The sequence below is a fragment of the Salmo salar genome, chromosome 01, assembly GCF_965601325.2.
Source record: "Salmo salar chromosome 01, fSalSal1, whole genome shotgun sequence".
Lineage (NCBI taxonomy): Eukaryota > Metazoa > Chordata > Actinopteri > Salmoniformes > Salmonidae > Salmo > Salmo salar.
Window position 1 is genome coordinate 63,170,814 of NC_138291.1, and position 72,089 is coordinate 63,242,902.

Sequence of the window (72,089 nt, forward strand, 5' to 3'; positions counted from 1 at the left end):
AAAAGAGGGAATAACAGAAAAAGGGGAAGGAAGTGAGAGACCTTGGGTGAGAGTGTCAGGTAGGGAGAGTGAGGGAGTGAAGTCAAGAGAGGGAATGTGATTGAGAGAGGAAATGGGGAAGGATGGAGAGGAGGGAAGAGAGTGATGAGGGAGTCAAAAAGAGAACACAGAAGGCTGTTGTATAAAACACTACATATTCAAACTAAGGGCAATCATGGCATCCGTGACAGAGAGGGAGAAGCGTTCATCCATGTGGGTAAGAGTCTAGCTCACTTTTCAGAGATTATAAGTTTCTAATTTTGTCAGAAAGTCATTTTCTTTGCAAGTTAAAGTATACTGCTATGTAGCTAGCTGCCATTAGCTGGCTGACTCTGTAGTAATATTATTTGTATCTCAGAGCAATTTGCATTGCTAGTTATAGCCTAATGTTAGCTAGCTAGCTAAAATGTAACCTAGTTGGTTAGCTACTTGCAGATTCATGCAGTGTAGTAACTTCATGAGTTGGGATTATGGTTAATTGTTCAGCTAGCTAGCTACATGTCGTCCGAAACTTTATATAGAACTTGATGATCATCCAGGTGCTTCCAGGTGCTTCCAGGTGCTTCTCGGCACACAAAAAAAAATGGATGACATTGGTCCTACTATGCCTGGTGAAAACCAAACACTGCAATCCATAGTGAAAACCTCATACCAACGGTCAAACATGGTGGTGGTAATGTGATGGTTTGGGGATGCTTTGTTGCCTCAGAACCTGAACGACTTGCCATAATAAAAAGAACCATGAATTCTGCTCTGTATCAGAGAATTATACAGGAGAATGTCAGGCCATCCGTCTGTGAGCTGAAGCTGAAGAGCAGCTGGGTCATGCAGCAAGACAATTATCCAAACACACAATCAAGTCTACGTGAAAATGGCTAAAAAGTGACACATTTGAAGTTTTGAAATGGCCCAGTCAAAGTCAAGACCTAATCCCGATTGAGATGTTGTGTTTGGATTTGAAACTAGCAGTTCAAGCTTGAAAATCCACAAATGTCGCTGAGTTACAGCAGTTCTTCTTCGAAGAGTGGGCCAAAATTCCTCAACAGCAACGTGAGAGACTGATCAGCAACTACAGGAAGCATTTGGTTGGATCAGTAACTACAGGAAGAATTTGGTTGGAGTCATTAAAGCTACAACCAGTTATTGAGTGTAAGGGGACAATTTTTCACATAGGGGCATTGGGTGTTGCATAACTTTGTTTATGAAATAAATGAGATAAGTATGTAATTGTTGTGTTATTTGTTCACTTAGGTGCCCTTTATCTAATATTATGTCTTGGTTGAAGATCTGATAATTCAGTATAAAAAAAATGCAAAAGTAGAGAACATTTGAAAGGGGGAAAATTGTTTTTCACATCACTGTACATGGATCAGTTTAGAAGGAAAACAAACTTTGGTTGCTGTTTTATCTTCAGCAGTCATGGTAAAGCTAAATGTTACCCCAAGTAACCAGTTTATCCCTAAATTACCTGGGTGGGAGAACCAAATCTCAGAGTGAGAGTGTGTGTGGATATATGGATGTGTTTGTGTGTCATGATTGAGGCGTGAAGTTCACTGCACTTCTCTGCCATCTCCTTGGACGACGAGACAAGGCGGGGCCATACTGACCCAGATGTGTGCCGATAACCAATCAATGGTCTGGACTTAAGTGTGATCACAGAGGACAAGAATGACACACACAAACACAGACACTCCCCGATGCTGCTTTGGTCGATGGGCCCCTGGGCTGGTCTGAAAATGTGTCACATCTGAGAAGCATGCCATTCCACCCTGATGAGCAATCTGCCTCATCAAAAACCTTTATCCCTATCAATAAGGCTTTCATCCTGGGACTCCTCCCTGGCTGGCCATAGGCAGTACCACACTCCCCCGGTGGGCAGACCTGTGTGTGTGTGTGTGTGTGTGTGTGTGTGTGTGGGGGGGGGGGGGGGGGGGGAGAAGGTGATGCAGAGAAGGTGAGGCTATGTGTTTATCCCATATTGGGATCTGAAATCATTGGTTAGATGCCACGTGTAGGTATGACTAAGTTACTGTGAGCCAATAGAGGTTCTTATGAGATGAGAAAGATAAATTGGATAGGGTTTGGGCTCTGCCAGGTGAAGGACACAGCACACTGTACATCGTGAAAACCCAACTTTGGACACTTCACAGATTTGTTTTACTTTATTTGAGAAAAAAGTCCCATTGAGACCAAGGTCTCTTCAAGCCCTGCATTTCAATAACTTTTCACATTTACATTTTAGGAATTTAGAAGACCTGTGTGTGTGTGTGTGTGTGTGTGTGTGTGTGTGTGTGTGTGTGTGTGTGTGTGTGTGTGTGTGTGTGTGTGTGTGTGTGTGTGTGTGTGTGTGTGTGTGTGTGTGTGTGTGTGCGCGCGACTGCCCTGGGTATTCTCTGTCAGTTAGTAAATCCTAGGCTATCACCGGAGAACACTGAATTAATCTTCAATCTCCCCCATTCAACGAGTCCCCCGAGGCTGGCTAATTAACCTAATAAAAACACTAATAGAACCATTTCCAAAGGTACATTTAATTTATTTGTCAGTGTTGTACATCAATAGGAATAAGGAGCACTGGGTACTTAGCCGTCTTTGTTAGCTACCAATCGGCGCTAGCAGACAGTACAGTAGAGTAAATAGAAGCCTATTATGCCTCCTGTCACTAGTCACAGAGAAACATTGATAAAAGGTAGGAGGGAGAGGGGAATGAACAGGACGACAGATTAGCTTAATATTTATCTCAATCGACGTGGGCACGTTTTTCTTCGAGGGCGCCGCAGCTTGTCACACACTTTCCCTCGTCCTTGCTGCCTCGCTGTGACCTGTTAATAGAGCCAGCTAATGTTTTAATAAATTAGGTTTGATTAAGAAGATTGCCACCTTTTTGATTCTAATGGAGGTTTAAACAAACGCCGTTTGGATAGGCTATTCATAAAAGCCATGTGAGAATGGAAGAGGGGGGTGTAGGGGGATTGGAAGCCGTCTCTATCGTTTACGGCTCTCCTCTCTCTCGGCCATTAAGCCTCCTCTCGTTACTGGCTCTCTTCCTATCGCAGGGTAATGACCTGCAATCACCGCCAAGTGAATCACTATTAAAAGCCTTGGGCCCAGCAGTGGGGGAACGCTCTTAAAGGCAAATTAAAACACATGGGAGTTAGTTTCCTCTCTGGTTATGATGAATCTATAGATATATAACAAGACCCTCGTCATTTTTTTTTCTGGTGGCAGATATATCTATCAAGGCCCAGAGGACTGGTCCCAGAGAGAGAGAGAGCAGAAGAGAGAGAGAGACAGGGAGGATGCTGTTGCTTTCTGGCTTCTGATAAGGTGAGAGAGACAATTTGTTGAAAACGTTTTGTTTTTATTTAATGATACAGTGCCTTGCAAAAGTATTCAGAACCCTTAGCGTTTTTCCTATGTTGTTGCTTTACAACCTGTAATTTAAATTGATTATTATTTGGATTTCAGGTAGTGAATACATACACAAAATAGTCCATATTGGTGTAGTGAAATGAAAACAATAACTTGTTTAAAAAGATTCTAACAAATTAAAAACAGAAAAGCGGTGCATGCATATGTATTCACCCCCTTTGATCTGAAGCACCTAAATAAGATCTGGTGCAACCAATTACATTCAGAAGTCACATAATTAGTTAAATAAAGTCCACCTGTGCGCAATCTAAGTGTCACATGATCTGTCACATGATCAAAGTATTTATACAACTGTTTTGAAAGGCCCCAGAGTCTGCAACACCACTAAGCAAGGGGCACCCCCAAGCAAGCGGTACCATGAAGACAAAGGAGCTCTCCAAACAGGCCAGGGACAAAGTTGTGGAGAAGTACAGAGCAGGGTTGGGTTATAAAAAATTATCTGAAACTTTGAACATCCCACAGAGCACCATTTAAATCCATTATAAAAAATGGAAAGAATAGGGCACCACAACAAACCTGCCAAGAGATGGCCGCCCACCAAAACTCACAGACAAGGCAAGTAGAGCATTAATCAGAGAGGCAATAAAGAGGCTAAAGATAACCCTGAAGGAGCTGCAAAACTCCACAGCGAAGATTGGAGTATCTGTCCATAGGACCACTCTAAGCCGTACACTCCACAGAGCTGGGCTTTACGAGTGGCCAGAAAAAAATAAGCAAACATGTTTGGTGTTCGCCAAAAGGCATGTGGGAGACTCCCCAAACATATGGAAGAAGGTACTCTGGTCAGATGAGACTAAACTTGAGCTTTTTGGCAATCAAGGAAAACGCTATGTCTGGCGCTAACCCAACACCTCTAATCACCACGAGAACACCATCCCCACAGTGAAGCATGGTGGTGGCAGCATCATGCCATGGGGATATTTTTCATCGGCAGGGACTGGGAAACTGGTTAGAATTTAAGGGTTGATGGATGGCGCTAAATTCAGGGAAATTCTGTTTCAGTCTTCGAGAGATTTGAGACTGGGACGGAGGTTCACCTTCCAGCAGGACAATGACCCTAAGCATACACCTAAAGCAACACTCGAGTGGTCTAAGGGGAAACATTTCAATGTCTAGGAATGGCCTAATCAAAGCCCAGATCTCAATCCAATTGACAATCTGTGGTATGATTTAAAGATTGCTGTACACCAGCAGAACCAATCCAACTTGAAGGAGCTGGAGCAGTTTTGCCTTGAAGAATGGGCAAAAATCACAGTGGCTAGATGTGCCAAGCTTATATAGTGAGGGAAAAAAGTATTTCATCCCCTGCTGATGTTGTACATTTGCCCACTGACAAAGAAATGATCAGTATATAATTTATTGGTAGGTTTATTTGAACAGTGAGAGACAGAATAACAACAAAAAATTCCAGAAAAACGCATGTCAAAAATGTTATAAATTGTTTGCATTTTAATGAGGGAAATAAGTATTTGACCCCCTCTCTATCAGAAAGATTTCTGGCTGCCAGTTGTCTTTTATACAGGTAACGAGCTGAGATTAGGCGCACACTCTTAAAGGGAGTGCTCCTAATCTCAGCTTGTTACCTGTCCACAGAAGCAATCAATCAGATTCCAAACTCTCCACCATGGCCAAGACGAAAGAGCTCTCCAAGGATGTCAGGGACAAGACTGTAGACCTACACAAGGCTGGAATGGGCTACAAGACCATCGCCAAGCAGCTTGGTGAGAAGGTGACAACAGTTGGTGCGATTATTCGCAAATGGAAGAAACACAAAAGAACTGTCAATCTCTCTCGGCCTGGGGCTCCATGCAAGATGGAGCCCCACAACTCACCTCGTGGAGTTGCAATGATCATGAGAACGGTGAGGAATCAGCCCAGAACTACACGGGAGGATCTTGTCAATGATTTCAAGGCAGCTGGGACCAAAGTCACCAAGAAAACAATTGGTAACACACTACGCCGTGAAGGACTGAAATCCTGCAGCGCCCGCAAGGTCCCCCTGCTAAAAAAAAGCACATATACATGCCCTCTGAAGTTTGCCAATGAACATCTGAATGATTCAGAGGACAAATGGGTGAAAGTGTTGTGGTCAGATGAGACCAAAATGGAGCTCTTTGGCATCAACTCAACTCGCCGTGTTTGGAGGAGGAGGAATGCTGCCTATGACCCCAAGAACACCATCCCCACCGTCAAACATGGAGGTGGAAACATTATGCTTTGGGGGTGTTTTTCTGCTAAGGGGACAGGACAACTTCACCGCATCAAAGGGACGATGGACGGGGCCATGTAGCATCAATTCTTGGGTGAGAACCTCCTTCCCTCAGCCAGGGCATTGAAAATGGGTCGTGGATGGGTATTCCAGCATGACAATGACCCAAAACACACAGCCAAGGCAACAAAGGAGTGGCTCAAGAAGAAGCACATTAAGGTCCTGGAGTGGCCTAGCCAATCGCCAGAAATTAATCCAATAGAAAATCTGTGGAAAGAGCTGAAGGTTCGAGTTGCCAAACGTCAGCCTCGAAACCTTAATGACTTGGAGAAGATCTGCAAAGAGGAGTGGGACAAAATCCCTCCTGAGATGTGTGCAAACCTGGTGGCCAACTACAAGAAACGTCTGACCTCTGCGATTGCCAACAAGGGTTTTGCCACCAAGTACTAAGTCATGTTTTGCAGAGGGGTCAAATACTTACAAAATCGTACACAATCAGCAGGGGATCAAATACTTTTTTCCCTCACTGTAGAGACATACCCCAAGAGACTTTCAGCTGTAATTTCTGCAAAAGGTGGCTCTACAAAGTATTTACTATGGGGGGTGAATTGTTATGCATGTTCAAGTTTTCTGTAAGGCAACAAAATTGGACAAATGCCAATGGGGTTAATACTTTCGCAAGGCACAGTACATCCTCAGTTCATTAGAACTTCACCACCACCCCACCCCCCTTTAAAAAACAAATATCCCCTGTACTGCATACTCATCTTTCCCTCTACCCCATGATACATAACAACACCCCACATCACAATAACCAAAACCACACCACTTCTAGAACCGTATTTCCAACCCATCCTCCCCAGGTATACAGACAGCCGCCCCCCCCCCAACACACCATATCTCCTTAAACACATCCACACATTTAATCATTTATAGAACTCAAATTCCACCATAAGGCACGCAGAGACCTTCCCATTAAATAATAGTAAAGGGTCTGTTATCCCCCCACCGTTGACCCTGTTCCTCTTTGTTAGCCAAATAGCCTACTTTGCCTGAGCAAACAGAAAATTCAACAACACACACCTTTTCCTTATTCGAATACCTGTACCTCATAAACATCCTGACAGTATACTCCACCCCCAACTTCTCACACAGATATTCCAACAGAGACATTAATGGCATTAAGCTGGTGCACAGGGTAGAACCCTCCACTGGAGGTCCCCTAACCTCTTTGGTACTGTGAGTTCTAAAACCCACCATACTCTCCGCCCCACATACCCCCAGCCACGGAGGTGCCTTCACTCCTGTTAGGCTCCTAATGTTCCTTACCTTAATGCAGAGGTTGTAGAGGGCTTTACCTCCCACCCCCTCAAACTTCCCCAGGCTCGGAGTGTTAAAATCTAACAAGTCCTCCAGACCCCCTTGCCAGTCCCCAGTCTCTGCCGTCACCTGCAGTGGTGGAAATATTAGTGGCCACTCCCCCTTTGGCCGCTCAAACACCCCCTTTCCGGCTCAGATAGTGCCTCCTGGATCTCCCCCAGGAATCTCTCCAGCAGCCTAAGAGATGTTCGTTGTGCCAGGACTTCCGGGGTTTTCCACCCCTCCTCCAGCAGCCGCAGGTCACCCAGCCTTAGTAAACCCGTTGCCATCAGTCGCCTCTGCATGGTGGCCGACTGAATCAATCTCAAAAGGATGGCTGGGTTGTGGAAGATAGTCTCCTCCCACAGTCCAGGCTCTTCTTGTGTGGGCCTTAGCAGGTGCCAGGCCCTCAGCACCGGAGAGTAAAAATCAGAGAGACCTGCTGTACTCAGCCTCTCCAGCCTCATGAGGAACAGCTGCCGGTCCATCCCTAATCCGTCAGTTCTCCTCAGCAGTGCGCATGTTTCTTCCATTTGCGAATAATCGCACCAACTGTTGTCACCTTCTCACCAATCTACTTGGCGATGGTCTTGTAGCCCATTCCAGCCTTGTGTAGGTCTACAGTCTTGTCCCTGACATCCTTGGAGAGCTCTTTGGTCTTGACCATGGTGGAGAGTTTGGAATCTGATTGATCGATTGCTTCTGTGGACAGATGTCTTTTATACAGGTAACAAACTGAGATTAGGAGCACTCCCTTTAAGAGTGTGCTCCTAATCTCAGCTCGTTACCTGTATAAAAGACACCTGGGAGCCAGAAATCTTTCTGGTTGAGAGGGGGTCAAATACTTATTTCCCTCATTAACATGCTAATCAATTTATAACATTTTTGACATGCGTTTTTCTGGATTATTTGTATAACCATTGTCGAAGGAATCAAAATAGGACAAATCGGCACCAACATATCCCTTACAAATATTTTACTTGTAATTAGCCTACCCACTAAATTTACTATTTTCATGAACACAACCATAGCTTTGTTCATTCTGGATGCAGAATGTATAACTTTAGCTCCTACCTGTTCGTCGACTGCAAGCAGAACCTCATCCACCTTAAATCCCTTCTCAGGAACACACCTGAATCCATGCCATAATGACAGCGTCTCCTCCTCTCTAGGCTTTGAATCCGTTGCGCACACTACACCGTTCAAACCCCAGGAAACTACAACTCTGTCCTCTTCCTCCCTAACTTTGAGAAAAAACAGTGAGTACCACTAAATTATCAGTGTGTTAACCGTCCACCATAGAAAATACAAATATGTAAGGACAAAGCCCTCCACACAGCCTCTCAACTACAATACACTCCCAGGATGAACTGAAAGAGAGAGAGTGCGAGAGAGCAAGAGAGAGAGAGAGAGAGAGTTACACCTATCTGGAGGTGACAGCATTCCCTCCCCCTCTTGCACCCCCTAGACACAACTACAACAACATAACCAACAGAAACGAGTCACAACTCCTGCAGCTCTGTCGCATGTTGGGTCTGTACATAGTCAATGGTAGGCTTCGAGATGACTCCTACAGTAGGTACACCTATAGCTCACCTTGCTTCTACACCTGCATTGCTTGCTTTTGGGGTTTTAGTCTAGGTTTCTGTACAGCACTTTGTGACATCAGCTGATGTAAAAAGGGCTTCATAAATACATTTGATTGATTAATTGATTGATTGATCTCTTGGCAGTAGTACGGTAGACTACCTCATCACTAACCTCAACCCAAAGTCTCTCAGCGCGTTCACAGTCAGCCCACTAACACCACTTTCAGATCACAGCAAAATCAGGCATCGAAGCCAAACAAACTGCAATACTATTAAGAAATGCTGTAGATGGAAGGAGGGTAGTGTAGAAACCTACCGAAAAACTATTGGCCAACAACAAATCCAATCCCTCCAAGACAACTTCCTGGACAAAATGTTATCCTGCAATAGTGAAGGTGTAAACTTAGCAGTAGAAAGCCTGAACAATATATTTTACATATCAGCTGACATATCAAATGTAAATTCTGGCAGAAAACCTAAGAAAACTAATAACAATGAGAAATTGTTTAATACTATCAGAACCCACCTGATTCTCCAATTTACATTGGATGAGCTACAGGACAAAATACAAACTCTCCAACCCAAAAAGGCCTGTGGTGTTGATGGTATACTAAACTAAATGATAAAATATACATACCACAAATTCGAATGGGCTATTATTAAACTATTCAACATTATCCTCAGCACTGGTATCTTCCCCAATATTTGGAACCAAGGTCTAATTACCCAAATCCACAAAAGTGTAGACAAATTTCAAATCAATAATTACAGTGGAACCAACAGCAATCTCGGAAAAATCTTTTGCAGTATCATTAACAGCAAACTCCAACATTTCCTCAGTGAAAACAATTTCCTGAGTATATGTCAAATTGGCTTCTTTCCAAAATACCGTATGACAGACCACGTATACACCCTGCACACCCATATTGACAAACAAACAAAACCAAACAAAGCCAAGTCTTCCCATGCTTTGTTGATTCCCCAAAAGCTTTTGATTCAATTTGGCATGAGGGTCTGCTATACCAATGGATGGAAAGCAGTGTTGGGGGAAAACATACAGTCATGTGAAAAAGTAAGTACACCACCTGGAAAGTTGTATTTCTTTTTAGTGTAACCTAATTTAACAAATTATACTGTAAGACTATACTTCGCAATCAACAGAAATAAAATTCCATAGTGCGTACAAAATAAGTACAGGTACAAGTACAAGTACAGGGTGTTGCCCCCTTTGACTAAAATAACTTCATCTAGACGTTTCTTGTAACTGTCTCTTACATAGACTGGGAAATATTTTTGCCCAATCCTCTTTACAGTGCTGCTTCAACTGTGACATGTTCGAGGGCATGCATGGCCCGCTTCAAGTTCCCGCACAGCATTTCGACAGGATTGAGATCTGGGCTTTGACTTGGCCATTCCATAACCCTCCATTTCATATTTTTGAACCATTCTGTTGTAGCTTTGCTTGTGTGCTTTGGATCATTGTCCTGTTGAAAGATCCATGTTCTGTTCAGCTTCAGATTTTTGACAGATGGCCTTAAATTCTACTCAATAATGCTCTGGTACAATATGGATTTCATGTTTGACTCAAAGAAGGCAAGTTGGCCCTCAGGCAGCAAAGCAGCTCCAAACCATAATGTCACCCCCTCCATGCTTTACGGTTGGTATGAGGTTTGCTCAAAGGCAGTGTTTCATTTTCGCCAAACATGGCGTCTGGCATTGCGGCCAAACAACTCCACCTTCGACTCATCTGTCCAGAGCACTTGTTCCAGTAGTTTTACACAGGTATTGTCTGGCAAAAGTCAGTCATGTCTTGATGTTCTTTTTTGAGAGCAGAGGCTTTTCCCTTCCTGACCTCCCATGTAGGCCAAATTTATGGAGTTTCTTTCTGACAGTTGACTCATGCACTTCGACATTGATTGTGGCAAGAGAGGCCTGTAGATCCCTTGATGTTACCCTGGGATTCTTAGAGACTTCTATGAGCATCTTTCGGTCAGGTCTTGAGCTGAATTTGGTGGGATGACCTGTCCTAGGTAGATTTCCAGTATTCTGGAATTTTCTCAATTTCTAGATGATCCATTGGCGAGTGGAACGATGTCCTTTGAACTTATTGGAAATGGATTTGTAACCCCTCCCAGACTTATGGGCATCAATAATCTTTCTTCTGAGAGCCTCAGATATGTATTTTGATCTTGGCATGATGTATTACCACACACCAATATGATTAAGACCAAACCAGACCAAGTTTCTAATCTTTATCGAAGGCTGAACGCTCCCAAGTTACTCTCTAATGATTTTCTAATCATTTGCCCCTTTTTTTGGTGCACCTGATTCTAATTTTAGCCATTTTATGTGATGGTAAAGGTAGGGCTGTACTGACCTTTTCAGCATAAGGAAATGTCATTTTTGTTCATTTTAAATCATTTTCCACACACTGTCTGTGCCTGTACTTAGTTTTCATGCTAGTGAGGGCCGAGAATCCACTCTCACATAGGTACGTGGTTGCAAAGGGCAAGGCAGGATACTCTGAGCGCAGCCCAAACCAGGAATATGGCAGTGGCTTCTGATTAAATTACATTTTCACAGAACCGCTTGTTGAAATATCAATGAGGCTCTTTTGTTCAGATATCGATAAGTGAACTGTAGGCAGGGCATGAAAGGTATAATGAATCCAGTTGTTTGTGTCATCCGTTTCGGGAAAGTACCTGTGCAATTGCTCACCCAACTCACTCAGGTGCTTTGCTATATCACATTTGACATTGTCCATAAGCTTGAGTTCATTTGCACACAAAAAATCATACAATGATGGAAAGACCTGTGTGTTTTGTCCCGCACATTGAATATAGTTGTGGAGATTCCGTGTAATCCTAGATTCAGATCATTCAGGCGAGAAAAAAAATCACCCAGATAGACCAGTCATGTGAGAAACTCGTCATCAAATGATGGTCAGTAAAAAAAACTTTAAGCTTGTCTCTCAATTCAAAAAAATTTGTCAATACTTTGCCCCTTGATAACCAGCGCACTTCTGTATGTTGTAAAAGCTGCCCATAGCATTGCATAGTGCAGAAAATACACGGGAGTTCAGGGGCCTTGCTTTAACAAAGTTAACCTGTTGGGTCTAGGGGGCAGCATTTGCACGTCTGGATAAAAAAAATGTACCCGATTTAATCTGGTTACTAATCCTACCCAGTAACTAGAATATGCATATACTTATTATATATGGATAGAAAACACTCTAAAGTTTCCAAAACTGTTTGAATGGTGTCTGTGAGTATAACAGAACTCATTTGGCAGGCAAAACCCTGAGACATTTTCTGACAGGAAGTGGATACCTGATGTGTTGTATTGACTTTAAACCTCTCCCATTGAAAAACACAGGGGTTTAGGAATATTTTGGCACTTCCTATTGCTTCCACTAGATGTCACCAGCCTTTACAAAGTGTTTTGAGTCTTCTGGAGGGAGATCTGACCGAACAAGAGCCATGGAACGGTGATGTCCCATTAGACACCTGGCGCGCTACTTCATGTTGGGTACCCTCGTTCCAATACGTTATAAAAGGCTATGCATTCGTCCACCTTGAATATTATTCATGTTCTGGTTAAAAAAGGCCCTAATGATTTATGCTATACAACGTTTGACATGTTTGAACGAACGGAAATATATTTTTTCCCCTCGTTCATGACGAGAAGTCCGGCTGGCTTACATCATGTGCTAACGAGACGGAGATTTTTGGACATAAATGATGAGCTTTTTTGAACAAAACTACATTCGTTATGGACCTGTGATACCTGGAAGTGACATCTGATGAAGAGAATCAAAGGTAATGGATTATTTACATAGTATTTTCGATTTTAGATCTCCCCAACATGACGTCTAGTCTGTATCGCAACGCGTATTTTTCTGGGCACAGTGCTCAGATTATTGCAAAGTGTGATTTCCCAGTAAGGTTATTTTTAAATCTGGCAAGTTGATTGCGTTCAAAAGATGTAAATCTATAATTCTTTAAATGACAATATAATATTTTACCAATGTTTTCTAATTTTAATTATTTAATTTCTGACGCTGACTTGACTGCCGGTTATTGGAGGGAAACGATTTCCTCAACATCAATGCCATAGTAAAACGCTGTTTTTGTATATAAATATGAACTTGATAGAACTAAAAATGCATGCATTGTCTAACATAATGTCCTAGGAGTGTCATCTGATGGAGATTGTAAAAGGTTAGTGTATCATTTTAGCTGGTTTTATGGTTTTGGTGACCCTGTCTTTGACTTGACAAAACATTACACACAACTCTTGTAAATGTACTGTCCTAACATACTCTAAATTTATGCTTTCGCCGTAAAACCTTTTTGAAATCGTAAAACGTGGTTAGATTAAGGAGATGTTTATCTTTCAAATGGTGTAACATAGTTGTATTTTTGAAAAATTTGAATTTTGACATTTATTTGGATTCAAATTTGCCGCTCTTGAAATGCACCTGCTGTTGATGGAGTGCACCACAGGTGGCACGCTAGCGTCCCACCTAGCCCCAAGAGGTTAACCATTTTCACTGTAGTGTCCAAAACGTCTTTCAAGCTGTCAGGCATTCCTTTGGCAGCAAGAGCCTCTTGGTGGATGCTGCAGTGTACCCAAGTGGCGTAGGGAGCAACTGCTTGTACGTGCATTACCACTCCACTATGTCTCCCTGTCATGGCTTTTGCGCCATCAGTACAGATACCAACACATCTTGACCACCAAAGTCCATTTGATGTCACAAAGCTATCCAGTACTTTATAAATGTCCTCTCCTGTTGTCCTCATTTCCAGTGGTTTGCAGAAGAGGATGTCTTCCTTGATTGACCCCCCATAAACGTAACCGACATGTACCAGGAGCTGTGCCAGGCTCGCCACGTCTGTTGACTCATCTATCTGTAACTCATAGAATTCACTGGCTTGTATGCGAAGCAGTAATTGTTTCAAAACGTCTCCTGCCATGTCACTGATGCGTCGTGAATCAATGTTGTTTGGCATGTTTTGTTTTTTAATCTCTCTCTTTTAATCTCTGCGCAGAGTGAAAGTTTCATTTTTGCACATATAACACACTGTAGCTGAGGAAAGGCACTACTCCCAATATAAGTGAACCCCAAATCAATGTTGTTGTCATCATATTTGCGCCTCTTCGATGATCCATCGTCCCTGTCTGTTGTTCGGTGCTTTCCCGGATAAGGGGGCAGTAGTTCTTCGGCTGAATCAGTTTCACAATTGTCAGTGTCCATGCTAGCTGGGCTAAAGACAAATGTAGAATTACTGATGCTAGCGTTGAATGTGCTCATGGAAGCAGGTCAACTTGTGTCATCGACAGTTGCAGGTGTGGTACTGCTGGTAGTAGTGGTACTGCTGGTAGTAGCAGTACTACCAGTAGAGCTGGTACGTGAATCACATTTTTATTTGGCGTACCCCCAACAGCATTGCGCGTACCCCAGTTTGGGAATGCCTGCTCTAGAGCACACAAATAATTATACCTACCTTGGCCTAAACATCAACACCACAGGTAACTCCCACAAGGCTGTGAACGATCTAAGCTATCAAAAGGAACATACATCTCAACATCCCAATTAGGATCTGGTTAAAAATACTTCATTCAGTTATAGAACTCATTGCCCTCTATGGTTGTGAGATCTGTGGTCCACTCACTAACCAATAATTCACAAAATGGGACAAACACCCAAGTGAGACTTTGCATGCAGAATTCTGCAAAAATATACTTTGTGTACAGTACAACACAAAACCCCAAACAATCCATACAGAGCAGAATTAGGACTATACCCACTAGTTATCAAAATCCAGAAAATAGCTGTTAGCCTGTTATGGATAGGGGGCAGTATTTTCACGGCCGGATAAAAAACGTACAAACGAACAAAACGCCGCTATTTGGATATAACTATGGATTATTTTGAACCAAACCAACATTTGTTATTGAAGTAGAAGTCCTGGGAGTGCATTATGACGAAGAACAGCAAAGGTAATCCAATTTTTCTTATAGTAAATCTGAGTTTGGTGAGGGTCAAACTTGGTGGGTGTCAAAATAGCTAGCCTGTGATGGCGAGCTATCTACTCAGAATATTGCAAAATGTGCTTTCACCGAAAAGCTATTTTAAAATCTAATTTAGTAAATTCACCGGAAGTGTTCGGTGGGAATGCTAGTTCTGAACGTCACATGCTAATGTAAAAAGCTGGTTTTTGATATAAATATGAACTTGATTGAACAAAACATGTGTCGTGTCTTTGGCTATGCCGGATTAAGTGATATGACATGCTAACTTATAAAATGATTTCTCTATAATTAATATTACCTGATTAAGCTAATCATGTAAATGTAATTAACTAGAAAGTCGTGGCACCACGGAAGAACGTTTATCGAGCCGTTATCTTCCGAATAAACTCTTAAAATACTTCGTAATATTTTACATCGATAGCAGTCAATGTTAACCCTTGTCTTATTTTCAGTCTCATAATGAAAGTTGTAAATTCTTGGTTATCTTCACGAACCCTGGCTAACAAGTTGAATCAGCAATACCAAATTGGGTTTAATTATTTATTTACTAAATACCTAACTAATCACACAGAATTACAAATACACAGAATACAATGATGTCATACAGAAAACGTCCCTGGTGAACGGAACCTGTATGAAAGCTGGTTACACAAAGGAAAGGGGGTTGGGCTTGAATGAAAGAGCGGGAAGATTTAGGAACAGAGAAACAGCAGCTATGCTATCGTAAATACATTATCTTATGCATTCTAAATTACCGCCCATTTGGAAAAGGAAAATGCAATAAATATTTACTCTGAGCTGCGCTTCGGTAGATTGGTCGTAGATGCTGGCCGGGTTGGCCAACAGATCTTCCTGTAAACTCTTAAGAATGTCTCTGGTGGTAAATTGGATAAGTGGTGGTATCTTCGTCCGTCTGTTGGACTGGATCCGTCGTCCGTCCTTTCCTAGCCCACGTAAGCAGCGGCCGCTGCTAACTCAACGGCTAGGAAGTAGCACTTCTGTAGTGAATAAGCTCAAAGGTCATACCATTCGCCACCAAAGCTCACGCCGAGGTTGGCTTAGTTCTGTACTTGACATGTGTGTCCTTCTAACGTAGAGGCTGCAGACCTCCCGTACTGGAACAACGTGGTTATCTTTTCGTCAAAGGATTATATAGTGGAGAGGGGGAGGGAGGTGTTTCATCGTTTATAACCCCTGTCTCTTCACAGGGTTGGGCCACTGATCGAGCAGGGCACTTTCCTTATGAAAACCCAAATCTCTAATTCGGAAGCTAAAATTACATTTCATCTCCTAACAAACATTTTCAATATCAAACATTTCAATTGCATAACAATTCCATGTGACTCTGATAACTAGAGGGCGTATACTTTCTCAGATACAGTTTATGTGGTCCTGTCATCAGTCATAATGTCTCAGATGACAACCGAACAGACATACATACTCATTACGTTCCCAAGCATATTTCCAACTGGTTTTATTAACCTCTTATGGCTAGGGGGCAGTATTTTCACGGCTGGATAAAAAACGTACCCGATTTAATCTGGTTACTAATCCTACCCAGTAACTAGAATATGCATATACTTATTATATATGGATAGAAAACACCCTAAAGTTTCTAAAACTGTTTGAATGGTGTCTATGAGTATAACAGAACTCAAATGGCAGGTCAAAACCTGAGAGATTCCTTTACAGGAAGTGGCCTGTCTGACCATTTCTGGAACTTCTTTGCCATCTCTATCTTTTACTAAGGATCTCTGCTCTAACGTGACACTTCCTACGTCGTCCATAGGCGCTCAGAGCCTGGGAAAAACCTGAATGTCGTCATCCCAGCCCCAGGCTGAAACACATTATCGCCTTTCTCAAGTGGCCGATCAAGGGACAATGGGCTTAGGCGCGTGACCTGGCGGCCCCCGTCTTTGTGATTTCTTCCTCTGTTTGCCGAAAAGGAGATTCCCGGTCAGAATATTATCGCTTTTCTACGAGAAAAATGGCATAAAAATTGATTTTAAACAGCGTTTGACATGCTTCGATGTACGGTAATGGAATATTTAGAATTTTTTTGTCACGAATTGCGCCATGCGCACGACCCTTCTTTACCATTTCGGATAGTGTCTGGAACGCACGAACAAAACGCTGCTATTCGGATATAACGATGGATTATTTTGGACCAAACCAACATTTGTTATTGAAGTAGCAGTCCTGGGAGTGCATTCTGATGAAGACAACAAAGGTAATGAAACTTTTGTAATAGTAAATCGGAGTTTGATCAGGGCTAAACTTGGTCGGTGTCTAAATGGCTAGCCGTGATGGCTGGGCTATCTACTGAGAATATTGCAAAATGTGCTTTCACCAAAAAGCTATTTTAAAATCGGACATATCGAGTGCATAGAGGAGTTCTGTATCTATAATTCTTAAAATAATTGTTATGTTTTTTGTGAACGTTTATCGTGAGTAATTTAGTAAATTCACCGGATGTTTGCGGGGGGTATGCTAGTTCTGAACGTCACATGCTAATGTAAAAAGCTGGTTTTTGATATAAATATGAACTTGATTGAACAAAACATGCATGCATTGTATAACATAATGTCCTAGGGTTGTCATCTGATGAAGATCATCAAAGGTTAGTGCTGCATTTAGCTGTGGTTTTGTTTTTTGTGACATTATATGCTAGCTTGAAAAATGGGTGTCTGATTATTTCTGGCTTGGTACTCTGCTGACATAATCTAATGTTTTGCTTTCGCTGTAAAGCGTTTTTGAAATCGGACAGTGTGGTTAGATAAAGGAGAGTCTTGTCTTTAAAATGCTGTAAAATAGTCATATGTTTGAAAAATTTAAGTTTTTGCATTTTTGAGGAATTTGTAATTCGCGCCACACCTATCATTGGATATTGGAGCAGGTGTTCCGCTAGCAGAACGTCTAGATGTAAGAGGTTAACCTGTTGGGGCTACAGGTTAGCAATGAACCCCGAGTCGGGATTGCTAACAAGGCTGGAAATTCAAAACATCAAAAATCTAATATTTTCAATTTCTCAAACAATCAACTATTTTACACAATTTAAAAGATAAACATCTCCTTAATCTAACCACATTGTTCGATTTTCAAAGAGGCTTTACGGCAAAAGCATAAAGTTAGATTATGTTAGGACAGTACATAGCCACAAAGTACAAACATCCATTTTCAATTCAAGGTCAGGCGTCACCAAAAGCAGAAACCAGCTAGAATTATGCAATAACCCTTGTCAATCTCCATCAGATGACACTCCTAGGACATTATGTTATACAATACATGCATTTTTTGTTCCATCAAGTTCATATTTATATCCAAAAACAGCATTGTACAGTAGCGTGAAATTCAGATTTTTTTCTTCTCTGAAATGCTTCCGGTGAACATAACAAAATTACTATTCGAAAACATTGGTAAATTATAATATTGTCATTCAAAGAATAATATATTATCATCTCGTAATTGCTACCGAATGGCCAGATCTCAAAATAACTTTACTGGGAAATCACATTTTGCAATAAACGGGGTGCTATGCTAAGAACAATAAGCTATGCTATACAGTTAGCATCATCTAATATCGATAATAACATTGTAAATATCCCCTTACCTTTGATTATCTCCATCAGAAGGCACTGCCAGGAATCCCAGGTCCGGAACAAATGTGGTTTCTTTTGACAAAGTTCATAATTTATGTCCAAATAACAACAAGTAGTTAGCGTTCATTATGCTCCCACAAAACGTGGTGGGGGGGTGTAAAATCATGCCGAAAAGCTAAAAAAACCTAGTAAATAATCTATTTACGTTCGTTCAAACATGTCAAACGTTGCTTAGCATTAATCTTTTGGTCCATTTTTAACGTTAAACATCAGTAATAATTTCACACAACCTATCCTATGTCTAGATAAACAATGATGACAAACTCACGCTTCTCAGATTTATGCGCAGGCGTAAAAAAATGAAGTGATGACATGTCAACTTCCTTGCATTCTAATTTGCTCTCTGTTTATCATAGACGCTTCAAACAACTTTATAAAGATCGTTGACATCTAGTGGAAGCCGTAGGTGTTGCGAAATGAATCCTTTCTCACTATGGTATCTATAAAACAATGACACTAAATAGTACAGTCACAAAATTCACATTTTTTTGGGATCTATTTTTCACAGGTTTTTGCCTGCAATATGAGTTTTGTTATACTTAGACACCATTCAAACTGTTTTAGAAAATTCAGAGTGTTTTCTATCCGAATGTGTTAATAATATGCATATCCTAGCTTCTGAGTTGGTGTAGGAGGCAGTTAAAAATGGGCACATATTTTTTTCAACATTTCTCAATACTGCCCCCGAGCCCCAACAGGTTAAATGCTACTACCACCTAAATGGAAGCAATGTTAAAACCTGTTGGGGCTAAGGGGCAGTATTTGCACGGCTGGATAAAAAACGTACCCGATTTAAACTGGTTACTACTCCTGCCCAGAAACTAGAATATGCATATAATTAGTAGATTTGGATAGAAAACACTCTAAAGTTTCTAAAACTGTTTGAATGGTGTCTGTGAGTATAACAGAACTCATATGGCAGGCCAAAACCTGAGAAGATTCCATACAGGAAGTGCCCTGTCTGACAATTTGTAACGTGACATTTTCTAAGGCTTCCATTGGCTCTCAGAAGGCGCTTGAAAGTGAAATGACGTCTCTCCTGTCTCTGGGTGAAAAACAGCAGGAGATTTTGTGAGTGGTCAGGCTGGGAACAGTGACACTGGCCTTTGAATGAATACAACGTCGCCCGGTTGGAATATTATCGCTATTTTACGAGAAAAATAGCATAAAAATGTATTTTAAACAGCGTTTGACATGCTTCAAAGTACGGTAATGGAATATTTGTAATTTTTTTGTCACGAAATGTGCTCGCGCTTCACCCTTCGGATACTGACCATAACGCACGAACAAAACGGAGGTATTTGAATATAACTATGGATTATTTGGAACCAAAACAGCATTTGTTGTTGTTGAAGTCCTGGGAGTGCATTCTGACGAAGAACAGCAAAGGTAATCCAATATTTCTTATAGTAAATCTGAGTTTGGTGAGGGCCAAACTTGGTGGGTGTCAAATTAGGTAGCCGTGATGGCCGGGCTATGTACTCAGAATATTGCAAAATGTGCTTTCGCCGAAAAGCTATTTTAAAATCTCACACCGCGATTGCATAAAGGAGTTCTGTATCTATAATTCTTAAAATAATTGTTATGTATTTTGTGAACGTTAATCGTGAGTAATTTAGTAAATTCACCAGAAGTATGTATATGTATTGTTTAACATAATGTCCTAGGAGTGTCATCTGAAGAAGATCATCAACGGTTAGTGCTGCATTCAGCTGTGGTTTTGGTTTTTGTGACATATATGCTTGCTTTGAAAATGGCCGTGTGATTTTTTTTGGCAGGGTACTCTCCTGACATCATCTAATGTTTTGCTTTCGCTGTAAAGCCTTTTTGAAATCGGACAATGTGGTTAGATTAACGAGATTCTTGTCTTTAAAATGGTGAAAATTGTCATATGTTTGAGAAATTGAAGTTATAGCATTTTTGAGGTATTTGTATTTCGCGCCACGCGATTCCACTGGCTGTTGACTAGGTGGGACGCAAACATCCCACCTTGCCCAGGGAGGTTAACACATTCTACCACAAAGCCCTCACCTACAGAGAGATGAACCTAGAGAAAAGTCCCTTCAGGCAGCTGGTTATGGGGCTCTGTTCACTAACACAAGCAGACCCCAGGACAGAAACACATTTAGACCCAACCAAATAATGAGAAAGGAAAAAGATAACTATTTGACACAATGGAAAGAATTAACAAAAAAAATGAGCAAATTGGAATGCTATCTGGCCCTAAACAGAGAGTACACAGTAGCAGAATACATGACCACCATAACTGACCCAAAATTAAGAAAATCCTTGACTATGTACAGACTCAGTGAAAATTAGCCTTGCTATTGAGAGAGGCCACCATAGGCAGACCTGGCTCTCGAGAGAACGCAGGGAAAGTGAACACTGTCCGCTATCGTGGAAAATTACATAAATAGTCATGCTATCCTGTGTTTTACTGTTTAAAGAATTGTCTCTTGTTATATGCTAGTGTTTTTTCTAACCTGATACAAACTTGTCTTTGTGGTACTTAGTCATAAGACTGGGCTTATAGCTAAGGTCCGCTTGGTTGCGGCCGCAGCATGTGACATCTCATGGGTTTACTATCTACAGAAAGTCACATGTATGAAAACTTGCAGAAAGGAGCACATTATAGTGTTTTGCTGTTGTGAATGCAGTTAGACAGTTGAGCTCTCGGGCTATCAACCTTGTGCTATCTTAAGTCTGCACAGACAACTAATTACCTTTTACACACTATCTGTTGACTGCCACGTATACAGAAAGGGGTTGCATGTATTTTCTCTATAAAAGCAGAGACCCGGCTATGTTTGTTAAGCTTTCAACTCTGAGCCATTCTTGGTGATGGTTGATTTGCTTCATTTTTGCAAATCTTATGAAAAAGTGTTGTTTGAAAGAATCTGCCGTCTCTCTTCCCTTTGATTATATATTCCATGACACCACAAAATGAGGTGGAAACTGAGCTGCACTTCCTAACCTAATGCCAAATGTATGACCCAGTGGATTTTGCTGAGGGGAGGATGGCTCATAATAATTACTGGAACAGGGCGAATGGAATGGCATCAAATACATGGACTCCACTTATTCTGCTCCAGCCATTACCATGGGCTCACCCTCCCCAATTAAGTTTCCACCAACCTCCTGTGGTATGACCACATTAGAGATACATATTTCCCACAGATCACACAGACCTACAAAGAATTTGAAAACAAGTCAAACATTGATAAACTCCCAAAGCTGTTAGGCGAAATACCTAATTGTGCAGTCACAGCAGCAAGATTTGTGGCCCGTTGCCATGAGAAGAGGGCAACCAATGGAGCACAAACATTGGAAATACCACCAATATTTATCTGTTTCAATAATTTTCTCTTTCATACTTCAACTATTCACATATTGTTACAACACTGCACATAGCCAATAATTTAACATTTTATTTGTCTATATTATTTTAAAGCTTTTGTGAGTGTAATGTTTACTGTTCATTTTTATTTCCCTTTTTTATATCACGTTTCAGGGAAGATCCAGGTGCAGACAGTGTCGAAGTAACAAAAGTGTATTACTAAAACAGGGGGCAAGCAAAGCGACAGGTCAAGGGCAGGCAGAGGTCAGTAATCCTCATCAGAGTCCAAAAGGTACAGAACGTCAGGCAATCTCAGGGTCAGGGCAGGCAGAGGTCAATAATCCAGGGTGGTGTGACAAAGTACAGAACGGCAGGCAGGCTCAGGGCAGGCAGAATTGTCAAAACCGGGAACTAGGAAACAGGAACAAGACAAAGACAGGAGCAAGGGGAAAACCACTGGTAGGCTTGACGAACAAAACGAACTGGCAACAGACAAACAGAGAACACAGGTATAAATACACTGGTGGTAATGGGGAAGATGGGTGACACCTGGAGGGGGGTGGACACAAGTGCAAAGACAGGCGAAACAGATCAGGTTGTGACAGTTTATTTCCCTTTTGTTTATTGTTTATTCCACTTGCTTTGGCAAAGTAAACATATGTTTCCCATGTCAATTGAATAGAACTGAGAAATGAGAGAGAGAGAGAGAGAGAGAGAGAGAGAGAGAGAGAGAGAGAGAGATAATCTGTGTAACTTTGTGCTGACTCTGAAGTCCACGGGCCTCATTTATCGATATTGCGTAGAAACTATTCTAAAATACGACTTACGAATGGAATTTAGAATGTTTCTAAGGATAGAAAAAGTGTGATTTATCAAACAATCCCACGAGCGTCAAACGCATACCGGTAGAAGATAAACATTGATAAATAACAATTGTTCTCTTTTGCATTTTGTTACACCCCTAATTATACATATATATATATTTTTTTATTTTACCTTCATTTAACTAGGCAAGTCAGTTAAAAACAAATTCTTATTTTCAATGACGCTCTTGGAATAGTGGGTTAACTGCCTTGATCAGGGGCAAAAAAAACAGATTTTTACCTTGTCAGCTCGGGGATTTGATCTTGCAATGGTTACTAGTCCAACGCTCTAACCACTAGGCTACCTGCCGCCCCATATGGTCAAAATTATCCCTTTATTGCTTGTGTGGAATATTCAAAGCCCTGACACGAAATACAATGCCGCCACCAAAAAAAGTAAAGAAAAAAAAATCTTTCCAAGTTTGAAATAGAGGTGCTAGTGTCCGAGATTGAGTACAACCAAAAGGTTTTATTTGTCTCGCTCAGTTGTGGTTTGACCAGTAAAAATAAAAACATAGATACAAAGAGAAGACTATTAGGACAATTCAAGTTGCTTTAGCAATGGCAAATATACTTCAAATGAGTAGGCAACGCTAACCAATAAGCCATCCATCCTCAACCGCTCCCTCCTGTAGTAGGCCAACATTGCTGCTTTGAACAAGGTGTAGCTTTTCACCCGGTCACCTTGCCGTCTTTTGCGCATCACATAACCTATCACCTGCACATTAACCTCTTACATCTAGACGTTCCGCTAACAGAACACCTGCTCCAATAGCCAATGATGGGCGTGGCGCGAATTACAAATTCCTCAAAAATACAAAAACTTCAATTTTTCAAACATATGACTATTTTACACCATTTTAAAGACAAGACTCTCCTTTATCTAACCACACTGTCCGATTTTAAAAAGGCTTTACAACGAAAGCAAAACATTAGATTATGTCAGCAGAATACCCAGCCAGAAATAATCAGACACCCATTTTTCAAGCTAGCATATAACGTCACATAAATCCAAACCACAGCTAAATGCAGCACTAACCTTTGATGATCTTCATCAGATGACACCCCTAGGACATTATGTTATACAATACATGCATGTTTTGTTCAATCAAGTTCATATTTATATCAAAAACCAGCTTTTTACATTAGCATGTGACGTTCAGAACTAGCATACCCCCCGCAAACATCCGGTGAATTTACTAAATTACTCACGATAAACGTTCACAAAAAACATAACAATTATTTTAAGAATTATAGATACAGAACTCCTCTATGCACTCGCTATGCAATATTCTCAGTAGATAGCCCGGCATCACAGGGCTAGCTATTTAGACACCCAGCAAGTTTAGCTCTCACCAAAGTCAGATTTACTATAAGAAAATGTTATTACCTTTGGTGTTCTTCGTCAGAATGCACTCCCAGGACTTCTACTTCAATAAATGTTGGTTTGGTCCCAAATAATCCATTGTTATATCCAAATAGCGGCGTTTTGTTCGTGCGTTCAAGACACTATCCGAATGGTAAAGAAGGGTGACGAGCACGACGCATTTCGTGACAAAAAAATGTGTCAACCGCTGTTTAAAATCAATTTTTATGCAATTTTTCTCGTAAAAAAGCAATAATATTCCGACTGGGAATCTGCGTTTAGGTAAAAAGAGTAAAGAAAATAAAGCATGGGGTCGACTCGTGCACGCGCCTAAGCCCATTGTCCTCTGATCGGCCACTTACCAAAGGCGATAATGTGTTTCAGCCAGAGGCTGCCTCGATATCATTCAGCTTTTTCCCGGGTTCTGAGAGCCTATGGGAGCCGTAGGAAGTGTCACGTTAGAGCAAAGATCCTCAGTCTTCAATAAAAAGAGCCAAGATGAACAAGAACTTGTCAGACAGGTCACTTCCTGTATGGAATCTTCTCAGGTTTTTGCCTGCCATATGAGTTCTGTTATACTCACAGACACCATTCAAACAGTTTTAGAAACTTTAGGGTGTTTTCTATCCAAAGCCAATAATTATATGCATATTCTAGTTTCTGGGCAGGAGTAATAATCAGATTAAATCGGGTACGTTTTTTATCCGGCCGTGAAAATACTGCCCCCTAGCCATAACAGGTTAAGAGTGGAAACCTTTTCTGTTCACTTAGTTGAAATCGTTTTGGGATGGTTCCTTTATGGCAATGTGGGCTCCGTCTATTGCTCCCTTCGTATTTGGAACCCATTGCTTACATCAAGGCAAATAAACCCCTCTTGACATCATCCTGTTGTGCGATGGTGTATGGAAATTGTATGTGTTACTGTTCGTTTTGCTGATGATTGCATCCAAAACATTGGTTCATCGAGGGCTGTGAGATCCCGATCGGCAAGCTCCCGTTGAAAAGTGCCCGTTGCCTTAAACCTGAGGGTGGATAGCAGTTGGATGTGCATCGGAATGGCATGTGTTTGCCTTTTTAATGTAAGTCTTATATCCTCGCAAAATGTATAGAATTTTTTAGGGGGGGAAAACAATATCTGATGAGCTCTAAAAACTCTCTAAAAACTATAAACTCTCTCAATATATTATTTGTTTTCCAATGATCTCAGTCTTTTATAGTATTTCAACAATTGTTTCACTTTCACACATGCCTCTAATTTAACAAATGACTGTACTTTATGTGGATTATTATCATAACAAATGCACTAATGTGGTCAAATTATATATAGCCTGTCAAGATATGTTGCATGAATTCACAATAGAAATACAATTAAATCGAAAAATGATTTAATTATTACTCTCACAATTTCAACATGTATTTTCCCTATTCTGAGCTGGACAAGCAGTTCCGTTAGTCCACCACTTGGCACTGTGCATACGCATTGTCATGGCTGTGCGTAAATGTAAGCACACTCTCAAGAAAACGTTCATATTGATAAATCTCACACATGGTTTACTCACAGATTTGTTCCTACGCATGACTGATAAATGAGGCCCCTGTTCATTTGGGTCCATTTGGGTCCTTTGAACTTTAAATGGTTAAAGGGATAGTTTGACATTTTGGCAATTAAGCTCTTTGTTCTACATGATGAACTCATTGATACCATTTTTATGTCTCTGCTGGTAGTCTGTAGGAAGTTGAAGGTTGTTTCTAGAGCCATTACTAACCAGTGTTAGCGCAATGACTGGAACTCTGCAGGAGCAGCTAGAATGCTAAACAATTCAACTTTAAAACTTATTGATCCTGCTTGTCCATGGTTTGTCCACAAAGGCCTTGAAATGTACAAGAACTATGGTCATAATTGACATAGTAATTTACATACAATATTTCATGAGTATTTCCCTTGTGGTTTCCGTATAATAACCTATTTGTAATGTAGTTTAAAGTGTTACACTCATGTTGGCTGTATGGACAGAGTACAGGGAGCTATATTGCAGCTATTATACAGTAGGTACCCTAAGCCTGCTGTTTAAATGTATTATACCACTACTGCCTATTAGTCCTGGACAAGCCTGATCCTGCTCAGATGAATTAATAAAGGCTATTTATAAGGAATGTTAACTAACAATTTAATGCTTGGTGGGCAGCAGCCCAGCTGATTACATAATAATTATAGTTTGTTCCTGTGGAGCGGGCTTTGGAGACTCCAGTAGAATGCAAAGAGAGTGAAGAGATGAGTTTCTGTTCTGTGTCAGCTCTAGATACAGTAGTCTATATATGTTATGTTTATAGGCTATACGGTATAGTTACGTACAATACAGAACAGAACATGAAATTCAATGCAATGATACTGAACATACCGAAGGTCTACATTTTGGTTTAATATGACCATGGCAATTTCTATAGCTTATTTGTGATTTTGAGAAACCACACCAAGGATACTGAGCCTTTGTTTGGGTAATATAGAGATGCCAGAACTTTGGACGAACCTAGGCTTCTAGGGAACACATTGACACATGAAAATGCACTTCACAAAAATAATACACACATAAGAACGCACAAAAACATGTGCACACACACAATCATGTCCCACATTATTAAATTCTATTTTACTGAATATGAAACTCTTTTTTTCTTTTCTTTTTTTTTGCAACAGTTTAACCAAGCGAGCGAAGGTCATGTTGCCAATTATCTCTCTCACACGTGTGAACTGACTTCTGAGTGCCGCCCTGGCCCCATTCACCCACAGTGGCATGGTCTGGAGAACACTGAGTTCGTGTATACAATGTATGCAATTATGTGTACAATCAGAGGCAAGCTATTTCAAAGCTCTCCCTGTGCAGTGTATCAAGGGCTCAAAGGGATATATTGATCATATGGGGAAATGAGGCCACAGTGGCAGAGCTGGAGTCATGTAAGTTTCTACAGATCCATGTAAGTTCCTCTATTCACTCCATTCAATGGGGCGCTATCATGGGCATTTACATTACATTTACATTTAAGTCATTTAGCAGACGCTCTTATCCAGAGCGACTTACAAATTGGTGCATTCACCTTATGATATCCAGTGGAACAACCACTTTACAATAGTGCATCTAAATCTTTTAAGGGGGGGGGGGGGTTAGAAGGATTACTTTATCCTATCCTAGGTATTGCTTAAAGAGGTGGGGTTTCAGGTGTCTCCGGAAGGTGGTGATTGACTCCGCTGTCCTGGCGTCGTGAGGGAGCTTGTTCCACCATTGGGGTGCCAGAGCAGCGAACAGTTTTGACTGGGCTGAGCGGGAACTGTGCTTCCTCAGAGGTAGCGGGGCCAGCAGGCCAGAGGTGGATGAACGCAGTGCCCTTGTTTGGGTGTAGGGCCTGATCAGAGCCTGAAGGTATGGAGGTGCCGTTCCCTTCACAGCTCCGTAGGCAATCACCATGGTCTTGTAGCGGATGCGAGCTTCAACTGGAAGCCAGTGGAGAGAGCGGAGGAGCGGGGTGACGTGAAAGAACTTGGGAAGGTTGAACACCAGACGGGCTGCGGTGTTCTGGATGAGTTGTAGGGGTTTAATGGCACAGGCAGGGAGCCCAGCCAACAGCGAGTTGCAGTAATCCAGACGGGAGATGACAAGTGCTTGGATTAGGACCTGCGCCGCTTCCTGTGTGAGGCAGGGTCGTACTCTGCGAATGTTGTAGAGCATGAACCTACAGGATCGGGTCACTGCCTTGATGTGAGTGGAGAACGACAGGGTGTTGTCCAGGATCACGCCAAGGTTCTTAGCACTCTGGGAGGAGGACACAAGGGAGTTGTCAACTGTGATGGCGAGATCATGGAACGGGCAGTCCTTCCCCGGGAGGAAGAGCAGCTCCGTCTTGCCGAGGTTCAGCTTGAGGTGGTGATCCGTCATCCACACTGATATGTCTGACAGACATGCAGAGATGCGATTCGCCGCCTGGTTATCAGAAGGGGGAAAGGAGAAGAATAATTGTGTGTCGTCTGCATAGCAATGATAGGAGAGACCATGTGAGGATATGACAGAGCCAAGTGACTTGGTGTATAGCGAGAATAGGAGAGGGCCTAGAACAGAGCCCTGGGGGACACCAGTGGTGAGAGCGCATGGTGCGGAGACAGATTCTCGCCACGCCACCTGGTAGGAGTGACCTGTCAGGTAGGACGCAATCCAAACGTGGGCCGCGCCGGAGATGCCAAACTCGGAGAGGGTGGAGAGGAGGATCTGATGGTTCACAGTATCAAAGGCAGCAGATAGGTCTAGAAGGATGAGAGCAGAGGAGAGAGAGTTAGCTTTAGCAGTGCGGAGAGCCTCCGTGACACAGAGAAGAGCAGTCTCAGTTGAATGCCCAGTCTTGAAACCTGACTGATTAGGATCAAGAAGGTCATTCTGAGAGAGATAGCAGGAGAGCTGGCCAAGGACCGCACGTTCAAGAGTTTTGGAGAGAAAAGAAAGAAGGGATACTGGTCTGTAGTTGTTGACATCAGAGGGATCGAGTGTAGGTTTTTTCAGAAGGGGTGCAACTCTCGCTCTCTTGAAGACGGAAGGGACGTAGCCAGCGGTCAAGGATGAGTTGATGAGCGAGGTGAGGTAGGGGAGAAGGTCTCCGGAAATGGTCTGGAGAAGAGAGGAGGGGATAGGGTCAAGTGGGCAGGTTGTTGGGCGGCCGGCCGTCACAAGACGCGAGATTTCATCTGGAGAGAAAGGGGAGAAAGAGGTCAAAGCACAGGGTAGGGCAGTGTGAGCAGGACCAGTGGTGTCGTTTCACTTGCAAACGAGGATCGGATATCGTCAACCTTCTTTTCAAAATGGTTGACGAAGTCATCCGCAGAGAGGGAGGAGGGGGGGGGGAGGGGGAGAAGGATTCAGGAGGGAGGAGAAGGTAGCAAAGAGCTTCCTAGGGTTAGAGGCAGATGCTTGGAATTTAGAGTGGTAGAAAGTGGCTTTAGCAGCAGAGACAGAAGAGGAGAATGTAGAGAGGAGGGAGTGAAAGGATGCCAGGTCCGCAGGGAGGCGAGTTTTCCTCCATTTCCGCTCGGCTGCCCGGAGCCCTGTTCTGTGAGCTCGTAGTGAGTCGTCGAGCCACGGAGCAGGAGGGGAGGACCGAGCCGGCCTGGAGGATAGGGGACAGAGAAAATCAAAGGATGCAGAAAGGGAGGAGAGGAGGGTTGAGGAGGCAGAATCAGGAGATAGGTTGGAGAAGGTTTGAGCAGAGGGAAGAGATGATAGGATGGAAGAGGAGAGAGTAGCGGGAGAGAGAGAGCGAAGGTTGGGACGGCGCAATACCATCCGAGTAGGGGCAGAGTGAGAAGTGTTGGATGAGAGCAAGAGGGAAATGGATACAAGGTAGTGGTCGGAGATTTGGAGGGGAGTTGCAATGAGATTAGTGGAAGAACAGCATCTAGTAAAGATGAGGTCAAGCGTATTGCCTGCCTTGTGAGTAGGGGGGGAAGGTGAGAGGGTGAGGTCAAAAGAGGAGAGGAGTGGAAAGAAGGAGGCAGAGAGGAATGAGTCAAAGGTAGACGTGGGGAGGTTAAAGTCACCCAGAACTGTGAGAGGTGAGCCATCTTCAGGAAAGGAACTTATCAAGGCGTCAAGCTCATTGATGAACTCTCCAAGGGAACCTGGAGGGCGATAAATGATAAGGATGTTAAGCTTGAAAGGGCTGGTAACTGTGACAGCATGGAATTCAAATGAGGAGATAGACAGATGGGTCAGGGGAGAAAGAGAGAATGTCCACTTGGGAGAGATGAGGATTCCAGTGCCACCACCCCGCTGGCTCGATGCTCTAGGGGTATGCGAGAACACGTGGGCAGACGAAGAGAGAGCAGTAGGAGTATCAGTGTTATCTGTGGTAATCCATGTTTCCGTCAGCGCCAGGAAGTCTAGGGACTGGAGGGTAGCATAGGCTGAGATGAACTCAGCCTTGTTGGCTGCAGACCGGCAGTTCCAGAGGCTGCCGGAGACCTGGAACTCCACGTGGGTCGTGCGCGCTGGGACCACCAGGTTAGAGTGGCAGCGGCCACGCGGTGTGAAGCGTTTGTATGGCCTGTGCAGAGGGGAGAGAACAGGGATAGACAGACACATAGTTGACAAGCTACAGAAGTGTTGTTTCTTGTATTATTGTCTCTTGTGTCTTTAGAGAACTGTTTCACTTTGATATCCTTTTTCTTCTGTCCTGATTTTCTCTTTCTTTTCTTCTGTTAACTAGATATTCTTTGTTGTTCTTCGTTAGCTAGCTAGCTTCTTCCAAAAGAGTCCCTAGCAACTGCTTAGCAACTGGTGAACAATTCAGCTAGCTAAGATAACTACAATTTTATGAAAAATAGTTATTTTTAAAAAGCCTATCTTCTTTGTTTGTTGCTTGTTTTTTCTCCTCTTCAGTCTTGCAGTTTTCTTTTGCTTTTTTCCGATGTACTTCACTCTAAAAACCATGTAAATTTCAATATTTGTAGGAGCTCATTTTTCAGCTGCTGCTGCTCAAATTGGGGTTCCATTATCAAATGGTGAATCAAATGGCATGGTGAATGGCATTGTAAACAAGGACATGGACATATATTTCATTTCAACTACTGTTGGTTTTCTGAGAACTGGCCAATTTTATGTATGTACTTGTCGTTGTTAGACAACGGCATTCACCATGCCCACAATAGAGCCCCAATGGATAAAACACAGAGGAACTTACATGGCTCTGTAGAAATGTACATGGTTCCAGCTCTGCCACAGCTCTGCCTCATTTCCCCATATGATAAAGATTTCCCTTTGAGACCTTGATACACTGCACAGGGAGAGACACACAGAGGGAGGAAGAGAGTGAAAGAGAAACGCAAGAGAAGTGACAGAGCCAGGAAGATGGAAGATATTGAAAACCTGGAAAGAAGAGAGAGTGAGAGATTCTCTGTCTGTTCTCTCACTGGAGGATGCGTGTGTCTTTCATATGTCCCTCCGGAGTTTGGAGGAGAGGAGTGAGAGAGGAACATCTGAGTCTCCTGTGTGTCTCTGCCACCTCCGGGCCACCCCTCTGCCGGCTGGTTTTCATTCCATTCTAATGGAAATGGATATCTCTTCTCTCCCTAGGGAGGGAAAGAGAGAGAGAGAGAAAGAGAGAGGGTCAGGGAGAGATAGAGAGAGGGGAAGAGATAGGAGATGGATTGGAGATGAGCATACAAGAGAGGAGAAGATGTGTTCTGTTTTGGGTACCCTAAGTTCGGTAGAGTATTGAAGACACACTGTCACCAAGTACTCTTAGTCCTGGTACTTTCAGTCTTAATCCAACCTTCCTGATCCTTTCACTCGATCTGTCTGCCTCTCTCCATGTCTCTCCTGTGTGTGTGTTTGTGTGTTTGTCTGTGTGATAATAATAATTATTTGGGTGCTTATATTTGTCCTATTTAATGCGTGAGTGCGTGTGTGCGCGTGCATGTGTGTGTGTTTGAGGGTGTGTGTGTGTCACATACTGTGTGTGTGTGGTTGTACGGCAGCCCCGTGGAGTCCATGTGAGTTTTGGCAGAACCCTTGCTCCTCTCATTCTCTCATTAGAAAAACAGACTCCAGCCATCACACTCCACAGCAGCAGGGAACCATTTACATAGTAATGATACCACATACGCACACACATGCACGCACACACACGCACACACACACACGCACGCACGCACGCACGCACACACGCTCGCACACACTCTCCACACACTACTGACTACATCATTACTGAACTGAATTACAAGTGTTAAGTCTGTTGTTATTATGAGTACATGGTGATGAATTGTTATTAACATTGTTGATGTTATTTCTATAATAATGTGATTTATTGAAGTGTACTACTAGTAGTCATTTTACATGTAGCAGCAGTTTTAGTAGTAGAAGTGTAATGTTTGTGCATGTGTGAGAAAGATAGAGAGTTTGTATGTGTGGCTACAGCCTCTCTCCTCTCTCTGATATACATACCAATGACCCCTCACTCACTGTGCCGACTCCATGCTGTGAATTCCATCTAGCCAAAAAAACAAGGGGACATTGTTATGTAAATTAATGTGGGGTGGGTATTCTAGAAAAATTGTGATGTTTGAGAGAGAGAGAGAGAGAGAGAGAGAGAGAGAGAGAGAGAGAGAGAGAGAGAGAGAGAGAGAGAGAGAGAGAGAGAGAGAGAGAGAGAGAGAGAGAGAGAGAGAGAGAGAGAGAGAGAGAGAGAGAGAGAGAGAGAGAGAGAGAGAGAGAGAGAGAGAGAGAGAGAGAGAGAGAGAGAGAGAGAGAGAGAGAGAGAGAACCTTCAAGTAGGTTTTGGATTTGTTAGGGTATTTCGGACAGGGATGGTGAATGGGGTTAAGCATTTTCCTCTGCTGCAAAAGGTTGCATGTTCGAATCCAGCAATATTTCTATATTATTTTTTTTTTGCCTATCCCATCCTTAACCCTTCCTTACCCATTCTGACTTCATGCCTAACCTTAAGATTTCGGAGTTAATGCCTAAACTTAACCCTAACCTTAATAACTTGGAGTTAATGCCTAAACTTAACCCTAACCTTAATAATTTGGAGTTAATGCTTAAACTCAACTTTAAACACTTTGAAATGTGACGTTTGGAACATCTTCGAAATGTAACGTATGAGAAGCATTGATGAATGTTGAATTCTGACGTGAGACTAAGAGCTTGAAGGGATAAGAGCGACTGCAAAATTTTAAGCATCTACCTCTGGTGCCAAAGGTTCCATGTACTAATCCATCGATAGAAAGTTGTTTTTGAGATTTTTGTTTTAAGCCTATCCCAAACCTTAACCCTTTGATCTTGTTGGGATAAGAGTGTCTGCTAAATACATAAAATGTAAATTATTAAGATTTTACAAAACATGGTGAACACACACGCAGACACACACACCTACCCTGTACTGTATACAGCACAATCAATAGTAAAGAGAGTAGGAAGACACAATGAGTAAAAAAAGCAGGTCACTTACTGTTAATTTTTCATATGAATCCAGTGCTCCTTCACTGAGCAGAAAACAATGGTTTTACACCTACAGTAGAGCCCACTGACACTAACACACACTGGCTGCGTCATCATCGTGCGTGCGTGCATGTGTGTTCCCTCTGCTTGTGTCCTCCTGCCTCCCAATGCCTAGTGATCAGTAAAGCTCAGCTTAGTCCCAGTTCTCACACTACAATCAGCATATCCTTCAGTGCATATCCTTCCTCTCTAGGTTTCTTCCTAGGTTCCGGCCTTTCTAGGGAGTTTTTCCTAGCCACCGTGCTTCTACACCAGCATTGCTTGCTGTTTGGGGTTTTAGGCTGGGGTTCTGTACAGCAATTTGATTGATTGATTGAGTGCCTAAACACAGCACCTGCCACTACCCTGCAATAACCCCCCCCCCCCCCTCTCTCTCTCTCTCTCTCTCTCTCTGTTCATCTTTCTCGCTCTCTCTCCTTGCATACATTAAACATAAACATAAAAACATCCTTCTGTTCACTGGCATTGGTGGTCTGGTCACCAGACTCTAGCGGCACCCAAACATTATTAAAAAGCAGATTGGATGCTGGGGGCATCACATGTGGACATTACAGTAGCTGGAAGAAATTGCAAGCCCTGAACCTGTGTATCAAGACATCATAATTGAATCCATGAATTGTAAGGGCATTAGAAATCATTATCCAACATTGTCAAACGTATGTATACTGGAAGTGGACCATGATCCTGTGTTGTTGACTAGCGTTGTCTTTTATGTCAGTTGCATCAGGTTGCGTCAGTCTTGGTGCTCTGCTGGATTCCCTGGCTCTCGGCGTGGGTACTAGTCCAAACACTCCTCTTCTCTGCCAGGCAAGAGAGTGCCAAAATGCCACCACTCTGATGATGGCATTAGCCCTCTACGGTATGCCAAGAGAGGGTTGGACATTCATAAGCCAATGAATCGAGGTTTAAATGGGTGCCAAATACCTCAACAAAGGAATGACATACTTCATGAGGGAGTGCTGCTAAACAATGGAAGTATTGCCAGTCAGAATTGTTGTATACAGCAGTTGACTATTTGTTAATAGTAAAAAATATTGGAAAGTGGTTTCCACATGGTTATCCACCAAACATTTGTTATTGCCTCAATAACGTCTGTATTGGCTACTGAAAACGGAGAGAAATTGTTTTTTTGTTTTTATTTACGAACACATAAAATATAAAACTAAGTTTTTCTGGATGAACTGAACAAATGCTTCATTCAACAAACCCCCTATCAAAATTCCCTTTTTCCAAAATTAGCTAATAATGGAAATTAATGCAGTATTTGTAACAATGCATAACCAGGGAGGATACGGTTCACCAGAAACCATGGGCTCTATTTTCATTTTCAAACACACTTCCATTTCCTACAGAATGTAATATGTGTAAAGTGGTTAAAAAATTAGACCCCTGTCCACCTCTCCCTTCCCCCATCCCACCACCACCCCTCCTTCCTCCCAATGAAAGTTCTGGCAGGCCTGAGCTGTTGTAATTGGCAGGCGGTTGCCGTGCCGATAGACTCCACCGTCCTGCAGGTCAAGAGTAATTTACTGTGCAGCTAAACGCCCTAGCTGTTTTTTTCTTTCCGGCGTCCATATTGGAAATCCCATCCAGGCTGTATTACAAGGCGAGATGATGGCTTAATCCCTTGTTAATTAGAATAACATCTCCAGCAGCTGAGGCTGAGGGGCCACTAATGCCGAGCTCTGGAGCTCACTTCGGAGAGGCTGCCTGGCTCGCTTGCCATGGCCTAGAGAGGAGGGCTTGGCGCAGGCTCAGAGAGCTGGAGATAGAGGGGGGCCCTGGATGTGCTCTGGATGAGGCGTGAAAGGCTGTCTAATCCACTGTTGATGACTCTTGTGGGCTAATGGGGCTGCAGTTTGTTGGCAGGTCCGGCCAATCCACCATGATCTAGGTCAGAGCAAGACTGAAGGACGATTAAGGGTGTTCTCAAAGGGTGTTTAAATGGTGTACTGGCACACCTGCTGTAAGGTTACAGATACTCTTTTGGCTGGACATCATATTATGAAGCTGAAGAGCTTTGTTGTGCAACAATAAAGGCTAACCATGAAAATTGTGTGTGTGCGCGTGCGTGCGTGCTGAATACATGTATGTGTGTGCGTACATGGCTTCCTGACGAAATTCCAGCATGTTGTGCCCCATAGCGTATCTCATGAACACACATCAACTCCAGTCTCAGAAATGAGTGACAAATCAAAAAGCTGCAACAGTGTTGTCTGTCCTATGATACTCCAACCTCCTGTGCAATTATTGCTAAAATAGTCGTTGCAATCAAACTGTGTCAACAGTTCCTCCAAACACCATGAGTACACCAGGGCACATTTTCAGTTTTTTTGACAGTCCACCTTCAGCCCCTTCCAGGAGCAGATAATAGGAGGGAAAAGAGGCATTATTCCTGTCTCCCTCGTTACTGTACTTACAGTGGGTATTCAGACAGTCATTAGAGGAGAGTAGTCTGTATAATACAGAGCTAGCCCTCTTTTCTGCCTCTTCCTCTACCCAGCCTCCTGGAAAGACGCAAACAGCAGGGAATTATCCCCCCAGCCCCCTGCTGCTACTCTACCTGTGTATCAGAGAGAGAGAGAGAGAGAGAGAGAGAGAGAGAGAGAGAGAGAACAACATGCTCATCTTACACACTTAAAAACATGGTTCACTCACAATACAAATGTACATTGTTCCCAGCATTTTTTTGCAAAATTCTATGAAACAATGAAAACTCCTAATCTTCTATGTTACACAAGGGGAACAATTGTGGCTCCATTGTCCAGTATAATTCAGTCTCAGCTATCTGAACATAAAATCATCTTTTCACCACATGAATCTATTTCACTTCAACATGCATACTATAAATTAGATTTGACCAAAATAAGCTTGCCTTAGCAATCACCAAGATGGCTAATGTTTCACATCTATACTTAGTTGAGTCAAAACTACAGCCAACTGATGATACTACAACTTGAAAGAGGGACAGAAATATACACTGAACAAAAATCTAAACGCAACATGTAAAGTGTTGGTCCAATGTTTAATGAGCTGAAATAAAAAGATCCCAGAAATGTTCCATACGCACAGAAACCTTATTTCTCTGAAATGATGTGCACAAATTTGTTTACATCCCTGTTAGTGCGAATTTCTCCTTTGCCAAAAAATATCTATCCACCTGACAGGTATGGCATATCAAAAAGCTGATTAAACAGCATGATCATTACAAAGGTGCACCTTGTGCTGGGGACAATAAAAGGCACCTCCAAAATGTTCAATTTCGTCACACAACGCAATGCCACAGATTTCTCAAGTTTTGAGGGAGCGGTCATTTGGCATGCTGACTGCAGGAATCTCCACTAGAGCTGTTGCCATAGAATATAATGTTAATTTCTCTGCCAGTAGCCACCTCCAACGTTGTTTTAGAGAATTTGGCAGTTTGTCCAACCGGCCTCACATCTGCAGACCACGTGTATGTTGTTGTGTGGGCGAGAGGTTTGTGGTTTTGCAACATTGTGAACAGAGTGTCCCATGGTGGCGGTGAGGTTATGGTATGGGCAGGTATAAGCTATGAACAATGAACACAATTGCATTTTATCGATGGCAATTTTAATGCACAGAGATACTGTGACGAGATCCTGAGGCCCACGAGATCCTGAGGCCCACCTGCTGGGGTGGCAGGTAGCCTAGTGGTTAGAGCATTGGACTAGTAACTGAAAGGTTGCAAGATCAAATCCCTGAGCTGGCAAGGTAAAGATCTGTTGTTGTGCTCCTGAATAAGGCAGGTAACCCACTGTTCCTAGGCTGTCATTGAAAATATGAAATTGTCCTTGCCTAGTTTAATAAAGGTTAAAAAAAGGGTTTCAGCATGATAATGCATGGCCTCATGTTGGAAGGATCTGTACACAATTCCTTGGTGTGGAAAATGTCCCAGTTCTTCCATGGCCAGACATGTCACCCATTGAGCATGTTTGGGATGCTCTGGGTTTACCTGTATGACAGCGTGTTACAGTTCCCGCCAATATCTAGCAACTTCAAAGCCATTGAAGAGGATTGGGACAACATTCAACAGCATAATCAACTCTACGTGAAGGAGATGTGTTGTGCTGCATTAGGCAAATGGTGGTCACACCAGATACTGACTGGTTTTCTGATCCACGCCCCTACCTTTTTTAAGGTATCTGTGACCAACAGATTCATATCTGTATTCCCAGTGATGTGAAATCCATAGATTAGGGCCTAATGCATTTATTTAATTTGACTGATTTCCTTTTTTGAACTGCAGCTCTGTAATGTCTTGTAATTGTTGCATGTTGCGTTTATAATTTTGTTCGGTATATATTTTTTTCAAGCCATATGCTGAGGTTAATGCTAGATAATATTTTTATGTACTGCCTTGAGGTACATTTATACAAAACATTACCAAAAGTATGTGGACACCTGCTTGTCGAACATCTCATTCCAAAATGATAGGCATTAATATGTAGTTGGTCCCCCCTTTGCTGCTATAACAGCCTCCACTCTTCTAGGAAGGTTTTCCAATAGACGTTGGAACATTGCTGTGGGGATTTGCTTCCATTCAACCACAAGAGTATTAGTGAAGTCGGCCACTGGTGTTGGGCAATTAGGCCTTGCTGGCAATCAGCTTTCCAATTCATCCCAAAGGTGTTCGATGGAGTTGAGGTCAGTGCTCTGTGCAGGCCAGTCAAATTTTTCCACACCGATCTCTATCAACCATTTCTGTATGGACCTTGCTTTGTGCACAGGGATTGTCATGCTGAAACAGGAAAGGGCCTTCCCCAAACTATTGCCACAAAGTTTGAAGCACAGAATTGTCTAGAATGTCATTGTATGCTGTAGTGTTATGATTTTCCTTCACTGGAACTAAGGGGCCTAACCCAAACTATGAAAAACAGCCCCAGACCATTATTCCTCCTCAACCAAACTTTGCAAATGACACTATGCATTCGGGCAGGAAGCGTTCTCCTGGCATCCGCCAAACCCAGATTTGTCTGTCGGAATGCCAGATGGTGAAGCGTGATTCATCACTCCAGAAAACTGCTCCAGAGTCTAATGGCGGCGAGCTTTTACACCACACCAGCCGATGCTTGGCATTGTGCATGGTGATCTTAGGCTTGTGTGTGGCAGCTCGGCCATGGAAACAGATTTCATGAAGTTCCCAATGAACAGTTATTGTGCTGACGTTGCTTCCAGAGGCAGTTTAGAACTCAGTAGAGTATGTTGCAACCGAGGACAGACGATTTCTACGTGCTACGCGCTTAAGCACTCGGCGGTCCCGTTCTGTGAGCTTGTGTGGCCTACAACTTCACAGCTGAGCCGTTGTTGCTCCTAGATGTTTCCACTTCACAATAACAGCACATACAGTTGACCGGGGCAGCTCTAGCAAGACAGACATTTGACAAACTGACTTGTTGAAAAGGTGGCGTCCTATGACGGTGCCATGTTGAAAGTCCCTGAGCTCTTCAGTAAGGCCATTCTACTACCAATGTTTGTCTATGGACATTGCATGGCTGTGTTCTCTATTTTATACACCTGTCAGCAACAGGTGTGGCTGAAATAGCCGAACAAACTAATTTGAAAGGGTGTCCACATAGTTTATATACACTATATATAGAAACGTATCTCTTAAATACCCATGACATGGAGGTACTGTGGGCGCAAGCAAATTCAACATGAACACATTTGCATGTTTATCAGTATTTTAAAGACTACGATACTGATAATGTATCTGTCACGTTTGATGAAAATATAAATGCAAATAAAGCAAATAATAATCAAAGTATTAAAAGTAAAAAAATATATAATAATAATAATAATAATGCATTTGACTTAAAAATACAATAAGACAGCAAATAAAAACACGACCTAAGTAATTAAATTACCAAAAATTGACATGGCACCAAAAAACTAACACAGTAATACAGGAGGAAAAACCGTGGTCATCAAAAGGCATTTTAAAGAATGCATACAATAGATAGAATGTTTGTTATTGTTTGTATCAATTTGAAACACCTGACCCTTTTGAACTGTTCTCATGGGTTGTCACAGAACACAACAAATATCTGGTCAGGTGTGAGTCATGAGCTTGTATCATCATGAAAAAGAAGAGCGAGAGGGAAGATGAAGAAGAAGAAAAATTTAAGTGAGAGAGTGAGTGGAAAAATGTTATGCAAAGATTGAGAAAACAGCTAGAACATTAAACAAAGAAGAATAGCAAGGAAAAGAGACAGAGAGAGGGAGCGGGAAAAAAAAAGATAGAGATAAAGGAAGATAGAGAGAGAGTAAAAGCTGTGTGCCCCTCCAGCTCAACCTGTTAAAGTGGCTTTATTAGAAGTCAGGGACTGATCACACTGCTAAGTGACCTGCCAAGGTCAGGATGAAGGGCAGCAGCTGTAATTAGTATGCACTTTGGCGCAGCAGGGCTACACTGACATTAGTATGCTTCTCTATGGGGCAGGGCTAGGCTATGCTACCATTGTTCCGCCACAATCAAATTAGCCCCACTGATGAGGCCTGAGCTCTGTGACCTCAGAGCCTGCATGGCTTTCTAGTGATAGAAATGACAATGGCACAAAAGAGTATGTGTGCCACACTCTTCTGGGACAGTGGGGCTCACATACTCATTTCTGATTATAGCAGCTCTTTATTTATATATTTTCTCCCGGTGAACGTAATTGAAATGAGGTGTTGGCTGCAATATGTGAAATGGATGCCCCTCTGGCTCTGTGACATTGGCCTGCCTCTAAACCTCAGTACTGGTTGATGTGGAGTGGACATCAACAAAATGTATGTGTGTGTGTGTGTGTGTGTGTGTGCGTGCGTGCGTGCGTGCTTGTGTGCACACGCGTACACGTGTGTGCGAGTGTACATGTGTGTGTTTGTGAGTCATGTCTCAGACATTGGCAGTCAGTTCAGACTCCCCCTCCCTCCCCATGCTCTCCTTCGCCCATATTGTGTGATTTAGTGAGATCAGATGTGATAGGCGATGCAGGCTGTTGTTAATGCACCGTGGGGTCCACAATAGCACTGCGCCACACCTCTGAGGGTAGCATGAATCAGATGGACAAAAAAGAGAGGAAATTAGATATGCAGCATACCAATTTTACAGTCCCAGCCTCTGAGATTGAAATAGCCAAGATTAATGTATCATATTTTCTATCTACACTGTCCCCACCGAATCAACTCTAATATATTGAGCAGATTTGCGGAACAAGACTTTATCTAAGGGAGTTCTCCAAAAGCTGTGCTGACCCCGGGATTTGATTTGGTTCAGGGATGTTTCTGTCGAGGATTGAGACTCCAATGCTGTTAAAGAAATATAAACTCAGATTGCACATTTATATTGGGGATGATTGCAGATAGGGTGTCAGTGTGCCACTGATACATGCTGAATGTTCTCACAGAGTAGTGAAAAGGAGGAAGGGAACAGGGAGCTAGGCTACTGGCCTAAAATATTAATATATTTCCCTGTGTATCTGATGTCTCCAAGACAGTTATAGAGAATGCTAGTGAGACTGTCCTTGAATTTTAACACAATCATGTCAAACATTGAAGCTGCCATATAATATTCCTGACTTTACAGAAGGTAAACATCCATTGTTATAGAAATAAACGGATCTGTATATTGACGGCTAGCTAGTTCTTTTTTAGGTCTAAAATTCCTGGCCATTTGTCTTGCCCATTGCTCTCAATGGCTTTATTCACACAATGGAGTATTTCAGGCAATATTTTCGTGGTTGCTACGGCATAGAAACGCTAACAGAGAGATTGGAAAAGAGAACAATTTATATCAACTGATATTTGTATTCCCTTACTTTGTTCCATAGACATTTCATCAAATTAATTTCAGATTGATTTACCTGGTCAGTGTCTCTCTCTCCCTCTCTCCCTGCGTGTGTGTTTTTGCTGGGGGGGGGACGATGACTTCAAAGTCAGCACGTAGTCACACAGATTCTCTCTCTCTCTCTCTCTCTCTCTCTCTCTCTCTCTCTCTCTCTCTCTCTCTCTCTCTCTCTCTCTCTCTCTCTCTCTCTCTCTCTCTCTCTCTCTCTCTCTCTCTCTCTCTCTCTCTCTCTCTCTATATATATATATATATATATATATATATATATATATATATATATATCCCCATTCCTGTCAAGCAGCCATCTTTTATAGTGATAGTTCATCCTTTACATGGCTCTGATTATCTCCAAACTGAAATCAGACAATAGACATAAATATCTGGGAGCATCATAGGGAAGTGAGCCGGTTAAAGAGGATAAAGCAGGGATCAAGTTTCTCTCCTGATGAAAATCAATGCAATGTGACTGGGTGGAAAATGACTCAACATGTCATCCATAAAGAGATGAGCCATTATATCATTAGAGCTAATTTGATATTTTCTACTTGTAACCCTATTGTTAGTCATTCATTATGGAAGATGGACATGTAAATGATTCATATCTGTCCATTGTCATCATTTTCAATGTGGTTCAGACTAAACAGCAAGAGACTCAATTACCATTGAGTTTTTTTGTGTAAGCACAATGACTGCTAGTACTAACACTACCACTGCCACTGCTACTACAGTATTCTACAATAACTGCTGGAAAACTCATATTTCTACTATCACTGGACCTATACTACTACTACTACTACTACTACTACTACTACTACCATTAGTCAGAAATACCCAGGTTGGGGTGGCAAACTTGACGACGATTCAGAACAACAAAGAAAAATCTGTATACTAAAAATATATAATTATAGTACCACCAATAAGGGCACTTGGCGAGTGGGGGGGGGCAAAAGGGCAGGTGTTTGGACACAGGTAGACCCCTAAATGTGCACATGCCTGCACACACACATGCACTGAGAGAGAAAAGAAAACGTTTGATTTTCATTTGGTGTAGCAGGGCATTAGCCGTGATGTCTTAACACTTGTAAATGAACCCTCCTCCCCTTCTAATCTGTCACTTTAACGTTCTATAGATTATATTTCAGCCTCTGTAGTATTACATTCGCAATAATAATCATCAACCTCTGCTGTTGTTCCCTCCCGCAGAAATTAAATCTAGCCGCTGAGTGCACAACTAATAAAAGATGTTGCTGGAGGAAATAAACAAATAAATATGATGAATCATAAGGCCAGGGATTTGTATTCAGATGCAAGAGACAATTACACAAAGAGTTTGAATTTATCAGCCGCTGCACCTCTCAACAGCTCAATAATGGACCACCGCTGCCGCCGGCCGGTGTGACTCCCACACACCCACACACACCACAAACCAGTGGTGCGGCCTTTTCTTTTCTGCCAAGGTATGTCTTATCAGACGATAGTCTGAGGAGTAGATACTGAGGAGGGGATATTGTTTATTAGCACAGCCTGTGTGTGTGCGTTATTCTCTCACTGAGTGCTCCAATCTGAGACTAGTGCCGGGATTTAATTCATAGTGCTCCATGCTGGGCAGCCAACAAAGCAACTTTTAAAGGACATTCGCGAACATCGCATTAATGGTAAAATCTGCAAATGTTGGCTGAATCGGAAAATACCTTTCAACAGGGGCGCAACTTTGGTTTTAGACGTGTGGGGGACATAATATATATATATATATATATACATACACACAGTCCAGTCATACGTTTGGACACACCTACTCAAGGGTTTTTCTTCATTTTTACTATTTTCTACATTGTAGAATAATAGTGAAGACATCAAAACTATGAAATAACACATATGGAATATGTAGTAACCAAAAAAAATTGTTAAATAAATCTAAATACATGTTATATTTGAGATTCTTCAAAGTAGCCACCCTTTGCCTCGATGACAGCTTTGCACACTCTTGGCATTCTCTCAACCAGCTTCACCTGGAATGCTTTTCCAACAGTCTTGAAGGAGTTCCCACATATGCTGAGCACTTGTTGGCTGCTTTTCCTTCACTCTGCAGTCCAACTCATCCCAAACCATTTCAATTGGGTTGAGGTTGGGTGATTGTGGATGCCAGGTCATCTGATGCAGCACTCAATCACTCTCCTTCTTGGTCAAATATCCCTTACACAGCCTGGAGGTGAGCTTTGGTCATTGTACTGTTGAAAACCAAATGATAGTCCCTCTAAGCGCAAACCAGATGGGATGGCGTATCGCTGTACAATGCTGTGGTAGCCATGCTGGTTAAGTGTGCCTTGAATTATAAATAAATCACAGACAGTGTCACCAGCAAGCACTTCCACAGCGTCACACCTCCTTCTCTTCTGTTCACCTACTCTGCGTCTCACAAAGCCACAGCAGTTGGAACCAAAAATCTCAAATTTGGAGTCATCAGACTTCCACCGGTCTAATGTCCATTGCTTGTTTTTCTTGGCCCAAACAAGTACCTTCTTGCTGTTGGTGTCCTGTAGTAGTTGTTTATGCAGCAATACGACCATGAAGGCCTGATTCACGAGGTCTCCTCTGGAAAGTTGATGTTGAGATGTGTCTGTTAGTTGAACTCTGTGAAGCATTTATTTGGTTTGCAATTTCTGAGGCTTTTAACTCTAATGAACTTATGCTCTGCAGCAGAGGTAACTCTGGGTCTTCCTTTCCTGTGGCGGTCCTCATGAGAGCAAGTTTCATCATAGCGCTTGATGGTTCTTGCGACTGCACTTGAAAAAACTTTCAAAGTTCTTGACATTTTCTGTATTGACTGACCTTCATGTTTTAAAATAAAATGGACTGTCGTTTCTCCTTGCTTATTTTAGCTGTTCTTGCCATAATATGGACTTGGTATTTTACCAAATAGGGCTATCTTCTTTATACCACCCCGAGCTTGTCACATCACAACCGATTGGCTCAAACGCATTAAGAAGGAAATAAATACTACAAATCAACTTTTAACCTCTATGGGCTAGGTGGGACGCTAGCGTGCCACCCGTGGTGCACTCCATCAACAGCAGGTGCATTTCAAGAGCGGCAAATTTGAATCCAAATAAATGTCAAAATTCAAATTTTTCAAACATACAACTATTTTACACCCTTTGAAAGATAAACATCTCCTTAATCTAACCACGTTTTACGATTTCAAAAAGGTTTTACGGCGAAAGCATAAATTTAGAGTATGTTAGGACAGTACATTTACAAGAGTTGTGTGTAATGTTTTGTCGATTCAAAGACAGGGTCACCAAAACCATAAAACCAGCTAAAATGATGCACTAACCTTTTACAATCTCCATCAGATGACACTCCTAGGACATTATGTTAGACAATGCATGCATTTTTAGTTCTATCAAGTTCATATTTATATCCAAAAACAGCGTTTTACTATGGCATTGATGTTGAGGAAATCGTTTCCCTCCAATAACCGGCAGTCAAGTCAGCGTCACAAATTAAATAATTAAAATTAGAAAACATTGGTAAAATATTATATTGTCATTTAAAGAATTATAGATTTACATCTCTTCAACGCAATCAACTTGCCAGATTTAAAAATAACCTTACTGGGAAATCACACTTTGCAATAATCTGAACACTGCGCCCAGAAAAATACGCGTTGCGATACAGACTAGACGTCATGTTGGGGAGATCTAAAATCGAAAATACTATGTAAATAATCCATTACCTTTGATTCTCTTCATCAGATGTCACTTCCAGGTATCACAGGTCCATAACGAATGTAGTTTTGTTCAAAAAAGCTCATCATTTATGTCCAAAAATCTCCGTCTTGTTAGCACATGATCTAAGCCAGCCGGACTTCTCGTCATGAACGAGGGGAAAAAATATATTTACGTTCGTTCAAACATGTCAAACGTTGTATAGCATAAATCATTAGGGCCTTTTTTAACCAGAACATGAATAATATTCAAGGTGGACGAATGCATACTCTTTTATAACGTATTGGAACGAGGGTACCCAACATGAACTCGCGCGCCAGGTGTCTAATGGGACATCATCGTTCCATGGCTCTTGTTCGGTCAGATCTCCCTCCAGAAGACTCAAAACACTTTGTAAAGGCTGGTGACATCTAGTGGAAGCAATAGGAAATGCCAAAATATTCCTCAGCCCCTGTGCTTTTCAATGGGATAGGTTTAAAGGTAATACAACACATCAGGTATCCACTTCCTGTCAGAAAATGTCTCAGGGTTTTGCCTGCCAAATGAGTTCTGTTATACTCACAGACACCATTCAAACAGTTTTAGAAACTTTAGAGTGTTTTCTATCCATATATAATAAGTATATGCATATTCTAGTTACTGGGTAGGATTAGTAACCAGATTAAATCGGGTACATTTTTTTTATCCAGACGTGCAAATGCTGCCCCCTAGCCCTAACAGGTTAACAAAACACCCCTGTTAATTGAAATGCGTTCCAGGTGACTACCTCATGAAGCTGGTTGAGAGAATGCTAAGAGTGTGCAAAGACGTCATCAAGGCAAAGGATGGCTACTTTGAAGAATCTGAAATAAAAATATATTTTGATTTGTTTAACACTTTTTTGGTTACTACATGACTCCATATGTGCTATTTCATAGTGTTGATGTCTTCACTGTTATTCTAGAATTTAGAAAATAGTAAAAATAAAGAAAAACCCTTGAATGAGTAGGTGTGTTTTGTTTATCCAGTAGGATAAACACTCAAATCAGCCTACCGACCGTTCGGAAGCGTCCGCAATGTCCTAAAGCACACCATTGCCCTGTTTTGTATCACATTCCAGTGATTAAACTGGAGGGGACAAAAATTCAATTTCAGATTGTGGGGGGGACATGTCCCCCCTGAAAGTTGCTCCCCTGCCAGAGCTCTCCCAGCGTCACAGAGCTCTGTTTATTACATTTACATTTACATTTAAGTCATTTAGCAGACGCTCTTATCCAGAGCGACTTACAAATTGGTGCATTCACCTTATGATATCCAGTGGAACAACCACTTTACAATAATGGGGGGGGGTTAGAAGGATTACTTTATCCTATCCCAGGTATTCCTTAAAGAGGTGGGGTTTCAGGTGTCTCCGGAAGGGGGTGATTGACTCCGCTGTCCTGGCGTCGTGAGGGAGCTTGTTCCACCATTGGGGTGCCAGAGCAGCGAACAGTTTTGACTGGGCTGAGCGGGAACTGTGCTTCCTCAGAGGTAGGGGGGCCAGCAGGCCAGAGGTGGATGAACGCAGTGCCCTTGTTTGGGTGTAGGGCCTGATCAGAACCTGAAGGTATGGAGGTGCCGTTCCCCTCACAGCTCCGTAGTTTATGTACCGTTTATGTAGATTTAGTTGAATCTTGGCCCAAATCCTACATTGGCTAAAACTCTGAGCTTCATGGATAGAGGACATATATATATATATATATATATATATATATATATATATATAACAAAATCCTCAAAATGGAAGAATTATAATATCTTTTTTAAATAAATAGTCATTCAAATTCAATAACTAAAATGTAGTCGTCAGCTCCCTTTGTCAATACATTTTAGAAACATCGTCGGAATCAATTATTGTCCTGCTGAAAGTTGAATTCCTTTCCCAGTTACTGTTGTAAAGCAGAATGAAGCAGGTTTTCCTCTAGGATTTTGTCTGTGCTTAGCTCTATCCTGTTTCTTTTTATCCTGAAAAACTCCCCAGTATTTGCCGATGTCAAGCATACCCATACCATGATGCAGCCACCATCATGCTAAGGCTACTGTTGCTTAGCAATGCTTGACTCAGATGGAGACGTCTTAATAGCTTGGCAAACACTTTGTGAATCTGTTTCGGGTCAGACAGCTAACATTAAGATTTCGAATGCTTCCCCTGTCTGGACAACATGGTATGACAAGGAGAAGATTGCTAATGCTCACTAGCTTTGTCGTTCTTCTCAGGATCAGGATCTGTGCTCTAAATAACTCAACTGGCTAGTTTGCTTCTCTGTAAAGAGAAGGGCGGTCTCTACCCTTCTAATTTGATAGAGCGAAGCTTTCTCTGTGCACTCGCTTCATGGTTCACCCGATAACTTCTCATCGCACTTTGTTCAGTTTTCACACTCAACAATTGTGGTTTATACTCTGACCACAACCACACACTTACAAAAAAAGTTCTGGATTGAACCAAAAAGGGTTCTGTTGCTTGCTTCATTCATATGTTTGGGGTGGCAGGTAGCTTAGTGGTTAGAGCATTGGACTAGAAGCTTCCTAGATCAAATCCCTGTTATTGTGAATAAGAATTTGTTCTAAACTGACTTGCCTAGTTAAAATAAAGGTAAAACATATATGGCACACCTAAACGTTTCTATATAGAACCTTTTTGTAGGGTTTTTTGAAAAGAAACCCAGCGTTTCTTCTTCACTGAACCAAAATTGGTTCAATATTGGACCCTTAGGTTTCATATAGGGTTCTATATGGAACCACAGCAGAGGTTCAAACTGTAGAACCCAGTTCCTACATTTGAATGTACAAATTGATTTTATTAAACAAAACTATGCTACATTTTTATTTCTGGGACCCTCAGGATGACAAATCAGAGCAAGATTACTTAATGTAAGTATATTATTATCCTTCACAGGTGAATGAATCAAACCAGTTGCCGTGATAAAAATGTATTTCTGTTGTGCACTCTCCTCAAACAATAGCATGGTATTTTTTCACTGTAATAGCTACTGTAAATTGGACAGTGCAATTAGATTAACAAGAATTTAAGCTTTCTGCCCGTGTAAGACATGTCTATGTCCTAGGAAATGTTCTTGTTACTTACAACGTCATACTAAACACATTAGCGCACGATAGCTCAACTGTCCCGCAGGCGGACACCAATCCTGTAGAGGTTTTAAGGAGTGTCATATATAAATCAAGCATGTTTTGGCTCTTTCCAGAACCGTTTTTTTCTATAAGTGCACAAAACTACTGACCACAACCACACAACTATTTACAACATAACTACTGAACCACACAACTACTGACCACAGCCACACAACTACTGACCACAATTACTGACCACAACAACACAACTACAGACCATAACTATTGACCACAACTACTGACCACAACTTCTGCACAAAATCCTGACCACAACCACGCAAATACTGATGCACAAATACTGAACCACACAACTACTGACCACAACCAACCAACTACTGACCAAACAACTACTGACCACAACCTTACAACTGCTGAACAACAACTACCAACCACACAGCTGCTGACCACAACAACACAACTACAGACCATAACTACTGATAGCTACTGACCACAACTTCTGAACCACAACTACTGACCACTACAGACCAGAACTACTGACCACAACCAAACAACTACTGACCACAACTACTGAATCACACAATTACAGAACCAGACAACTAATGACCACAACCACACAATTGCTGACCAGAAATACTGAACAAAATTACGTAACAACCAACCAGCTACTGCCCACAACCAGACAACTAGACACCAGAATTACTGACCACAACTACTGACCACACCTCCTGACCACAACCACACAACTACTGAACCACAACTACTGACCACACAATTAGAAAAACAAACAACTAATGACCACAACTGCTGACCAGAATTAATTGACCACAACCAATAAACTACTGAACTCAACTCCTGATAACAAGCACACAACATCTGTACCTCAACAACAAAACGACAGACCATAACGACTGACCACAAAACGACTGACCACCACTGACTAAAACTACTGACCCCAACCACACAACTACTGGCCACACAACTACTGAAACACACAACTAATGACCTCAACTACTAACCACAATTACTGACCACAACCACACAACTAATGACCACAACCAACAAACTACTGACCACACAACTACTGACCACAAAACACATATAGATCATGTAACTACTGGCCACAACTACAGACCACAACCACACAACTACTGAACCACAACTACTGACCACACAGCTACTAACCACAACAACACAACTACAGACCACAACTACTGGCCACAACTACTGACCACAACTTCTGAACAAAATCCTGACCACAACCACACAACTACTGAACCACAACTACTGACCACAAAACTACTGACAACTACTGACCAGTAGTACTTACCATAACCACACAACTACTGAACCACACAACTACAGAACCAGACAACTAAAGACCACAACCACACGATTGTTGACCAGAAATACTGAACACAATGACACAACAACCAAACAACTACTGACCACACAACTACTGACAACAACTACTGCCTACAACAACACAACTAGACACCAAAATTACTGAGCACAACTACTGAACACAACTCCTGACCACAACCACACAACTATTGAACCACAACTCAACTACTGACCACAAAACCACTGACCTAAACTTCTGACCACAACCATACAACTACTGACCACACAACTACTGACCACAACCACACAACTAGTGACCACAACTACTGACCACAACCAGACAACTACTGCCCACAACTACTGAACCACACAATTACTGACCAATACTACTGACCACAACTACTGACCAAAACTATTGACCACCACTGACTAGGGATTGGCATTTGAAATTATTTCACTCTTCAAATAATATAACTAATGTACAACTTTTTAAACTTCTTCCACTACCACAAATAATTTTAAAGACATTTAGCAAGCCCCACATCTTTACTTGTAAAGTTCCCATCTAGTTTAGTTATGCAGTTTTTATTTATATGTAAATATATATAGAGAGAGAATTTTAATCCCACTTTGTTAGAACTCAAAGGGGTCTGAATACTTTTGCAAAGCATTGTATGTGGGAAACAGTTTGCATGTTATTGAGGGGAAAGGAATGCATACGTGTTTATCTGCCTTCATTCATCCTCTGACTTACTACACCTTGCCTTTGGACAAAGTACATTTTAGTGACAGTATTGCTTTGACATTGTAACGTAGACACAGGGAGTCAGGAAGCATGTGGTAAGTTTAATAATAACAAACATTTATCATCGATCATTGCAACACAAGCAACACAAGCAGAACCAATACTGCCTGATGACTGAGGTTGGTGAGGGCTATATGAAGGGAGAGTAATCAGGGTGGTGATGAAGTCCAGGTGTGCTTAAAGATGGGGAGCAGGTGTCGCAATGATGGTTGCCATGTGTGGGCAATGTGGGTTGCCAGGACCGGAGGTAGGCCGTCATTGTAAAATAAGAACTTGTTCTTAATTGACTTTCCGAGTAAAATACAGGTTTAATAAATAAAAAATAAATAAACAGTAGACCGGTGACGTCAAGTGCCAGAGGAAGGGCGCAGGACTAGATGTGAGAGACAGTGAACATCACATTTTATTAAGTAATTAATAAAAATGTATGAAATGCATTTTAAATACATTTTGACTTGACTTGACATATCAGTAATATTGTTTTTCATGAGTCCTGTGATCTGTGGATTGAGACCCTTCCTGTTTGTTGTGACTCATACATGATTGGTGAGAAGAGCTGCTGACGTAAGGATGTCACAGCATTTGATCAACTGGAATGGACTTTCTATATTCAGAATGTGTGTGTGTGTGAGAGAGAGAGTGTGAGTGTGTATGTGTTTACTGTGAGAAAACAGAAAAAAACATGAGTCACAGAGAGAGAAAGAGGGGAGATAAATCTGAGCAGTATGGTCTGACTGGAACTGCTCCCCATGCAGCAAACACACTTCCTACCAATCTGCCGGACAAACGTGTCCCTTGACACCTCACACCTAACCCCTTGTCATCCTTTCCTCCCTCTCCTCACTGGCTCTGTCTTTCCTCTCCTCTTCTTTCTGGCTTTGTGTCTCCTCTCCTCTCCTCTCCTCTCCTCTCCTCTCCTCTCCTCTCCTCTCCTCTCCTCTCCTCTCCTCTGCTCTGCTGGCTAGCTGACAGTTGGAGCCAGGCGGGGTCACCTCCCCTCACCTCCCAGGGGTGTGTGGGTACAGCTCCGGAGCTCCAGAGCCCACGCCCCAGCGGCTCCCTGACTTGCCCAGCGAGGAGAAGTGAAGTGTGGGGAGAGCCGGGCTGCTCTGCTGAGATGGAGGCCTCAGGCCTGGAGGTACCTCTGGCCTACTCACTTTAGGTCATGCGAGATGCAGTCTGCCAGGCCTGCCCCAACCCCCTCAGAGTGAAGAGTGCAAGAGGAGCAGAGCGGTCACTGCTGCTGTTGAGCTGTTGAGCCATGTACTTCTCACACTCAGTCATCTCTCTGTCTGCTTCTCTCACTTTGTTTTGGACTGCATTTCCCTCTCAGTGATGTCATGATAAGCTTTGAATTCTAACAAAACTAAACCTTTTTTTTGATACACCCTACATTGTGAAATATCCTTAGGTTATGATTTCTATATAAATCATATTTAAATTATAAACTAGACTAAGTAACACACTGGAGATGCTTACAAAGACGTAAACTCATAGTGGTTATCGTAGTGTTGGGTTGGTGTGTGTGTCCTGCTCAGGCTCATAGTTTATAACCCTGAGAGAGAACCATCCTCTCATATCTACTGATGGCTCCTTTTTAACAATGGTCGATCAGCTGCAACATCAAAGCTCCTGGGTCGGGCTGGAATAGCTGCATCTTGGGACCACATTAGTGAGTGTGTGCATGATTTTTCACTGCTTTGAAGTTCCCTGTCTCTCTCCCTCTCTGACCTATTTGACTATGGGAGGGGTAGACGTGGGGTGACCACACATAGAATGCATAACCCCAACCCCTTAAATGTCATAAATGCTGGGCATAGTTGGGGTTGATGGCATTTCACATAAAGACTCACATAAGACTCACATAAAAGCAACAGTCAACCAAAGATACTGGTAACTTTCCCAAGATAACTCATCAGCGTCGTTTCCTGTGGCAGCAAATGAAGCATAGTGAACAGAACAAACAAAGAGGTGGGCAGAGCCAAGCACAAGCTAGCAAGATCCTATTGGCGCGTTTTAGCATGTATTTGCATATTTCCGTTAGGAAATGCCTTATTTGTGAAGTGCCCGTGTGCAACAACTCAACTCATTCTAAACAACGCAACTTTGGCAAAGGTTCAAGTCTACAAAACTTTGTTTGTAACAGATTCCAGTTTTGGAAACAGAAAACTGCATTGAGTTGAAATGTTTCTTCAATGAGAAAATGTGCTGAATGTCGGACAAGTTTCAACTACTGTAGCTCCATATTCTCCCACTTCTCGCCACTGGACTTGCTGTCATCAGAATATTGGGTGGCGAGTGGAAGTTCAAAACGGATGCTTCAGATTTATACATCCTCTGAGACATCTGGCTCCTTCTATCTGTGACTCAATGCTGCTGATGTAGCACACATTTTCATTTTAATAAAGCTTCATTTGAATTTTCATTCAAATTCAATAACAACTCATCCAAATGAAGAGCAAATTTCAAGAACAAAATACAAAAAAGATATGATTATCTCCAAACCACCTTTCATGTGATATCTGTTAAAGTTCCTGTGAGTGTTTGGTAAAACCTTCGCTGATATCTTGACAGGATCTTATTTTTTAAGTTCTAAAACAACTTCTTGACATAAAACATCCATTGCTTTATTAGCCTCAAATCAGACTTTTATATTTAGTGTCTAAACAAGGAATTCCGTTCTTATCAAAAAGTGAGAAAAAGACAACATGATGCACAAATGATCAAATTTCAAATCAAATGTATTTATTTATATAGCCCTTCTTACATCAGCTGATATATCAAAGTGCTGTACAGAAACCCAGCCTAAAACCCCAATCAGCAAGCAATGCAGGTGTAGAAGCACGGTGGCAAGGACAAACTCCCTTGTCACGTCCTGACCAGTAAAAGGGGTTATTTGTTATTGTAGTTTGGTCAGGGAGTGGCAGGGGGTGTTTGTTTTGTGTGTTTCGGGGTTTTTGATTTATGTTCTATATTTTCTATTTCTATGTTTATTCTAGTTTTCTATTTCTATGTTGTGTTTTTCAATTACCTCCAATTAGAGGCAGCTGGTTGTTGTTGTCTCTAATTGGAGGCCATATTTAAGTGTGTTCGTTTTTCACTTGTGTTTATGTGTGGTTGTTCCTAGTATAGTCTGTGCACCTTACTGGACTGTTTTCGTTGTTTGTTTTGTTTAAGTGTCTTCTCTGTAATAAAGTAAAGAAGATGATCAATATACCCGCTGCATTTTGGTCCACTCCTTACGACGCCCGTGACATCCCTAGAATGGCCAAAACCTAGGAAGAAACCTAGAGAGGATCCAGGCTATGAGGGGTGGCCAGTCCTCTTCTGGCTGTGCCGGGTGGAGATTATAACAGAACATGGTCAAGATGTTCAAATGTTCATAAATGACAAGCATGGTCAAATAATAGTAATCACAGTGAACAGGTCAGTGTTCCATAGCCGCAGGCAGAACAGTTGAAACTGGAGCAGCAGCACAGCCAGGTGGACTGGGGACAACAAGTTGTCATCATGCCAGGTAGTCCTGAGGCATGGTACTAGGGCTCAGGTCCTCCGAGAGAGAGAAAGAAAGAGAGAAAGAAAGAGAGAATTAGAGAGAGCATACTTAAATTCACACAGGACACCGGATAAGACAGGAGAAATACTCAAGATATAACAGACTGACCCTAGCCCCCCGACACATAAACTACTGCAGCATAAATACTGGAGGCTGAGACAGGAGGGGTCAGGAGACACTGTGGCCCCATCTGATGATACCCCCGGACAGGGCCAAACAGGCAGGATATAACCCCACCCACTTTGCCAAAGCACAGCCCCCACACCACTAGAGGGTCTTATCTCTCTCATTTTCTGTCTGTCTGTCTCTCTCCCCCCCTCTCTCTCCCCCCCTCCTCCTCACTTTCTCTGGCTGTCTGATTGCTGGCTCTCGGAGCAGGCTTTGGAGGGTAAATTTGCCTGTTTCAGGCGGGAGAGCGTCTGTGTTTGGTGTCAGATAATGTGCACTGAGGAGTCCGGGGGAAGAGTGATTAAAGCCAAGCCACAGATAATTATGTCAAACTCTGCAGTTGTCTTTAGCCCTCTCTAGTTGAAAGAGATTTCTTCCCAATGAAAAAGAAGAAAGAAGAAGATAGGAGCCCAGAGAAAGGAGAGGTGAAGGGGTTGAAGTGGTTCTTTGCATTACTGACGTGCCCTCTTATGACCCCAAATTTAGGGAGACGCGTCGTCTACTTTCAACCATATTGGAGCCATTCTTTAGCATGGCGTGGAAAGTGGGCATTTTGTTTTCTTCACTGTATAATCTCTGTATATTAAACTCTGTATAATGCTACTGGCAGGTAGGAGGTGTTAGAGCAGGGGTCTCAAGCATATAGCCTGCGAACACAAAACATTTTAGAAAAACACACAAACATACAGTATACATATATAAAAACATATTAACTCAGCAAAAAAAGAAATCCTCTCACTGTCAACTGCGTTTATTTTCAGCAAACTTAACATGTGTAAATATTTGTATGAACATAACAAGATTCAACAACTGAGACATAAACTGAACAAGTTCCACAGACATGTGACTAACAGAATAATGGAATAATGTGTCCCTGAACAAAGGGGGGTCAAAATCAAAACAGTCAGTATCTTGTGTGGCCAGCAGCTGCATTAAGTACTGCAGGGCATCTACTCCTCATGGACTGCACCAGATTTGCCAGTTCTTGCTGTGAGATGTTACCCCACTCTTCCACCAAGGCACCTGCAAGTTCCCGGACATTTCTGGGGGGAATGACCCTAGCCCTCACCCTCACATGTCCCCAGACATGCTCAATAGGATTGAGATCCAGGCTCTTCGCTGGCCATGGCAGAACACTGACATTCCTGTCTTGCAGGAAATCCCACACAGAACGAGCAGTATGGCTGGTGGCATTGTCATGCTAGAGGGTCATGTCAGGATGAGCCTGCAATAGGTGTACCACATGAGGGAGGAGGTTGTCTTCCCTGTAACACACAGCGTTGAGATTGCCAGCAATGACAACAAGCTCAGTCCGATGATGTTGTGACACACCGCCCCAGACCATGACGCACCCTCCACCTCCAAATCGATCCTGCTCCAGAGTACAGGCCTCGGTGTAACGCTCATTCTTTCGACGATAAGCGCGAATCCGACCATCACCCCTGGTGAGACAAAACCATGACTCGTCAGTGAAGAGCACTTTTTTCCAGTCCTGTCTGGTCCAGCGACGGTGGGTTTGTGCCCATAGGCGATGTTGTTGCCGGTGATATCTGTTGAGGACCTGCCTTACAACAGGCCTACAAGCCCTCAGTCCAGCCTCTTTCAGCCTATTGCAGACAGTCTGAGCACTGATGGAGGGATTGTGCGTGTTGTTACACATGGTCTGTCACTGCGAGAACGATCAGCTGTCCATCCTGTCTCCCTGTAGCACTGTCTTAGGCATCTCACAGTACGGACATTGCAATTTTTTGCCCTGGCCACATCTGCAGTCCTCATTCCTCCTTGCAGCATGCCTGAGGCACGTTCACGCAGATGAGCAGGGACCCTGGGCATCATTATTTTTGTGTTTTTCAGAGTCAGTAGAAAGGCCGCTTTAGTGTCCTCTTTCGTTTTTATAACTGTGACCTTAATTGCCTACCGTCTGCAAGATATTAGTGTCTTAATGACCGTTCCACAGGGAAACAGTGTTCAAACCCTTTACAATGAAGATCTGTGAAGTTATTTGGATTTTTAAGAATTATCTTTGAAAGACAGGGTCCTGTAAAAGGGAGTATATACAGTATATTAGTGATGCACCGATATTACATTTTTGGCAATACCGATACCCAATATTTCAAATTTTAGCAGTCTTTTAAGCATTCTAGTACAGTTAAATAGTTAACCTCTCTAGGCTAGGCGGGACGAATTCGTCCCACCTACGTAACAGCAACTGCTATCCTGTGGCGCGATTTTCAAAACCTTAAAAATCCTATTACTTCAATTTCTCAAACATATGACTATTTTACAGCCATTTAAAGACAAGACTCTCGTTAATCTAACCACACTATCCGATTTCAAAAAGGCTTTACAACGAAAGCAAAACATTAGATTATGTCAGCAGAGTACCAAGCCAGAAATAATCAGACACCCATTTTTCAAGCCAGCATATAATGTCACCAAAACCCAGAAGACAGCTAAATGCAGCACTCACCTTTGATGATCTTCATCAGATGACAACCCTAGGACATTATGTTATACAATACATGCATGTTTTGTTCAATCAAGTTCATATTTATATCAAAAACCAGCTTTTTACATTAGCATGTGACGTTCAGAACTAGCATACCCCCCGCAAACTTCCGGGGAATTCGCTAACATTTTACTAAATTACTCACGATAAACGTTCACAAAAAGCATAACAATTATTTTAAGAATTATAGATACAGACCTCCTCTATGCACTCGATATGTCCGATTTTAAAATAGCTTTTTGGTGAAAGCACATTTTGCAATATTCTAAGTACATAGCCCAGGCATCACGGGCTCGCTATTTAGACACCCGGCAAGTTTAGCACTCACCATAATCATATTTACTATTATAAAAATGTCATTACCTTTTGTTGTCTTCGTCAGAATACACACCCAGGACAGCTACTTCAATAACAAATGTTGGTTTGGTCCAAAATAATGCATCGTTATATCCGAATAGCGGCGTTTTGTTCGTGCGTTCCAGACACTATCCGAAATAGTAAAGAAGTGTCACGCGCTTGGCGCAATTCGTGACAATAAAATTCTAAGTATTCCATTAACGTACTTCGAAGCATGTCAACCGCTGTTTAAAATCAATTTTTACGACATTTTTCTCGTAGAAAAGCGATAATATTCCGACAGGGAATCTCCTTTTCGGCAAACAGAGGAAAAAATCCCAAAGGCGGGGGCGGTCGGGGTCACGCGCATAAGCTAGTGTCTCTTGATCGGCCACTTGAGAAAGGCGATAATGTGTTTCAGCCTGGGGCTGGAATGACGACATTCTGTTTTTTCCCGGGCTCTGAGCGCCTATGGACGACGTGGGAAGTGTCACGTTAGAGCAGAGATCCTTAGTAAATGATAGAGATGGAAAAGAAGTTCAACAAATGGTCAGACAGGCCACTTCCTGTAAAGGAATCTCTCAGGTTTTGACCTGCCATTTGAGTTCTGTTATACTCACAGACACCATTCAAACAGTTTTAGAAAATTTAGGGTGTTTTCTATCCATATGTAATAAGTATATGCATATTCTAGTTACTGAGTAGGAGTGGTAACCAGATTAAATCGGGTATGTTTTTTATCCAGCCGTGTCAATGCTGCCCCCTAGCCCTAACAGGTTAACACACACACATGGACGCAACGGGCTAAGGCACTGCATCTTGGTGCAAGAGGCGTCACTACAGTCCCTGGTTCGAATCCAGGCTGTATCACTTCTGGCCGTGATTGGGAGTCCCATAGGGCGGCGCACAATTGGCCCAGCGTCGTCCAGGCCGGCACTGTAAATAAGAATTTGTTCTTAACCTCTATGGGCTAGGCGGGACGAATTCGTCCCACCTACGTAACAGCCAGTCTAATCCAGTGGCGCCATTTTTGAATCGTTTGAAATACTATTACTTAAATTTATCAAACATATGACTATTTTACAGCTATTTAAAGACAAGACTCTCGTTTATCTAACCACACTGTCCGATTTCAAAAAGGCTTAACAACGAAAGCAAAACATTAAATTATGTCAGGAGAGTGCCCAGCCAGAAATAATCAGACACCTATTTTTCAAGCTAGCATATAATGTCACCAAAAACCCAAACCACAGCTAAATGCAGCACTAACCTTTTATGATCTTCATCAGATGACACACCTAGGACATTAAGTTATACAATACATGCATGTCTGTTCAATCAAGTTCATATTTATATCAAAAAACAGCTTTTTACATTAGCATGTGACGTTCAGAAAAAGCATACCCCCGCAAACTTCCGGGGAATTTACTAACAGTTTGCTAAATTACTCACGATAAACGTTCACAAAAAGCATAACAATTATTTTAAGAATTATAGATACATTACTCCTCTATGCACTCGATATGTCCGATTTTAAAATAGCTTTTCGGATGAAGCACATTTTGCAATATTCTAAGTACATAGCCCAGCCATCACGGCTAGCTATTTAGACACCCGGCAAGATTAGCCTTCACCATAATCACATTTCCTTTAAGAAAAATGTCTTACCTTTCCTGTTCTTCGTCAGAATGCACTCCCAGGACTTCTACTTCAATAACAAATGTAGGTTTGGTCCCAAATAATCCATAGTTATATCCAAATAGCGTCGTTTTGTTCGTGCGTTCTAGACACTATACGAATGGTAATCCACGGTCGTGCGCATGGCGCATGGCGTGACAAAAAAATGTCTAAATATTCCATTACCGTACTTCGAAGCATGTCAACCGCTGTTTAAAACCAATTTTTATGCCATTTATCTCGTAGAAAAGCGATAATATTCCGACCGGGAATCTGCAATAAACTAAACAGCCTAATGAAAATACTCCACGGGGGCTAATCGCGCACGCGCCTCATTCCATTGTCACCTAATGGGACACTTGAATAAGGTGATAATCTGTTTCAGCCTGAGGCTGCCTCGTCAACCTTCATGATTTTCCCGGGTCCTTAGAGCCTATTGGAGCCCTGGGAATTGTCACGTTACAGCTAAGATCCTTACTCTTCAATAAACAGATGCAAGACGCACGACTCCTTGTCAAACAGGCCACTTCCTGCATGAAACCTTGTCAGGTTTTTGCCTGCCATAGGAGTTCTGTTATACTCACAGACACCATTCAAACAGTTTTAGAAACTTTAGGGTGTTTTCTATCCAAACCTGAACAATAATATGCATATTCTAGCTTCTGAGTTGGTGTAGGAGGCAGTTAAAAATGGGCACATATTTTTTCCAAAATTCTCAATACTGCCCCCTAGCCCAAACAGGTTAACTGGCTTGCCTAGTTAAATAAAGGTTACACACACACACACCACACTGACTCAAAAGTTATTTTGTTGGCATTTACATATGTCCCCATTACCAGTAAAAAGTAATCAAAACCTATTTCTTTCACTTACTTGCTGTGCTGTTTTGATGTTAATTTGTTCAGTCGTTTCATTCTCAACCAGAATTTCTATTGAACGCCGTTTGGGTCTTTGCGTGTCAAAAAAGATACACGTCAAATAACACAATTTGATGTATCAAATAACACTATTTGCACTGTATTGTATACATACATTTATTTATTTGATATTTTTTGAATAATTATTATTTTCGGCGGAAAAAACTATCTCATTCGACATTGAAATAACTAAAACCAAATCGAAACTGTGTAGAAATGATAATGGACCTACATTTATAGGCTCTTCACTCTGTCCAGTTTGCTAACGGTCATCGAAAGGAAATCGAGACAGTCATGGAGCATCAGAAATCCCAAAAGCGATGGTTATGGGACTATTTTGATATATATTTGATGTGGAGAAAATATAATACATTTTAAGTGCGGACCTCCAGACCTTAGTGAATACCAAATGCGGCCTATGGTGCAAAATGTGTTTGACACCCCTGTAATAGAGCATCCTGTAGTGTAGCCCTACTCAACAGGCAGACCGGGGATGGGGTAAAAAATATATATATCAGCTGATGTTTCACCTGTTTTTGTGCTTGTCTCCACCCCCCTCCAGGTGTCGCCCATCTTCCCCATTATCCCCTGTGTACTTATACCTGTGTTTTCTGTTTGTTGCCAGTTTGTCTTGTTTGTCAAGCTTACCAGCGTTCGTCCTGTCAGCGCCTGGCTTTTCCCAGCCTCTCTTTTTCTCGTCCTTCTGGTTTTTGACCCTTGCCTGTCCTGATCCTGTACCCGCCCGCCTGACCACTCCGTCCCTGAGCCTGCCTGCCGTCCTGTACCTTTGCTCCACCTCTGGATTACTGAACTCTGCCTGAGCTTGCCTGCTCTCCTGTACCTTTGCTCCTATTCTGGATTATTGACCCCTGCCTTGACCTGTCGTTTGCCTGCCCCTGTGGTTACAATAAACATTGTTACTTCACACAGTCTGCATTTGGGTCTAACCTTGAATCCTGATACAGCTACAGTGGCTTGTGAAAGTATTCACCCCCCTTTGTCATTTTTCCTATTTTGTTGCCTTACAACCTGGAATTAAAATGGGTTTGTATCATTTGATTTTCACAACATGCCTGCCACTTTGAAGATGCAAAATATATTTTTTTGTGAAACAAACAACAAAACTGATCTTGAGCGGGCATAACTATTCACCCCCCCCCCCCCCCCCCCCCTCATTTTGCAGCAATTACAGCTGCAACTATCTTGGGGTATGTTTCTATAAGCTTGCCATATCTAGCCACTGGGATTTTTCCCCATTCTTCAAGGAAAAACTGCTCCACCTAGTTCAAGTTGGATGGGTTCTGCTTGTGTACAGCAATGATTAAGTCATACCACAGATTCTCAATTAGATTGAGGTCTGGGCTTTGACTAGGCGATTTCAAGACATTTAAATGTTTCCCCTTAAACCATTTGAATGTTGCTTTAGCAGTATGCTTAGGGTCATTGTCCTGCTGGAAGGTGAACCTCTGTCCCAGTCTCAAATCTCTGGAAGACAAACAGGTTTCCCTCAAGAATTTCCCTGTATTTAGTGCCATCCATCATTCCTTCAATTCTGACCAGTTTCCCAGTCCATGCTGATGAAAAACATCCCCACAGCATGATGCTGCCACCACCATGCTTCACTGTGTGGGTGGTGTTATCAGGGGGGATGTGAGGTGTTGGATTTGCACCAGATATAGTGTTTTCCTTGATGGCCAAAAAGCTCAATTTTAGTCTCATATGACCAGAGTACCTTCTTCCATATGTTTGGGGAGTCTCCCACGTGCCCTTTGGCGAACACCAAACGTGTTTGCTTATTTTTTTCTTTAAGCAATGGCTTTTTTTCTGGTCACTCTTCCGTAAAGCCCAGCTCTGTGGAGTGTACGGCTTAAAGTGGTCCTATGGACAGATACTCCAATCTCCGCAATGGAGCTTTGCAGCTCCTTCAGGGTTATCTTTGGTCCCTTTGTTGCCTCTCTGATTAATGCCCTCCTTGCCTGATCCGTGAGTTTTTGTGGGCTTCCCTCTCTTGGCAGGTTTGTTGTGGTACCATATTCTTTCCATTTTATAATAATGGATTTAATGGTGCTCTGTGGGATGTTCAAAGTTTCAGATATTTTTTTATAGTACACACATAGTCATAGTCTCAGTCAGATTACAGGTACAGTAATGTATTCTAATGAGAGGATCAGTGAAAACGGCATTATGCGCATCATTCTACCTGGGAGATAGAATCACAGGCAGGTTAAAGCAGTCCATTGGCTTAACGGCAGGGCATATATTAATATGAATTCTGTCCAATTACCGACCAATTCTGTCCAATTACTGCTCTAGTTACCCTCTAGTGTAATTTTTGTCATTTCAGAACTATGAGCAAACACAGGCTAGCACAGGCTAACGGTATCTCTGTGTGTAGAGTAATTTCCATTGTGTGTGTGTTTTTCCGTCTGTTTGAGAATATAGTTTGTTAAATGTTAGCAGTAGAATATTTTTCAATAACCATACAGCATGTGACATTTTAATGTCAAATGATTAATCGATCAGATTGCCTTTTAGTTTATATCAGCATGAGATTCTCCTTTATTGCAATTACAACTATCAACAGAGAATCTGGGGGACAATTTTGAGAATTTGAACATACACTGAGTGTATGAAACATTAGGAACACCTGCTCTTTCCATGACACACTGACCAGGTGAATCCAGGTGAAAGCTATGATCCCTTATTGATGTCACTTGTTAAATCCACAGATGAAGGGGAGGAGACAGGTTAAAGAAGGATTTTTAAGTCTTGAGACAAATGAGACATGGATTGTGTATTTATGCCATTCAGAGGGTGAATGGGCAAGACACAATATGTAAGTGCCTTTGAACAGGGTATGGTAGTAAGTGCACCAGTTTGAGTGTGTCAAGAACGGCAAAGTTGCTGCATTTTTCACGCTCAACAGTTTCCTGTGTATATTAACAATGGTACACCACCCAAAGGACATCCTGCCAACTTGACACAGCTGTGGGAAACATTTCAGTCGACATGGGCCAGCATCCCTGTGGAATGCTTTTGATACCTTGTAGAGTCCATGCCCCGACGAATTGAGGATTTTCTGAGGTCAATATTAGGAACGTGTTTCTAATGTTTTGTACACTCAGCGTACATGTATGACTCATAACAGAGTTAAAAACGTACCGTAAGCTCACTGACGGAGCTATCAAATGTAGACATTTTTTGATAGCTCAAACGGTTGGTACGTAGGTTATCAAGGAGGGTGGTCACGTGTGTCTGCGAGCAGAGGATCACTGGTTTGAGTCTGATATGGTGACATGGACAGTGGAGGAAGATATACTGCTAGCCTAACATTGACGTTTGTTCCATATGTAGTGCTAATATTCAGTCCTTTGGTTTTAGACATTAACATCCTAAAAGGAATAGCATGCATTGTTTTATGAATGTGATCACAATCACGAAAGCATGAACTGTGGTTAATTGTTTGTGTGTGTGTGTGTGTGTGCGCGTGTTTAGCCAGGGAGGGGAAAAAAAGGGTGGAAAGTGTGTTGATTTGTCCCTTGGTAAATGAATGGAATCTTTGTGTCTGACAGGGTTCTATAAAGTAGCTAAATGAATAATGATTTCTGAGTTAGAACTGAAGCAGGTCTCTAACAAGCTTCATCTGAACCTCCCTGATATGGGCATACTGGGAAATGAGAGAGAGAGAGAGAGAGAGAGAGAGAGAGAGAGAGAGAGAGAGAGAGAGAGTGAGAATTGTCAGCTACAGCCACTTCAGTAACACTGATTGCACTGTTGCTGTAACTGTAGGAATATGTTGCAAAAAACTGTAGAGCTTTCTCTCCAACTGTAACGTTAGCTAATGCTAGCTTTAGTTGTAGTACATGGTCGAGGTAGTTATAGTACAGACCTGGGGAAGGCTATTGCTGCTGCATACGTTGCATTCACAGGTCAGGGAGTCTAGCGAAGCTTTCCAGGTCCTTGGAAGTGCCATTCAACAAAAGATAACATCGCAGTTCTGACAGGGCGCCAGTTTGTTCCCACGGTAACATCAGACATTGCTGTCTGCTGATTAGCCATCTGGTATTGTTTTATGTCACTTCCTATTACACTCAGAACCTCTCTCTGTTAGTGGCTTAGCTCATCATCCCAGATCAACTGTATGTCTGTAAAATGAATATGCTTTGCTTACAATTGTATGACTGTCTTTCTGTTCGTTGATGCAGGTCCCACCTAGCCATGTATTCCCCATCCCAGACCATGATTTCTCTGTTTACATACTAAAAGACTACAATCCCAGCAATCACAGAGAATCATAAGACGCAACATGATGTCATTACATCAGTCCCCATAGAGGTCCTTATGTGTGGGGAACATGTCTGATGCCATTGAAGCTTCAAATGGTGCCAATAGATAGGGCAGCCGTGCTTCTAGTCTAGACATGTTAAGCGGAGCAGCACAGGGGAACCCAAGAGCAGACCCAGACGAGGAAACAGAGATGAATGAACCAAGGTATTTCTTGTAACACAGGGAGATATGGAGTGCAGATCTGGGGAAGCTTGGATGAGTTGTAGGAAACCAGATGTGGAGGCTGAGGTTGGAGTGTGCTGGGTTGGGACAAGGTAAACAGGTCCAGAGGGTAATCCAAGGAAGTGGTGGTGTGGTGAGTCCGGAACAGGGTAGAAGGGTGGTGAGATGTGGAACAGGAGACAGAGTCAGAGCGGCAAAACTGCAGTGAGAGGATAACCAGCGTCAAGCAGGGAAACAGGTACAGCAGGGTAACAGGATCTTGAATAATAATAATGGCTAGAAGCATAAACTGACTGAGCAGAGATTACGATCTGGCAGAGTGGAAATGGCAGAACTGAGTATTTGTAGAGGTCTTGGTAATGGAATGAGTTGCAGCTGGTAGGGATCTGCTCTGACTCCAGCACACCTGTCTCCAACCACACATTCACACACAAAACAGAAAGGGAGGGGGAGAGAGAGATAGTGTACTGGGGGAATGGCTGCAGGTCAAGCAGACAGCGGATGACCACTATGGGGTGTGGCAGGAGCATATGTGACAAGACAACTTGCAGTATTTCGTTTTTTTATGTGCTATTTCTTACATTATTAGCCCAGACATTTTTTTGTGTTATTTCATATAGCCGGAAAAAGCTTTTGGATATCAGAGGGGCGGAAAATCCCAAGCATTACGACCAGGAATACGAGTTTCCCGAATCAAACCCTTAATTCGTACCCCACAGGACAATTGAACTGATTCCAGAGGCTGATCCAAAACACCGCCGGTGAGGTATTCGGAGTGGACTTCTATTCCGACTTAGGAGGCGCGCATACCACCCACTGCTACCGAGTATATTGCTCGCTAATGTTCAGTCTCTGGATAATAAAGTTGACTAGCTCAGGGCGAGGATTTCCTTTCAGAGAGACATCAGGGATTGTAACAGACTCTGTCTCACAGAGTATGCCGTGTATATTCCCCATCAAGCCGATACCATGACGGCCCTCAAAGAACTTCACTGGACTTTATGCAAACTGGAAGCCACATACGTATCCTAAAGTCTGCATTTATTGTAGCTGGGGATTTTAACAAAGAATTTGTGGAAAACGCTAGTGACAAGGCCCTCCCCCGCCCTCACTTTGGGAATTCTGATCACGACTCCATTTTGCTCCTCCCTTCCTATAGGCAGAAACTCAAACAGGAAGTACCTGTGCTAAGGACTATTCAACACTGGTCTGACCAATCGGAATCCACGCTTCAAGATTGTTTTGATCACGCCGACTGGAATATGTCCTGGGTAGCCTCTGAGAATAACAGTGACAAATACACTGATACAGTGACTGAGTTTATCAGGAAGTGTATTGGAGATGTTGTCCAAACTGTGACTATTAAGACCTACCCTAACCACAAACTGTGGATAAATTGCAGCATTCGCGCAAAACTGAAAGTGCGAACCACCGCATTTAACCATGGCAAGGTGACTGAGAATATGGCCAAATACAAGGAGTATAGTTATTCCCTCCAGCAGTCAAAACATCGGTATAGAGACAAAGTGGAGTTGCAATACAGCGGCACAGACACAAGACTTATGTGGCAGAGCCTACAGACAATCACAGACTACAAAGGGAAAACCAGCCTCGTCACGGACACCGAAGTCTTGTTCCGGACAAGCAAAACACCTTCTTCGCCCGCTTTGAGGATAACACAGTGCCACCAACGCAGCCCGCTACCAAGGACTGTGGTCTCTCCTTCTCCGTGGCCAGCGTGAGTAAGACATTTAAGCGTGTTAACCCTCGCAAGCCTACCGGCCCAGACAGCATCCCTAGCTGCGTCCCCAGAGGATGCGCAGACCAGCTGGTTGGAGTGTTTACGGACATATTTAATCTCTCCCTATCAAAGTCTGCTGTCCCCACATCCTTCAAGATGGCCACCATTGTTCCTGTACCCAAGAATGCAAAGGTAACTGAACTAAATGACCATCGCCCCGTAGCACTCACTTCTGTCATCATGAAGTGCTTTCAGAGACTAGTCAAGGATCATATCACCTCTACCTTACCTTACCTGACACCCTAGACCCACATCAATTTGCTTACTGCCCCAATAGATCCACAGACGATGCAATCCCAATCGGACCGCACACTGCCCTATCCCATCTGGACAAGAGGAATACTTATGTAAGAATGCTGTTCATTGACTATAGCTCAGCATTCAACACCAAGCTCATCATTAAGCTCATGGCCCTGGGTCTGAACCCCGCCCTGTGCAACTAGGTCCTGGATTTCCTGACCGCCCCCAGGTGGTGAAGGTAGGAAACAACACCTCCACTTCGCTGATCTTCAACGTGCTCAGCCCCCTCCTTTACTCCCTGGTCACCCATGACTGCGTGGCCACGCACGCCTCTATCTCAATCATCAAGTTTGCAGATGACACAACTGTAGTAGGCCTGATTACCAACAATGACGAGACAGCCTACAGGGAGGAGGTGAGGGCCCTGGGAGGATGGTGCCAGGAAAATAACCTCTCCCTCAACGTCAAAAATACAAAGGAGCTGATCGTGGACTTCAGGAAACAGCAGAGGGAGCACCCCCCTAGCCACATCGACGGGACTGCAGTGGAGAAGGTGGAACGCTTCAAGTTCCTTGGCATATGTAACAGTGTAGGTTCCGTCCCTCTCTTCGCCCCAACCCGGGCTCGAACCAGGGACCCTTGCACACATCAACAACTGACACCCCACGAAGCATCGTTACCCATCACGCCACAAAAGCCGCGGCCCTTGCAACGCAAGGGGCAACCCTACTTCAAGTCTCAGAGCGAGTGACGTCACCGATTGAAACGCTATTAGCGCGCACCACCGCTAACTAACTAGCCATTTCACATCGGTTACACTCACCCCCCCTTTGACCTCCTCCTTTTCCGCAGCAACCAATGATCCGGGTCAACAGCATCAATGTAACAGTGTAGGTTCCGTCCCTCTCTTCGCCCCAACCCGGGCTCGAACCAGGGACCCTTGCACACATCAACAACTGACACCCCACGAAGCATCGTTACCCATCACGCCACAAAAGCCGCGGCCCTTGCAACGCAAGGGGCAACCCTACTTCAAGTCTCAGAGCAAGTGATGTCACCGATTGAAACGCTATTAGCGCGCACCACCGTTAACCTCTATGGGCTAGGTGGGACGCTTGCTACGTAACAGCCACTGCCAGCCTGTGGCGCGATTTTCAAAACCTTAAAAATCCTATTACTTCAATTTCTCAAACATATGACTATTTTACAGCCATTTAAAGACAAGACTCTCGTTAATCTAACCACACTGTCCGATTTCAAAAAGGCTTTACAACGAAAGCAAAACATTAGATTATGTCAGCAGAGTACCAAGCCAGAAATAATCAGACACCCATTTTTCAAGCCAGCATATAATGTCACCAAAACCCAGAAGACAGCTAAATGCAGCACTCACCTTTGATGATCTTCATCAGATGACAACCCTAGGACATTATGTTATACAATACATGCATGTTTTGTTCAATCAAGTTCATATTTATATCAAAAACCAGCTTTTTACATTAGCATGTGACGTTCAGAACTAGCATACCCCCCGCAAACTTCCGGGGAATTCGCTAAAATTTTACTAAATTACTCACGATAAACGTTCACAAAAAGCATAACAATTATTTTAAGAATTATAGATACAGACCTCCTCTATGCACTCGATATGTCCGATTTTAAAATAGCTTTTTGGTGAAAGCACATTTTGCAATATTCTAAGTACATAGCCCAGGCATCACGGGCTCGCTATTTAGACACCCAGCAAGTTTAGCACTCACCATAATCATATTTACTATTATAAAAGTTTGATTACCTTTTGTTGTCTTCGTCAGAATGCACACCCAGGACTGCTATTTCAATAACAAATGTTGGTTTGGTCCAAAATAATCCATCGTTATATCCGAATAGCGGCGTTTTGTTCGTGCGTTCCAGACACTATCCGAAATAGTAAAGAAGTGTCACGCGCATGGCGCAATTCGTGACAATAAAATTCTAAATATTCCATTACCGTACTTCGAAGCATGTCAACCGCTGTTTAAAATAAATTTTTACGACACTTTTCTCGTAGAAAAGCGATAATATTCCGACAGGGAATCTCCTTTTCGGCAAACAGAGGAAAAAATCCCAAAGGCGGGGGCGGTCGGGGTCACGCGCATAAGCCCGTGTCCCTTGATCGGCCACTTGAGAAAGGCGATAATGTGTTTCAGCCTGGGGCTGGAATGACGACATTCTGTTTTTTCCCGGGCTCTGAGCGCCTATGGACGACGTGGGAAGTGTCACGTTAGAGCAGAGATCCTTAGTAAATGATAGAGATGGAAAAGAAGTTCAAGAAATGGTCAGACAGGCCACTTCCTGTAAAGGAATCTCTCAGGTTTTGACCTGCCATTTGAGTTCTGTTATACTCACAGACACCATTCAAACAGTTTTAGAAAATTTAGGGTGTTTTCTATCCATATGTAATAAGTATATGCATATTCTAGTTACTGGGTAGGAGTGGTAACCAGATTAAATCGGGTATGTTTTTTATCCAGCCGTGTCAATACTGCCCCCTAGCCCTAACAGGCTAACTAACTAGCCATTTCACATCGGTTACACTCACCCCCCCTTTGACCTCCTCCTTTTCCGCAGCAACCAATGATCCGGGTCAACAGCATCAATGTAACAGTGTAGGTTCCGTCCCTCTCTTCGCCCCAACCCGGGCTCGAACCAGGGACCCTTGCACACATCAACAACTGACACCCCACGAAGCATCGTTACCCATCGCGCCACAAAAGCCGCGGCCCTTGCAACGCAAGGGGCAACCCTACTTCAAGTCTCAGAGCAAGTGACGTCACCGACTGAAACGCTATTAGCGCGCACCACCGCTAACTAACTAGCCATTTCACATCGGTTACACATACACATCACTGACAAACGGAAATGGTCCACCCACACAGACAGTGTGGTGAAGAAGGCGCAACAGTGCCTCTTCAACCTCAGTAGGCTGAAGAAATTTGGCTTGGTACATAAAACCCTCACAAACTTTTACAGATAGACAATTGAGATTATTCTGTCAGGCTGTATCACCGCCTGGTACAGAAACTGCACCGCCGCAACCACAGGGCTAACAAGAGGGTGGTATGGTCTGCCCAACGCATCACCGGGGACAAGATACCTGCCCCCCAGGACACCTACAGCACCCAATGTTACAGGAAGGCCAAAAAGATTATCAAGGACAACAACCACCAGAGCCACTACCAGTTCACCACTCTATCATCCAGAAGACGAGGTCAGTACAGGTGCATCAAAGCTGGGACCAAGAGACTGAAAAACAGCTTCTATCTCAAGGTCATCAGACTGTTAAATAGTCATCACTAGCATATTAGAGGCTGCTGCGCTATATATATAGACTTGAAATCACTGGCCACTTCAATAAAGGAACACTAGTCACTTTAATAATGTTTACATATTTTGACTACTCATCTCATATATACTGTATTATATTCTATTCTACTATATCTTAGTCTATGCTGCTCTGACATTTCTCATCCAAATATTTCTATATTCTTAATTCCATTCCGTTGCTTTAGATTTTTTTGTTTTGTGTCTATTGTTGTGAAATTGTTAGATAGTACTTCGCTACACCCACAATAACATCTGCTAAACATGTGTATGTGACCAATAGAATTTGATTTAATTAGATGTTAAAACTTCTTATGTGTATGTGGGACGCTACCATCCCACCTGGCCAACATCCGGTGAAATGGCAGAGCGCCAAATTCCAAAAAGGAAATACTCATAATAAAAATTCATAAACATCGGCTTAAAGATGAACTTCTTGTTAATCCAACTGCGGTGTCAGATTTCAAAAAGGCTTTACAGCGAAAGCATACCATGCGATTACCTGAGGACAGCGCCCAGCACACAAAATATTACAAACAATTACCTACCAAGTATTGGAGTTATAAAAGTCAGAAATAGCGATAAAATTAATCACTTACCTTTGATGATCTTCATATGGTTGCACTCACAAGACTCCCAGTTTCACAATAAATGTTTGTTTTGTTCAATAAAGTACCTCTTTATATCCAAAAAAACTCCGTTTTGTTGGCGCATTTTGTTCAGTAATCCAATGGCTCAAAGGCAGTCACAACAGGCAGACGAAAAATCCAAATAGTATCCGTAAAGTTCGTAGAAACATGTCAAACAATGTTTATAATCAATCCTCAGGTTGTTTTTAGTCGTAATAATCGATAATATTTCAACCGGACAATAGCTTCGTCAATATAAAAGAAAAACAAGAAAGGCGCTCTCTCGGTCGCACACAGAAAACAGGTCTGGGGACTTCCCACTATCCACTTACTCAGAGTGGTCTTACTCCCTCATTTTTCAGAATACAAGCCTGAAACAATTTCTAAAGACTGTTGCCATCTAGTGGAAGCCATAGGAAGTGCAATTTGAGTCCTAAGTCATGGGATACTGTATAGGCAGTCAATGGAAAAGTTCAAACATAAAAAAATCCCACTTCCTGGATGGATTCTTCTCAGGTTTTCACCTGCCATATCAGTTATGTTATACTCACAGACATTATTTGAACAGTTTTGGAAACTTTAGAGTGTTTCCTATCCAAATCTCCCAATTATATGCATATCCTAGCTTCTGGGCCTAAGTAACAGGCAGTTTACTTTGGGCACGCTTTTCATCCGGAGGTGAAAATAGTGCCCCCTACCCTAGTGAGGTTAATAAATGAAACTGGTATACTTTTTTATTTATCACAATTTTCTTTAATCAATTGTGGTCTTTAAAAACAGGGACAACAGACATGTTCCTTACTTTCTCCCCTTCCACTTGCCTCTTCCATTTTTTTAGTTAATGCTCCAATTATTTGGTTGTAATTTTGGATAGAGTAGGTGTTTCCATATATTTTTGTTACCTTCATTTTTTACAAAACTCCACCAGTCCTATTTATGATATAATTTACAACGATCATTTTAAAGTTTATATTTGAGTTTAACCATAATATTTGTTCTAATATTTGTTATTTCTGGTGGATTAAACTGAAATCACAACCAACTTTCAATGGCTTGTTATCTGATATTGGTAGAAAGTTTAACTCACTGTATAAGAGATTCTCCAAAATGGAAATGTGCCAGGCATTTATACACAAATTCCAGTCTATTTTATCAAAAGCCTTTTCAAAGTCAGCTGTGAATACCAGGCTTGGTTTCCCAGATTTTTCATAGTTTTCTATTGTTTCCAGTACTTGTCATATATTATCTCCTGTCTGGTTAGGAGGAATAATATCCGACAATACCTTTTTAATTCTTTGCGCTATGCATTTTGCTAGAATGACAACACTGAAGTGTAAGGGGCCTCCAATTTTTTCAATGGACTGGATCTTTATATTTTACAATTGGGTCCTGTTTCAGTGATATGAAATCAGACCTTCTTGTTGAGTATCTTATAATCTACAATTTTTATAGTAGTAATAACGGTCCTCTGAGTACATTGAAAAAGGTTTGGTATACCTCAACTGGTATGCCATCCAGCCCTGGAGTTTTCCCGGAGATCAAGAAGTTCCTCCTCAGTAATGTGGCCTGTACAGCTATTAATTGTTCACTATTAACAGAAAAAAATCCTTACAATTAACTTCAGTTAGTGGAGATGGAGGAGATTGAAACGAAAACATATGCTTAAAGTACTTTGCTTCCTCTTTTAAAATATTGTTTGGTGAATCATGGGCGACTCATGGGTGTCATTTGTTACAAGTTACAGTAATTATTTTTGGTAGCATTTCTATGTTGAAGATTTTAAAATAATTTGGTGCATTTCCCCCAATATTCCATTCAGTTCGCTTTATTTTTTTTATAATATATTCCACTTGATCTGTCTGAAATAATATCCTCCATTTCTTTTTGTTTTTCCTCTAAATTATTCTGTGCCTCTATGGTACAGTTTTTATTGATATCTATCTGTACTATTGGTCCCTCAATTTCCTTTGTTAATATGAACTCCTTAGACCTAAATTGCTTTTGTTTTTAAAATGAGCATTGAATTGCATAAAGTCACATTTACAAGTGTCCCATACAATAAGGGGATCTGCTGAACCCATGTTATGTCAGAAAATGTCAGTTATAAATTATTCTGTCCTGGTTAAAAACAAGTTGTCATCCAATAGGCTTTGATAAAATGTCCAATATCCTCACCCACATGGCAATTCTGTAAGAGTAATGAATATGCCAATTATTTGATGGTCCGACCAAAGTCTGTCCACGGTCAACACTTATTTTAAACTTTTGGATCCAGCAAGAATGACATAAGATTGTAGTCAAGACGACTAGCTTGACTGAGCTTCCTCCATGTATATCTCACTAGGTCAGGATATTTAACCTCCTCCATGTATACCTCACTAGGTCAGGATATTTAACCTCCTCCATGTATATCTCACTAGCTCAGGATATTTAACCTCCTCCATGTATATCTCACTAGGTCAGGATATTTAACCTCCTCCATGTATATCTCACTAGGTCAGGATATTTAACCTCCTCCATGTATATCTCACTAGGTCAGGATATTTAACCTCCTCCATGTATATCTCACTAGGTCAGGATATTTAACCTCCTCCATGTATATCTCACTAGGTCAGGATATATAACCTCCTCCATG

General features: G+C 42.2%; 1 long non-coding RNA gene across 1 annotated transcript; it reads left to right on the top strand.

Annotated features, from left to right (window-relative positions):
* Positions 1-3,262: 3,262 nt before the first annotated feature.
* LOC123743478 (uncharacterized) lies at positions 3,263-52,963 on the top strand. The gene is made up of 2 exons (XR_006770304.2): positions 3,263-3,363; positions 50,715-52,963. It is a non-coding gene; the product is annotated as an uncharacterized LOC123743478 (long non-coding RNA).
* Positions 52,964-72,089: the final 19,126 nt, after the last annotated feature.